Source organism: Heterodontus francisci, chromosome 13 (assembly GCF_036365525.1).
Source record: "Heterodontus francisci isolate sHetFra1 chromosome 13, sHetFra1.hap1, whole genome shotgun sequence".
In the NCBI taxonomy this organism is placed as follows: Eukaryota; Metazoa; Chordata; class Chondrichthyes; order Heterodontiformes; family Heterodontidae; genus Heterodontus; species Heterodontus francisci.
In genome coordinates, this window is record NC_090383.1 from 24227932 (window position 1) to 24300020 (window position 72089).

Genomic DNA, 72089 nt, shown 5'->3' on the forward strand with positions numbered 1-72089 from the left:
CCGTGGTGTCCTGGTTAATATTTATCCCTCAACCAACATCACTAAAACAGATTAGCTGGCTACCATATTGGTATTTGTGGAACCTTACTGTGCACAAATTTACTACCACATTTCCTACAATAATGAAAATTAATTCATTAGCTGTAAAGTGCTTTATTTTTTTTTTAGAGATACAGCACTGAAACAAGCCCTTTGGCCCACCGAGTCTGTGCCGACCAACAACCACCCATTTATACTAACCCTGCAGTAATCCCATATTCCCTACCTATACTAGGGGCAATTTATAATGGCCAATTCACCTATCAACCTGCAAGTCTTTGGCTGTGGGAGGAAACCGGAGCACCCGGCAAAAACCCACACGGACATAGGGAGAACTTGCAAACTCCGCACAGGCAGTACCCAGAATTGAACCCGGGTCCCTGGAACTGTGAGGCTGCGGTGCTAACCACTGCACCATTGTGTCGCCCCCTAGGTCCTTTAGGACCTTCAAAGGTCATGAAAGGTGCTATATAATTACAAGTCTTTTTTATTTTAGTCGAGGTGTGTTTTTATGTTTGACCAACTTTTTAAATGAAAATTTCTTTACAAATACATGATATAATGTATGGTAAATTGTGGCATTACCTCAGTATTACATCATTTGACTGTCCAAAACAGTGTCTCAGCCACACAGACCAGCCCAAGCCTTGATCCCTGACCTGTGTAGGCCCAGCTGATCTCAGCTGGAATGATAAGATTACTGCAATTGACCTCAGTGCCCTGGATTAGGGAGGGCAAAATTGGCCAACTCCTTCTTTCAGCAAACATGCTGAAAATGGCTGAGTGTGCAGGAATCAAATGTGGGCTTGGCTGTGATGCACTATACAGAGGAATAACTTGCCACCACACACTTGCCCGAGTTCATGCGTGAATGAGCATTTGGGCGAGTTACCAAAAACATCCAGGACCTATGGATCTGGACCTCATTCAGGAATCCACATATTCGGGAAGAAACAAGTGAGGAAAGTTGGCAAAGAAAGATTTTCTTTAAGATTTTGCCCAAAACACTTTTCTCAAATGTTCCTTTAAGAAGCATTTTATATTAAATCCGTTCAAGATAAAGGTGTACAATTGAAAAACAAACTTTGGATAAAGCAATGCTTTTTGATACTATTTAAATGCACATACCTGTGCCAGGGACTATGATGTTCAGTACCAGGCAGAAGACAGCCATTGGCCTGCTCATGTAGGGGATAGCTCCTGTGATCTTGGTCGGCTTCATCTGAGGGTCATCTGTGTCGTTCTCTGAATCCTCCTCTTCCTTATGGAGGACTCCCCGGACTAATGTCACCAGGTTGCTTCTGGAGTCGGTGAAAGAGGCTCTCCTGAGATCGAGGTGAGCAACAGACAGCCCGTCCCACAGGTTCATTGGTCGACATCCCAGTCCAGGATTTCGTATGTCATCAGAGGCAGCCTCTGGGACATGGGAGATAACAAGTGTGGGACACCTTTGGTTCATACTTGCATTTTTCCTCAGAATTTGTCTTGAAATAACAAGGAGGATCTCTTTACTGTTCCACTCTGCACTACTTGCTTTTAATTGTGCTCAGCTCCATCTCGCATTCCTCTTTTGTAATTATTTTCTCACTGCAAAATTTAAAAATGTTAAAATCAAGGCGTTTTAAAGACTCTATTTTCAGTGGCTCCACTGAAACCCAGACCAGAGGAGGTTTATAGGAACCCAAAGTTACCAGCTAGCACGAGTTGTTCCTTGTTTTCCCCTCGCAGACTGCATATGGTTTCAATGGAATGAAGGTTTAACTCCAACTCTTGGGTCATGTTGTTTCACAGTTGACTGTGCCTTTAACCAACCAGATCAGTCACTGAAATAACAGGCCAGCGATCACAGCGCTATGATTTATACATATGACCCAAAAAAGGGAGTGTACGGATGGTGACCAATAATAGATTGAGGGAAAGAAATTGTAGTACAGTACCAGACCAAACTGTGCTTAACAGTACTGAATATCACTGTCCTACAACAGTGGTGAATTTTAATGTTTATTAACAGACAGTCTGAGGGTTGGTTAACAATTTTTAAATTTCCCAATATGGGAAAAGTGGGAGATTAAAGGAAAAATGAAACGAGATCACACCGGACCTAAAGACCCACCAGAGATCTTTGAAATAAATAAATGCCATTGAGCATTAAAACAATAAAATAAGACAAGTTAAAAACATTATGGTAAATTATTACTGCATGAATACAAGTAATGTGGGCTGGAATTGATCCCTCTCTGTTATTTATCACTCGGTTTCTAGCAGGCTGTTTGGTTTTGTCAACAGTCCAACTTTTGGCATTAATTAATGCAAGATCACATTTTCCACATTGAATTAAGCTCCACCCATAATGGATTGGTGCACAGAGACTCCAATACCAAGTGAAGCTGCAATCAAGAGGGGGAACCTGCATAAAATAATCAAAGCTGTTATTTTCTACATTTAAAAAAAAATTCTGGTTAAACACATTCACAGTGAGGCACACTTGCTGTAGGACGAAGTACCTCCTACACTTTCACAGTGATATATTCAGAAATCTACCATATATATTCCTCTACATAGGAAGTTTTAGTGTTTTACACAAGTATTGGAGTATTTATCATAGTGTTTTTTAGATTTAAAGGATATTTAAACACTACTGACAATAATATATTATTGACATAAATTAAATCCTACGTGATTGTGTGCATTATCTCCCTTCCTCTTTCTCAACCTGTCTGCCGGCTTTGAGATGGTTGAACTCTCCATCTTTGTTCAACGCTGCTCCTCCATCGTCCAGCTGGGTGGGACTGTTCTATTATCTATCCAGTCATAACCAGAGAATCACCTGCAATAGCTTCCCTCCCCACACCATTGTCTCTGAGGGCCCCCCATCCCCACCCACCCAACGATCTATCCTTAGCTCCTTCCTATTTATCATCTACATGCTGCCTCTCAGTGACATCCTCTGAAAATACATCAGGTTCCACATGTATACTTTCAACACCGAGCTCTACCTTATCACCTCTCTCGATTCCTCCACTGCCTTTAATTTGTTATGCTGCCTGTCTGACATCCACTATTGGATGAGTTGAAATTTCCTCCAATTAAACATTGGGAAGACTAAAGCCATTGTCTTTGCCCCCTGCCACAACTCAGTTCCCTAACCACCAATTCAATCCCTCTCCCTGGCCATGTTTGAGACTAAAGGAGACTGTTCGCAACCTTGGCATCCAATTTAACCCTGATCTAAAGTTCCAAGCCTGCATCTTCTCCATCAGCAAGACTGCCTACTTCCACATAGTAACATCACCAGTCTCCTCCCCTACCGCAGCTCAACTCATCTGCTGAAACCCTTATCCATGCCTTGATTACCAAGACTTGACTATTCCAATGCCCTCTTGGTCAGTCTCCCATCTTACACCCTCTATAAACTTCAGCTCTTCCAAAACTCTACTGCCCATAACCTATTCCGTACCAAATCCTATTCTCTCATAAACACTGTGCTCACTCATCTACATTGGCTCCCGATCTAGCAACACCACAAATTCCCATTCTTTTGTTTAACTCCTTGCATGGCCTCACCCCTCCCTATGTCTGTAACCTCCTCCAGCAACCCTTTAAGAACTCTGTATTCTTCCAATTCTGGCCCCTTGTGCATTCCCATTTCCTTCACCAGACCCTTAGTGGCTGTGCTTTCCGCTGTCTAGGTCCTAAGATCTGGAATTCCCTCCCTAAACCTCTCACTCCTTTAATAAACTCCTTAAATCTTACCTCTTTGGACAAGCTTTTGGTCACCTGTCCTAATATCTCTTTATGTGTCTCAGTGTCAAATTTTGTCTGATAACTCTCCTGTGGAGTGCCTTGGAAAGTTTCACTATGTTTAAGGTACTATATAAATGCATGTTGTTGTTGATTTAAAGGGACATAAGCAAATAGAACATAAATGTAACTTGCTTTCCATCCAGTTATTTTTATGAATTACTTGGTAACAAGAAAGCAATTTTCTACATATAGTGGGGAAGTAAGCCACTCAAAGAACAAAAGTAAAGCACATGTGACTATTTAAATAATTTACATAGCACCTTATTATGTCATAAATCTCTCAGAGCACTTTATGTACTGCAGACTGTTCTTATACATCAATTTAGTGGTAAGGAAGCTACTAAGCCCAGCTGACACATCAACAGACTCTCCAGGAGATGAAAGTCCAGGACACAGGGCAGTCTGAGAAGAGGCTGCTCAATTTAAAAAAATTCCAGATGTTGCATGACTTTCTGTCAGAAGGTTAGAGTTCCTGGACATAGAAGTAAAATATTGGCAGAAAAATGGTGAATAAATCACAATAATATTTTACATGGTAAAAACAAAAGATTGATGGTTAACTTCATTACCAGTGATCAATACTGTAAATACCACTTTCTGTGATTGTGAGATGGAATGTGTGAACTATACGGATACTCAAGGCTGCCCCAATAAACATTCCACACGGCAAGGAAAGTTCTTGTATTTATAAAGTGCTTTACATGTGCTTTTGAAGTGTTATTGCTGGTGTAGTGTAGGAAAAATGGTTTATGCACAGCTAGCTCCCACAAACAGCAATGACCATATCATCTGCTTTTACAGATGTTGTTTGAAGGATAAATGTTGGCCAAGACACTGGGGAGAGTTTTCCTGGTATTCAAAATAGTTCTGTTGGATCTTATATGTCCCTCTGAGAGGACAAATGGGGCCTCAGCTTAACACCTCATTTGGAAGACGGCACCTCCACCAATACTGTACAGGGAGTAGCAGCCTGGAAAATGTGCTCAAGTCCCCAAAATGCCACAAATTCCTGATTCAGAGGTGAGATCGCTACCACTGAGCAACAGCCAACACTACCCTGCAGTCAATCTCCACTGCAATGGGCATTATTCCTTTCCCTGACTCCCAAAGGTAATCAGGCTAAATTGTGGAACACCCATCTCTCATCAAACCTCTATTACTCAGGCCTGGCCTGCCGCTCTCTACAAGTAGCCTTTGTTTGGTAAACAGTGGCATAATGCCTTTCATGCTCCACAAGCATCTGATCCACCCTGAACTTTCCTGGCATGCTTTCTCTAATCTTTATTTTTAGTAAAAACTACAAGGATGATAAATTATAAAGCCACAAGCAATTGGCAAGCAGTACGATGACTTCATTGTACAGTCAATCATGTCATTGCACCCTTTTCTGCATACAAAGCAGTACCATGGCAACCCTTTATCAAACTTATTAAAAGAAAGAGGCCCCACATGGAGTAATGCAGTGTGCATAATCTGCAGTCCAATTTCCTGCTGTAGTATAGGAGCTGCCTTTGTGTATCTGTGACAACAAAGTTCAGTTCCTCATCAAAGTGGCTATTTTATATATTTGTCAACAGTAATAAGGTCATATTCCTACATTACAACTTCAAAATTGCTTCAGTGGCTGTAAACTACTTTGGATGTTCTGACATCATGAACGGCATTATTTAAGTCCTTTTTTTGTTCATGTGCAGAACATTGCTGGACTAAAACTTTCATCTGAAACTCTTACAAACGACCACCAACTTATAATTAAAATCTCTACCCTGCTTGTTGCTGCTGCTCAGGAGCACTGGTCAATCTTTGAGTTGTGCTTCTCCACTGGTTTAACCGGTGGATAACTGAGCCACACAAATAACAGCAGTTTTGATTCCTGTTTTGATCCCAGTTCCATGCCGTTAGCTGATCTCGGCCAAAGCAGTGATGATCCTGGGCTAGATGTACAGAAAAAAAAACTGATTCCCATTCTTCTGGACATCTGGTGAGGACAGGGCTTGGCTGTGATGCTTCCCATGGTCGAACAGCCCATCAATACACACTGATCAATAATAGCAATTTCAGATCATAACCTCTGTTCCCATTTTATTTTGCTTTTGGATGGCTGCTGTTGTTGATTCTACTTTCCCATTGACAGTCCTTTACACATCATCCCCTTTTGCTTTGCACCATCACCCCTTTTGTAATTTAATCTCTACTGCCCTCTACTTATGTCTGTTTCTAATGTTCCCATTTATACAGGTGCCAAATTGGTTAGTTTATGAAATAAAAACAGAAACTGTTGGAAATACGCAACAGGTCAGGCAGTGTAGAGATTAACAGAGTTGGCATTTGAGCTCGATGGTCTTTCCTCAAAACTGGAAAAAGTTACTGATGTAGTTGGTTTAAGCAAGTTCTTTTTCTTTTCTTTTGGGCCTCCTTATCTCGAGAGACAATGGATACGCGCCTGGAGGTGGTCAGTGGTTTGTGAAGCAGCGCCTGGAGTGGCTATAAAGGCCAATTCTGGAGTGACAGGCTCTTCCACAGGTGCTGCAGAGAAATTTGTTTGTTGGGGCTGTTGCACAGTTGGCTCTCCCCTTGCGCCTCTGTCTTTTTTCCTGCCAACTACTAAGTCTCTTCGACTCGCCACAATTTAGCCCTGTCTTTATGGCTGCCCGCCAGCTCTGGCGAATGCTGGCAACTGACTCCCACGACTTGTGATCAATGTCACACGATTTCATGTCGCGTTTGCAGACGTCTTTATAACGGAGACATGGACGGCCGGTGGGTCTGATACCAGTGGCGAGCTCGCTGTACAATGTGTCTTTGGGGATCCTGCCATCTTCCATGCGGCTCACATGGCCAAGCCATCTCAAGCGCCGCTGACTCAGTAGTGTGTATAAGCTGGGGGTGTTGGCCGCAGGGAAAGAGGGGAGTGGTGAATAGAACAAAAGGGAAGGTCTGTGATATGGTGGAAAACAGGAAAGATTAAATAACAAAAGGGATGTTGGTGCAAGGCAAAATGGGGTGATCATGGGACAAGTAAAGAAACAAAAGATGTGTCTAGAGGAGGTGTGAATGGGAATAGCAGATTCATTACCAACAGCTGCTGTCCAAAAACAAAACAAAATGGGGGCAGAGGTTATGTTCTGAAATTGTTAAACTCCGTGTTAATTCCAAAGGTTTTTTTTAATTCATTCATGGATGTGAGCATTGCTGGCCAGGCCAGCATTTATTGCCCATCCCTAATTGCCCTTGAGAAGGTGGTAGTGAGCTGCCTTCCTGAACCGCTGCAAACCTTGGGTTGTAGGTGCACTAACAGTGCTGTTAGGAAGGGAGTTCCAGGATTTTGACCCAACGACAGTGAAGGAACGGCGATATAGTTCCAAGTCAGGATGGTATGTGGCTTGGGGGGGAACTTGCAAGTGGTGGTGTTCCCATGCATCAGCTGCCCTTATCCTTCTAGGTGGTAGAGGTCACAGGTTTGGAAGGTGCTGTCAAAGAAGCCTTGGTGAGTTGCTGCAGTGTATCTTGTAGATGATACACACTGCTGCCACTGTGCATTGGTGGTGCAGGGAGTGAATGTTGAAGGTGACAGATGGGGTGCCAAAAGCCGGCTGCTTTGTCCTGGTTGGTGTCGAGCTTCTTGAGTGTTGTTGGAGCTGCACCCATCCAGGCAAGTGGAGAGTAATCCATCACACTCCTGACTTGTGCCTTGTAGATTGTTGTCAGGCATTGGGGAGTCAGGAAGTGAGTTACTCACCACTTGATCTTGTTGTTGCAGCATTTATGTGGCTGGTCCAGTTCAGTTTCTGGTCAATGGTGAACCCCAGGATGCTGATAGTGGGGGATTCAGCGATGGTAATGCCATTGAACATCAAGGGGAGATCGTTAGATTGTTTTTAATTTGAGATGTTACTTGGCCTGGCACTTGTGTGAGGCGTGAATGTTCATTGCCACTTATCAGCCCAAGCCTGGATGTTGTCCAGGTCTTGCTGCATATGGACGTGGCCTGCTTCAGTATCTGAGGAGTTGTGAATGGTACGAAACATTGTGCAGTCATCAATGAACATCCCCTCTTCTGACCCTATGATGAAGGGAAGATCATTGATGAAGCAGCTGAAGATGATTGGGCCTAGGACATTACCCTGAGTAACTCCTGCATTAATGTCCTCGGACTGAGATAATTGACCTTCAACAACCACAACCATCTTCCTTTGGAGAGTTTTGTCCATGATTCCCATTGACTCCACTTTTACTAGGGTTCCTTGATGGTCAATGCTGCCTTAATGTCACGGGCAGTCTCTCCCATCTCATCTCTTGAGTTCAGCTCTTTTGTCCATGTTTGGACCAAGGCTATAATGAGGTCAGGAGCTGAGTGGCCCTTGCGGAACTCAAACTGAGCGTCACTGAGCAGATTATTGCTGAACAAGTGCTGCTTGACAGCACGGTCAATGACTCCTTCCATCACTTTGCTGATGATCAGGAGTAGACTGATAGGGTGGTAATTGGCCGAGTTCGATTTGTCCTGCTTTTCATGCACAGGACATACCTGGGCAATTTTCCACATTGCTGGGTAGCTGCCAGTGTTGTAGCTGTACTGGAACAGCTTGGCTAGGGGCGCGGCTAGTTCAGGAGCACAAGTCTTCAGTACTATTGCCAGAATGTTGTCAGTGCTCATAGCCTTTGCAGTATCCAGTGCCTTCAGCCATTTCTTGATATCACGTGAAATGAATTGGATTGGCTGAAGTCTGGAATCTGTGATGCTGAGGACCTCAGGAGGAGGCCGAGATGGATCATCAACTCGGCACTTCTGGCTGAAGATGAATGTAAATGCTTCAGCCTTGTCTTTTGCACTAATGTGTTGGGCTCCCCCGTCGTTGAGGATAGGGATGTTTGTGGAGCCTCCTCCTCTAGTCACTTGTTTAATTGTCCACCACCATTCATGACTGGATGTGGCAGGACTGAAGAGCTTAGATCTGATCCTTTGGTTGTGGAATTGCTTAGCACTGTCTATTGCATGCTGCTTCTGCTGTTTAGCATGCAAGTCGTCCTGTGTTATAGCTTCACTAGGCTGACACCTCATTTTTAGGTATGCCTGGTACTGCTCCTGGCATGCCCTCCTGCACTTTTCATTGAACCAGGGTTGGTCCCCCGGCTTGATGGTACTGATAGAGTGGGGGATATGCCGGGCCATGAAGTTACAGATTGTGGTTGAATACAGTTCTGCTGCTGCTGATGGCCCACAGCACCTCATGGATGCCCAGTTTTGCATTGCTAGATCTGTTCGAAATCTATCCCATTTAGCCAGTGATAGTGCCACACAACACGATGGTGGTTACCCTCAGTATGAAGACGGGACTTCATCTCCACAAGGACTGTGTGTTGGTCACTCCTACGAATATTGTCATTGATAGATGAATTTGCGACAGGTCGATTGGTGAGGACAAGTAGGTTTTTCTCTCTTTTTGGTTCCCTCACCACTTGCCACAGACACAGTCTCGCAGTTATGTCCTTTAGGACTCAGCCAGCTCGGTCAGTAGTGGTGCTACCAAGCCACTCTTGGTGGTGGACATTAAAGTCCCCCGCCTAGAGTACATTTTATGCCCTTGCTACCCTCAGTGCTTCTTCCAATTGGTGTTCAACATAGAGAAGCACTGATTCATTAAGGTGGGGAAGGTGGGGAAGGTGGGGGAGGTGGGGGGCGGTTGGTGGTAATCAGCAGGAGGTTCGCTTGCCCATGTTTGACCTGATGCCATAAGACTTCATTGGGTCCAGGGCAACTCCCTCCTGACTACATACCATAGTGACACCACCTCTGGTGGATCTGTCCTGCTGGTGGGACAGGACATACCCATGGATGGTGGTGGTGGTGTCTGGGACATTGTCTGCAAGGTATGATACCATTAGTATGACTGTGTCAAGCTGTTGCTTGACTAGACTGTGGGACAGCTCTCTCAATTTTGACACAAGCTGCCAGATGTCAGTAAAAAGGACTTTGCAATGTTCAAAAGGCTGGGTTTGCCGTCGTCGTTTCCAGTGCCTAGGTCAATTCCGTGTGGTCCGTTCGGTTTCCTTTGTAAAGTGTCCAAAAGAAAGATGAGTTGCTGTTCTTTGAAACAGTGTAAGAGGCTGAGGGCAGAGAGATCAGTGTAGGAGTGGAGAGGAGAACTCAAAAGTCAGGCTAAATGATGCTCGGGATCACGCTTGTGGTCTGAAGAGAGGTGTTATACAAAGCAATCACCCAATCTGCATTTGGTCTCCCAATTGTAGAGGAGACTGCATCTTGAGTAGCAAATACAATGTACAAAATTGAAGTAAGTACAGCTAATTGCTATTTCACCCGGAAGGAGTGTTTGGGACCTTGGACAGCGAGAAGGAAGGAGGTAAAAGAGCATGTGTTGTATCTCTTGTAATGGCATGGAAAGCTGCTGTGGGAACGGAGGGAGTGTTGGGGGTGATGGAGGAGTGGACCAGGGTGTTGCAGAGGGAATGATCCCTTTGGAATGCTGAAAGTAGAGGGAAGAAGATGTGTTTGGTGGTAACATCATGCTGGAGGTGGCATGTAATGGTTGAATATGATGCAATGAAGATGATGCGCCAAGATTTTCCACAGTCCTTGAACCATTGCTCTCGCCACATCCTGAGATCCATGTTCAACGCCACATGCTTCCACATGCACACTCTTGACCACTCTCTTCAGCAGCATTGACACTCTATCTCAAAGCTGGCCTGGTCTGTAATTCCATTTCATCCTTCGCTTTATCTGGTACTTTAACAAAAACCATATTTACTTCCTTTCAGGCATCAAGGATCACAAGCTTCAACAACTGGATACCAACATGGATATCAATGTCCCTCTGGATCCTCCTTCCCCTTCATTTTCCTTTGACCCTATCCCTTCCTCCAATCTGACTCGTTTTCACCATCACCTCTGATCTTTCCCTCTCTGACACTGAACAATCAGTCATCAGCAAAGGCCTCAACTTCATCCCTTTACACCCCCACATCAATGAATTTCGAATCCAGCCTATCACTGAGCTCTTCTTCCACTGCCTTCGCTTCCCTGCCCACTTCTTTGGTCAGGAGTCTTTCCCCCATACAGTGGACCTTTTCTCCCATCTTCAGAATTCTTATACCACCGGGAGCCCTCCCTCTTACCCTCTCTGGATCTTTTCATTGAGAAGTATTGGCATGACATTGGCTGTCTCAATTTCTCTGCTCCTCTCACTCACTCTAATGTATCTCCCTCTAAACGTGCAGCACTCTGTTCCCTCAAGCCAGCCCTAACAGTGTCATCATCATACATATTGACAAGGGTGGTGCTGTTGTTGTGACGAACTGACCTGTATCTAGTGGAGGCTCAATGCTAATTCTCCAACAGTTGCTCCTACCTCCTGACCCACATAACCGAACATCAATCCATCTTTTCCAAGACTGTCACTGACCTCATCTCCTCTGGAGATCTTCCCTCCAAGGCCTGCAACCTTATAGTCTCCCAACCCCAAATAGCCCGCTTCTACCTCCTTCCCAAGATTCACAAACAGGACTGCCTGAGTAGACCCATCATTTCAGCCTGTTCTTGCCCCACAGAACTGATTTCTTCCTACCTTGACTCTATTTTTTGTCCCCTTGTCCAGCCTCTTCCTACCTACATTCTCAACAATGCCCTGTCACTTTAATAATTTCCAGTTTTCTGGCCCTATTCATCTCCTTTTCACCATAGATGTTCAATCTCTCTCTACACCATCATCCCCCACCTGGATGATCTGAGGGCTCTCTGTTTCTTCCTTGAAAGGACACCCAACCAGACCCCATCCACCACCACCCTCGTCCTCCTCACATAGAACCACTTCTCCATTAACTCCACTCACTGCCTCCAAAAATGTATCGCTATGGGAACCCATATTGGTCTTAGCTAAGCCTGCACTTTTGTGGGATTTCTTTTATTCGTTCATGGGATGTGAGCATCGCTGGCAATGCCAGCATTTATTGTCCATCCCTAATACCCTTGAGGAGATGGTGGTGAGCCACCTTCTTGAATTGCTGCAGCCCATATAGTGTAGTTACAGCCACAGCTAGTGAGGGAAATCCAAGATTTTGACCCAGGGAAAGAGCAGCAATATAGTTCCAAGTCAGGAAGTGTGTGAATTGGAGGGGGACGTGCAGGTGGTGGTATTCCCATGTGCCTGCTGCCATCTAGGTGATAGAGGTTGCGGGTTTGGAAGTGAGTTGCTGCAGTGCATCTTGTAAATGGTACATACTGTAGCCACTGTGTGCTAGTGGTGGAGGGAGTGAATGTTTAAGGGGGTGCTGATCAAGCGGGATGCTTTGTCCTGGTCAAGCCTCAAGTATTATTGGAGCTGAACTCATCTGGGCAAGTGGAGAGTATTCCATTGCATTCTGGACTTTGTCTATAGATGGTGGACAAGCTTTGGGAGTCAAGAGGTGAGTTCCTCGACACAGAATTCCCAACCTCTGACCCGCTCTTGTAGGCACAGTATTTATATGGCTGGTCAAATTAAGTGTTTAGTCAATCAATTACTCTGGATGTTCATGGTGGGGATTCAGTGATGGTAATGCTGTTGAATGTCAAGGGGAGATGGTTAGATTCTCTCTTGTTGGAGATGGTCATTACCCAACACTTGTGTGGCAGGAATGTTACATGCCACTGATCAGTCCAAGCCTGAATGTTGTCCAGCTCTTGTTGTATATGGGCATGGACTGCTTCATTATCTGAGGTGTTGCAAATGGAACTGAACATTGTATAATCATCAGAGAACATCCCCTCTTCTGACCTTATGTTGGAGGGAAGATCATTGGTGAAATAGCTGAAGATTGGGCCTAGGACACTACCCTGAGCAACTCCTGCAGCGATGTCCTGGGGTTGAGATGGCTGGCCTCCAACAACCACAACCATCCTCCTTTCTGCTAGGTATGACCCCAAGCAGTGGAGAGTTTTCCCCGATTCCCATTTACTTCAATTTGCTAGGACTCCTTGAAGCTACACTCGGTCAAATGCTGCCTTAATATCAAGGGTAGTCAAGCTCACCTCACCTCTGGAATTCAGCTCTTTCTTCCATGTTTGAACCAAGGCTGTAATGAGGTCCAAGTGGCCCTGGTGGAACCAAAACTGAGCATTGATGAGCAGGTTATTGCTGAGTAAGTGCTGCTTGATAGCACTGTCAATGACATCTTCCATCACTTTGCTGATAATTGAGAGGAGGCTGATGGGCAGTAATTGACTGGATTGGATTTGTCCTGCTTTTTGTGGGCAGGAGATACCTGGGCAATTTTCCACATTGTCAGCTAGATGTCAGTGTTGTAGCTGTACTGGGACAGTTTAGCTAGAGGCGTAACTAGTTCTGAAGCACACATCTTTAGTACTACAGACAGGATGTTGTCAGGGCCCATGCCTTTGTATCCAGTGCCTTCAGCCATTTCTTGATATCATGTGGCTGAAGACAGGCATCTGTGTTGCTGGGGATTTCAGGAGGAAGTCAAGATGGATCATCAAGTCGGCACTTCTGACTGAAGGTGGTTGCAATTGCCTCAGCCTTGTCTTTTGCACTGATGTGCTGGGCTCCACCATCATTGATGAGGTTGGGGATGTTTCTGTAGTCTCTTCCTTTGGTTAGTTGTTTAATTGTCCACCACCATTCATGACTGGATGTGGAACATTCTTTGTTTCAGTCCCACTCAGGACCCCTCTCTCACCTTTTTCCAGTACATTGTATTGGTGACATTTCCTGCTCTCGCTCTGAACTGGAAAGTTTCATCAACTTTGCTTCCAATTTCCATCCTTCCCTCGCTTTCACATATTCTACCACTGATTCTTCCCTTCCTCGACTTCTCTGTCTCTGTCTCCATTTTCAGCAAAAGGCTGTCAACCAATATTCAATATGCTCACTGACTCCCACAGCTACCTTGATTACATTTCCTCACACTCCGCTTCTTGTTAAGAACTCCATTCCATTCTCCCAGTTTCTCCATTGCATCTGTTCTGCTGATGCAATCTTCTAGCACTTCCATTATATCTTCCTTTTTCCTCAGCCAAGGAATTCTCCCCCCACCCCCAACACTGTAATTGACAGGGCCCTTGACCATGTCTATCCTATTTATCTCATTTCTGCTCAGTCCTTCCCCCCACCCCACCCCCCACTCCAGAACCACAATCGGGTTCCTCTTGTCCTCACCTTCCACCCACGAGCCTCCACATCATTCTCCATTTCCATCACCTCCAGCGTGATGCCACCACCAAACACACCTGCCCCTCCCCTTTCAGTATTCCGAAGGGACTGTTCCTCTGTGACACCCTGCTCCACTCCTCAATCACTCCCAACATTCCCTCCCTTTTTCATGCAAGTGCAGGAGATGCAACATATGCCCTTTTACCACCTTTCTTCTCACCATCCAAAGCCCCTAACACTCCTTCCAGGTGAAACAGTGTTCCGAAGAAGGGTCACTGACCCGAAACGTAAACTCTGCTTCTCTTTCCACAGATGCTGCCAGACCTGCTGAGTGAATCCAGCATTTCTTGTTTTTGTTTCAGATTTCCAGCATCCGCAGTATTTTGCTTTTATTTTAGTGTATACTTGTACTTCTTTCAATTTCATATACTATATTCACTGCTCATGATGCCAGGGGTGAGTGGTCAAAGACCAAAAGGTCTGAAAATTAGTGGCTGAAGCCATAAAAAGTCTGAAAATTTTATTTTGACAAGGAATCATAATTATGGAACTGTTAATGAAGGAAACTGGTTGAGTAATGGCAATCTTGTAAAATTTTGCGAATGTGATGAATAAAATTGCACTGTACTCATGAGACTTACCTGACAACTCATGCATACAAGCATCTGAATTAGGAGCAGAAGTAGGCCACTCGGCCTCTCAAGCCTGCTTCGCCATTTAATAAGATGAAGGCTGTGTTTTGAATTCCACACTCCCATCTACCCCTGACAACCCTTGACTCCCTTGCCTAACAAGAATCTATCTACTTCCACCTTAAAAATATTCAATGACCCCGCCTCCACCACCTTCTGAGGCAGAGAGTTCCAAAGTCGCACAACCCTCAGAGAAAATATTTCTCCTCATCTCTGTCCTAAAAGGGCGACCCCTAATTTTAAAAGTGCCCCCTAGTTCTGAACACACCCACAAGAGGAAACCTCCTCTCCACATCCACCTTGTCAAGACCTTTCAGGATCTTATAAACTTCAATCAAGTCTCCCCTCACTCTTCTAAACTCCAGTGAAAACAAGCCCAGTCTGTTCAACCTTTCCTCATAAGACAACCCGCTCATTCCAGGTATTAATCTAGTAAACCACCTCCAAAGCATTTACATCCTTCCTTAAATAAGGAGACCAAAACTGCACAACTGCGATGTGGTCTCACCAATGCCCTGTATAACTGAAGCATAACATCCTTCCTTTTATTTTCAATTCCTCTCGTAATAAAGGATAGCATTCCATTAGCCTTCTTTATTACTTGCTTAATCTCCATACTAACTTTTTGTGACTCATGCACTAGAACACCTAGATCCTTCTGCACCTTGGAGTTCTGCAGTCATTATCTGTTTAAGTAATACTCTGCTTTTTTATTCTTCCTGCCAAAGTGAACAACTTCACATTTTCCCACATTATACGCCATCTGCCAGATTTTTGCTCACTCACTCAACCTATTTATATTGGTCTGCAACCTCCTCATGTCCTCTTCACAACATACTTTCCTATCTTTGTGTCATCTGCAAATTTATCTACCATGCCATCGCTCTCCTCATCTAAATCATTGATATAAATTGTAAAAAGTTAAGGCCCCAGCACGGACCCCTGCGGGACTCCACATCCTGCCAATCAGAAAAGGATCCACTTATGCATACTCTCTGTTTTCTGCCAGCCAGCCAATCTTCTATCCATGCTAACATGTTTTCTCTGACACCATGAGCTCCTACTTTGCACAATAATATTTTATGTGGCACCTTGTTAAATGCCTTCTGGAAATCCAAGTACAGTATGTCAACAGGCTCCCCTTTATCCACAGCACGTTACTACTTCAAAGAACTCCAAAAAATTGGTTAAACATGATTTCCCTTTCACAAAACTATGCTGACTATTCCCGATTACCTTGAGTTTTTCTAAGTACCCAGCTATAACCTCCTTAATGATCGATTCTAACAACTTCCCCACGACAGACGTCAAGTTAACTGGTCTATAGTTTTCTGCCTCCCCACCCCCAACCCCCACTTCTTGAATATTTGCTACTTTCCAGTCTGATGGAACCTTTCCAGAATCAAGCAAATTTTGAAATATTAACACCAACACATCTACTACCTCATTAGGCACCTGTTTGAAGACCTGAGGATGAAGTCCATCAGGACCCGGGGAACGTCAGCCCGCAGCTCCAGCACTTTGGTCAATACCGCTTCCCGGGTGAGTGTAATTTCACCAATTCCTCTCTTCCCGCCACCTCCTGATTTACAGCTATTACTGGAATGTTTTTTGTATTCTCTATAATGAAGACAGAAGCAAAATATTTGTTCATTACATCTGCCATTTCCTTATTATCTATTAACTGCCCATAATTGGTCTTATGGAGCTTCAGGTTCTCAATAACCTGTTTCTGCCTATTTATACCTTGCTTACATAAAAGGTGTTCTGGGAAGATGTGTCAACTTGGTGCCTTGGTAAGCGATGTGCACGAATCAGTAAGTATATATATTAATGAAAAGTAAACATTTAAGAGACATTGACAATCCAGAAACTTGCACAGAAGTGGGGTAATTTTTATTTTGCGCCATGATATACATAATCACATGAACAAAGCAGAAAGCAAAATCAAGGAGGAAGGATTGTATGTCAGAATGCAGCCTGCTCAAGTTGCTGTTTACGAACTTAAAAGGACAGGAATATCACATATGTTTCATTAGGAGCATGTGATACTCCCTACCCAACTTTCTTTTAGACAATTATTTACCTTCAAGCACAAAAGTAGAAAATATACCCTATTAAAACTTTAGCAAATGTGGTGACTCTATAGATAGTATACTTGTTTTTAAATATCACGGCTCATGGTAGATTTTATAATTTAAAATAATATAAAGATTCTAAAACAAAAATAATCTTGTTTGCAGATCTCTTTATAATTTTAATGAAAACAAATTAAAAATGTGGCTTTCCTCTTCAAATGATCCAAATATTATGCAACATAAAAAATTGCACCAGATCTTGCTAGTGACTGGAAAAGTAATGAGGCTAGTGTTGTACCTCTACAGTAACAATTTTGAGGGTTGTATTATCCCCAAATCAGACTTAAAAGTTTGGTAATTCTTTTCTTTTCTTTTGGGCCTCCTTATCTCGAGAGACAATGGATACGCGCCGGGAGGTGGTCAGTAGTTTGTGAAGCAGCGCCTGGAGTGGCTATAAAGGCCAATTCTAGAGTGACAGGCTCTTCCACAGGTGCTGCAGAGAAATTTGTTTGTCGGGGCTGTTGCACAGTTGGCTCTCCCCTTGCGCCTCTGTCTTTTTTCCTGCCAACTACTAAGTCTCTTCGACTCGCCACATTTTAGCCCTGTCTTTATGGCTGCCCGCCAGCTCTGGCGAACGCTGGCAACTGACTCCCACGACTTGTGATCAATGTCACAGGATTTCATGTCGTGTTTGCAGACGTCTTTAAAGCGGAGACGTGGACGGCCGGTGGGTCTGATACCAGTGGCGAGCTCGTTGTACAATGTGTCTTTGGGGATCCTGCCATCTTCCATGCGGCTCACATGGCCAAGCCATCTCAAGCGCCGCTGACTCAGTAGTGTGTACAAGCTGGGGAAGTTGGCCGCCTCAAGGACTTCTGCGTTGGAGATACGGTCCTGCCACCTGATGCCAAGTATTCTCCGGAGGCAGCGAAGATGGAATGAATTGAGACGTCGCTCTTGGCTGGCATACGTTGTCCAGGCCTCGCTGCCAGAGAGCAAGGTACTGAGGACACAGGCCCGATACACTCGGACTTTTGTGTTCCGTGTCAGTGCGCCATTTTCCCACACTCTCTTGGCCATAAGAGTTCCCTGATGAGGACTTTCCGTACTTTGGACTTCGCTCTTAGACAGGCAAGGTTGAACAACCTGCCCCCTGATCTTGTGTGGAGGAAAATTCCTTCTTCAGAGGACTTGAATGCATGTGAAAGCAGCAGGGAGAAGAAAATCCCAAAAAGTGTGGGTGCGAGAACACAGCCCTGTTTCACGCCACTCAGGATAGGAAAGGGCTCTGATGAGGAGCCACCATGTTGAATTGTGCCTTTCATATTGTCATGGAATGAGGTGATGATACTTAGTAGCTTTGGTGGACATCCGATCTTTTCTAGTAGTCTGAAGAGACCACATCTGCTGACGAGGTCAAAGGCTTTGGTGAGATCAATGAAAGCAATGTAGAGGGGCATCTGTTTTTCACAGCATTTCTCCTGTATCTGACGAAGGGAGAACAGCATGTCAACGGTCGATCTCTCTGCACGAAAGCCACACTGTACCTCAGGGTAGACGCGCTCGGCCAGCTTCTGGAGCCTGTTCAGCGCGACTCGAGCAAAGACTTTCCCCACTATGCTGAGCAGGGAGATTCCACGGTAGTTGTTGCAGTTCTGTGACAACGTAGCAGGTCCAGTGGACAGCTATATATCCCAACAGTGATAAGACTTCTGGCTCTTGTTATACTGCACCAATTGGGGGCGGCAGAGAGCGGGAGGGGGGGGGGGGGGGAGAGAGGCGGAGAGCGCGAGGGGGGGAAGCGGAGAGCGCGGGGGGGGGGAGGCGGAGAGCGCGAGGGGGGGGAGGCGGAGAGCGCGAGGGGGGGGGAGGCGGAGAGCGCGAGGGGGGGGGAGGCGGAGAGCGCGAGGGGGGGGGAGGCGGAGAGCGCGAGGGGGGGGGGAGGCGGAGAGCGCGAGGGGGGGAGGCGGAGAGCGCGAGGGGGGGGAGGCGGAGAGCGCGAGGGGGGTGGCGGAGAGCGCGAGGGGGGAGAGAGGGGAGGCAGAGAGAGAGAGTGAGTGTGAGGGGGGGAGGCGGAGAGCGCGAGGGGGGAGGCGGAGAGCGCGAGGGGGGGGAGGCGGAGAGCGCGAGGGGGGGGAGGCGGAGAGCGCGAGGGGGGGAGGCGGAGAGCGCGAGGGGGGGAGGCGGAGAGCGCGAGGGGGGGGAGGCGGAGAGCGCGAGGGGGGGGAGGCGGAGAGCGCGAGGGGGGGTGGCAGAGAGCGCGAGGGGGGGAGAGAGGGGAGGCAGAGAGAGAGAGAGAGAGAGAGACAGTGTGAGTGAGAGAGGGAGGCAGGAGAGAGGGGCGGGGAAACAGACAGACAGACAAACAGACAGATAGATCAAGGTCACTCCTGCCAGAGAGACATTTATATGGAATACTCTGCAGCGCTATTGACTACTTGTGAAAGCAAAAAAAAAAGGCACTAAATCAGTGTCCAATACAGTGATGAGAAAGTCAGTCAATAAATTAATCTCCCCATTTAAATATTCTTCACAAAATTGACATTTATTGTTTTGATTAATAAGTAATTTTAATGCCTTTATCTTTCTGAAACTGTCTCACTGGCCCCCTATTTAATACAAAAATTATGTGATCCCTGCCCCCAACACCCCCCCCCCCACCCCCACCCCCACCCACCCCACACACACAAAAAGGTTGGACACCCCTGCTGCAAGCCTCTAACCTTGTGTTTTAAAAAAGCCTAGCAGCTGGGTTATTTTTAAATACAAGTTTAAGGCTTGTGTTATGTAAACACATTTTAAAATAGCAAGTCACTTAAGGAATGACTCAATTTCCACACTTCGGCATACATTACTCTCACTTGGGATACAAGCTCAGTGACATGTTGAAGATTGCTGTACTTTACTTCCAAATGTTGCAATTCCACTGCTATCCATTGGGAATCACATTGTTCCAGAATTGGTATTGAGTAGAAAACAGGCAAGAAAATCCAAGGAATCTCCAGACATCAGCACTAAGTTCCTGATGAATATAAGAGTACGGTGTAATGGGGCTGAGCGATATTGACAAAAACAGGATGCTGCTGACCCATATACAATAGTTAATAAATACAATGTAACGGATAGCTTTAATATACCTTACTCTCTAATGAACTATCTACATTCCCTAACAAAATCCATGTTGGATTTGCAGTTTTAAAAAACTGTTGTGGAAGACGTAGTAAAAATGTATTGGTTTCTAACATGGTCATTGAAACAGGTCATTAACAGATTTTTTTCTGTGAATTGGAATGAAGGACAAGTTTTACATGTATGTCAAAGATCAGTAACTGCAATGTGCATAATTTATTGTCCATTTTGAGGGCAGATAACCTGAGTGGCCAATGTCATTTGAAAATTGTCTATCATAATTACGTTAAAAGTGCACCTTTGCTAACTTATGTAAAGAGATTTGGCTTGAACATAAATTGGTTAGTCTGGAGTACAATCTTATAGTAACAACATTTTGTTATTGAATAATACATGCAGTAACAACCACTCAACTTTTTTGCAGAAAAGCTTTTTGTTAATTATCTAGTCAGATTTGAATTAGAATTGACAGCGATAGACGCCAGTGAATTTCAGAGAATTGCTTTATTAGAGGTACTGAAGGGCACTTTATTTGTAATTGTGTTTATTCAACCAAAGCCAGTGACAAAATTAGATAATTAGATATGAGAGATGCTGTTTCTATATTTTAGAATCCAGGACCTAGTTCAGCAGCCTGTCAAGTAAATAAACTAGTCTTGGCTGGCTACCTACCATTAATCTCTGTTCCTTCCTGTCCCACTCTGCTTTGCTGTTTTACATGACTCTTCAGAAGTACTATCTGCTCCATCCGAAAAAATTCTCCCGATTTGGAGATCACTGCTCTTTTGTTGGCTGCCCTGTCTTCAGACACATCCTTTCCATGAGTTTCATGGTTTATTGGATGAATTTGCACTCCTGACAGCGTAAGTCCACAGAGGTCATCCAATAAGGTCCATCTATCACCCCGTGACATGGTGTAGCTAGCTGTGTCAGTTAAAGTAATTTGCACTGGTATTGCATACTAATTTGTTTGCTAGCTAGCTATTACAGTTGTGTTGTTCTCAGCTGATGTTGGTATGCTTAGCTACTTTATTTATAGGGAGAAATGAGTTTTAAATTGGACTGTTTTGATGACACTAGATTGACTATACATCGTGGTTGAGTCAATAATTTTGTCAAATGTCTGCAGTACATGCCAGTGCCTATCCCTACCAGATAATAATCAATGCCAAACAACACATTGAAGAACAATGGTCAGAGTTATACTCCTTGCATCGCTATGGTGCAAAAGGGGACTTCATACTGACTCAAGGCTTGGTGTGGCTGGGGCAGTAGACAGTGAAAGCAGAGATGAACAATGAATGGAATTCAGCCATACACCTGAGAAAACTGATAAGTGGAAATTCCTGATCACTTCAGTTGCTGCAAAGCACAGGAGATATTGAGCTGTATGTTAAGACTCTGCTACCAAAATAGGCAGTGTGCGTAAGAAAATGCAGCCCGCACGCACGGGGACCACGTTGCAGAGCTGCCGCTATTTCAAAAGTGGTGGCTCGTTTGCATGGCTGTGCCACCCCCCCCCCCCGCACCCATGACATGGAAGGGGCAGGCAAGCCATCGCTGGCAACGGCGTCCGGCATCAATTCTAAAGGGCTTACACCCCTCAAAGTGCATTTAAATTTTTAAAGGGCAGTTACTGTAACGTTTAAAAAAAATAACCTTCCCAAGCACTCTTCCTTCCCCACCACAGCATTGCAACGTTTAATTTACTTTGAAGCCAACCTCAAACTGACTCCTTAGAGTCACATTATCCTCAACCTCTGCAGGATCTGAACAGATGGATATAATGAGGATTGTCAGAGGTGTCTTCTTTCAGATAAGACATCAGAGGCTCCATCTGCCCTCTCAGGTAGGCATAAAAACCCATAGCACTTGTTTTTGGAAGAACACGGACATTCTCCCTTGCGTCCTAGCCATATTCATCCCTCAGCAATCACGAAACAGGTTATCCAATTCTCTCATTGCTGTTAGTGAGATCTTGCTGTGTTCAAATTGGTTGCTGCATTTCTTACATTACAGCAGTGATTATACTTCAATACAAAAAGTACGTTATTTGCTGTAAAGTTCGGTGGGACGTCCTGAGGTCAAAGACGCTCCTCCCTGCAGCACAAGCCATAAAAGCAGTAGCATTTAGGAAGAAAACCCACTAGTAGAGTCATATCAACTGCTATTGCTAAGATTGAAAATATCTGAACAGTTGCCTCTGTTATTGACCACACCTCTGCCTATGTATGTGACTGGTGACTTAATAAGTCTAAGCATAAAACAAAGCAGGTTGTACAATTAGGAGGCAGTTAACAATTTCACAACCTCTCTCTTTCAAAAGGAGTGACGGGCTCTAATTGTGCCAAGCAAGTCTGTTGGACACAATGAGCCAATTCCTTTGCATCCAATAAAGAACCAGGCTCATATACCTTATTCATGCCCAAGTAATAAATCGGTCACATTGGGCAACGGTCTATTTTGTAGATCAAGAATTATGTCCGCACAAATTATAGTAGTAACTTAAGCAGTTAACAAATTTAATAAGATCAAATTATGTTATTCTTTAGAGAAAACATTTTAAATTATGGTCAGTATGTTTTTAACCAGAAGGTGGCTTGAAAGGGGCATACCTGGTGATGAAATCTGAGAGCTATGAAAAATCTTCCATGGTTCTTTAGTAACCAGATACCTGAACCAGTTAGGGCCATAGTACTCTGGGCCCTATTTTCCAATAAGTCAACCAGGCAGGTTGGGTAGTGGCAAGACTAATAATGCTCCCTATAGTTAAGCTGCACAGCTTCAGTTCCTGCTGTAAACTCATGTCCATTTGGAGGGTTCCCAAGCCTTGGCTTGGGCAACCCTTGACTAGTTTCAAGCAAATCGGTGTTCATCAATGGGGAAGGGAACTCCACATCGTGCAAACAAATGATACATACAGATTTCCCAGCAGCTTGAAGATCAAACCCCACAACAGGTTTTTCACATGTATCAGATACATGGCGGAGTGTGGTTTGGAGGTAGAGGTGGGGGTGGGAGGGCTGGAGAAAGAGAAGGAAGAAACAAATACTAACAGAACCAGTTAGGATCAGCTACTCAGTTTCACAGTTGTGACAAGTTGACCACCAACTTCAGCTTAGTTTTACAATCTTTATTGCCAATAGAGGAACAATTCACAGATACTTGTAATAATTGTTTAATGAATTACTGAACCACAGCAAGAATTAACACGTGGCAATGAGCCGTACATATACCAAGTACAGGTATAGTGTTCAAAATCATTATGTTGGCACTTCAGTTTGCAGTACACAGAACTCTTCAGATGACAACTCTCTATAGTTTACTGTAAAATAAACTTGAAAACTACATTTCCCAAAGAATGATAATCCTAGCTTCATCTCAGTGGAGAAAAAGTGCCTTTAAATTTGTGAAAATATGCCACAAGCAAATGTTTTTCACCACTTGCATAGTTCTAATTTACAAGGTCACTTGCATAAACATTAAGCTCCAAGTACTGACACTGACTGCAAAAAAAAAATACTTAAAGGAACACTTAGTTAAATGTCTACTTTTACATTGATACAATTCCGAAAAAAGTTACTATTTAAAACAGAACAAAGAAAATATCTTCACTTAGGTGCAATACAGACACAAGAGATCTACATTTCTCTTACAATTTGGAAACGGCCCATGTAAGTTGACTGCAAGTGTTAATTCAAAATCCTCTTCAAACCTTAGTTGGATCTTCATGCATGGGACATGGTGGAAAAGCAGAGCTTCAAGGTGTATGGGTATGGGCCATCTAAAAACAAAAAACTTTTATTAAATTAACTTTACCAAAGACATTGAACTCTGAAAACAAATCAAAATAAACAAATTTTAAATATTACAAAAATAAGTTGCCATGGTCTGTCGAAGTCCTTGCCACTAATTCATGGCAAATATTCGACTGTGGACTCAAAACAACAAACTTTAGTGTAGCCTTTTCAGCTGACCATCTCAATTCAAAAGAAATTAGGAGTTGTAATGAGCAGTTGGGAGAACATTCCAACTCTTCATACCATGACCAGTTTCAGATCCCAAATAAAAACAGAAAACACTCAGCACATCTGGCAGCATCTGTGAAGAGAGAAACAGAGTTAATATTTCAGGTTTTGACAAAGGGTCATCGACCTGAAACATTACCTCTCTCTCCAGACGCCGCCAGACTTGCAAAGTATTTCTGAGATCTGCAGTACTTATCTCACCTCTTACACAAACAGAAGCTTTTAAGCTTTGACCATCCCATTTATCATGGAACACTCACTTGAGTTTTTCATCTGGTAGTGATTCAGGACAGTCAACGCTTCCACAGCATCGCTTTTTGTCTCCCATTCCAACAGTCCGGATAAACTCCTGTCGGCTAGAAAGTAGACAATGTTCAAAGTCATCTTGCAAGTAGAATTTCAAAGATTACCAGGCATCCAATAGAAGCTATACTGGAAAGGTGACTTAGTTTGGTGTCAACACTATCTGGTCAGTAGTGACTGTTCACATGCAGTCAAGCTTTGTCATGTAATTTGAAATGGTTGTAAGCTTACCCTCAGGTCATGTCTGTCTTCAAGCCAACTCAAGCAGATTAATAACAGCAAGACTGAAAACATTTCAGAAAATCCAGAAACCCCAGACTTTATAGCCTCTCAACCCGACTTCACAACCTATGTTCGATGTCAAGTTTGAAAGCAGTATACTCTGATCACAAACAAAGAATCTTAAAACAAAGCCAATTATACAGGTATGAGGAGAGAGCTGGCTGAGGTTGAATGGGTAAGTAGACTAAAAGGTATGGCAGCAAATAAACAGTAGGAAATATTTAAAGAAAATTCAATATGTTCAATGAAAATACATTCCACTGAAAAATAACTGCAAGAAAGAACCATCTGTGGCTTACTCAGGAAGTTAAGAATAGTATTAGATTAAAAGAGGCTTATAACATTGCAAAGAATATTCGCAAGTCTGAGGATTGGGAGTGTTTAGAAACCAAAGGGCCACCAAAAAGTTTATTAAAAAAAGGAAAATACAGAATACGAGAGTAAACTAGCTAGGATTATTAAAACAGATTTAAGAGCTTTTACGTATATATTTTTTGAGGATTCATTTTTGAAAGATTGAAGAAATGTTAGCAACAAGACTTTCCAGGAAACCACCTGACTTGCAGCTCAAAAAACAGAACTTTGGACACCTGGAGAAGTGGTTTACAAAGAAGTGACAGGTCAAGATTGACGGAGGTCAAAAGATTGACCTCCTGTTGTCGGTGTAAAGAGAATTCCCAAGGAAGACCATAACTCAACTCAGGGTCTTGAGGTGCTGGAACGCTGACAAGTCCACTGTGACAACTCATCTCGTCTCCTTTGAAGAAAAGCCTACTAAACTAATTCTCAACGCTGCTTGAAAAGAACTGTTCTAAAGGATCCCAGTGACCCACCTACATGAACTCGGAGGCCAGACTGTAAGCTAGTTTTGGAACACAACATTTCTCACCTGCTGTTTCTTCAAGAATGAGCAAGTATTCAGCCCAAATTTTTTTGTCTGTGATAGAGCTCTAAAAACAAAAATCCCTTTATTTTTCCAGTTAACTGGTGTGAGAGAGTGAGGCTAAGGTAAAAGGGGAACTTTAATATTTCAATGCGTGTTTATGCTCTACTTAATAACTGGCTAAGACATGTTTTATAATAAACTGATAATTTTGTTGTTTAAAGAAACCTGGTTGGTGTGTTTTATTCTGGGATAAAAATAAGAGTCTATGGCTAAATATTTCCAGACCCCCGACATTAAGGAGGCCTGGAAAAAAACTACCGGGAGAGTCCCACCACGGGCCTCGATGCCAGGAAGGCCCTGCCCCATTTTACCCCCCCACAACACAATGGCAAAAAAAAAAAGCTTAATTTAAATGTGTTAATTAAGTTTAATGAATGTTTGAATAATTATTTACCTTGTAGTGATGGCCATCCCATGCTGATATTCTGACAGGTGGCCGGAGGTCCCAGGCCTTTGGATCTCCATTTGGAGATCTGAGGCTCAACACTGGGGGGAGGGGGGGGGGGGGGGAAGAGAAAGAGGAGGGAGGAAGGAGTGAAATTTGCAGGATAGGGTTGGGGGTCCACAATGAAGACTCTTACTATTGGCTGAGGGGATGGTGTGAAGGGATTGAAAGGCGAAAGGTGATGAAGGGGGGAGTTGGAAGAGAGTTTTGATTGGGAAGAAAAGTTTTATTGGAGGTGGGGGGTGGGATGAAAGAGGGCCATAAATAAATAGTGTGGTCATTGGGGGTTCGGATGGGGTGGGAGAGGGGCTCCGACATTTCAATTTTTTCATCTCACTGTACCATCCATTCCTCTAAAAATGGTAATGACTTGTAAGGGCTTGAAGGCCTTTAAAAATGGCAGCGACGCCATTACCAGGGACAGAGCACCGATCCCCTCCATGTTAAATGAACCACTGTGCGAAATATCACGGTGGCTCAACAGTGCATGTCTCGCGCGTGTGATACGCCGTCTTGGAAGTTCGCCGCCAATCTTTCAAAACTCAGGCCTATGCTTTTCTGTATCCGTAAGTGGGAAAAAATTTAAATATATGTTGTGACCCATGGAGAAGTGGAACTAGAACAAATAGTGCACTCCACCCGCCTCAGTCGTAACATATATTAAAAAAAAAGGGAGAGAGTAGCTAAAGTAAATGTTGGTCCCCGAGAAGCAGAGACAGAAGAAATTATTATGGGGAATGAGGAAATGGCAAAAAACAGTGAACAAATATTGTGCGTCTGTCTTCACAATAGAAGACACAAGTTGCATACCAGAAATAGAGGCTTCGGGCTAAAAAGTAAGGAAATTAAGGTAATTAATATCAGGGAAAAAAAGCATGATAGAAAGTTAGGGGCCTAAAATCCAACAAATCCTCAGGACCTGATGGCCAACATCTTAAGGTTCTAAGAGATAGCTGCAAAGATAGTGGATGCACTGGCGATGATTTTTCCAAATTCCCTAGATTCTGTAATGGTACAAGCAGATGTAACACTGTTATTCAAGAAAGCAGGCAGAGGAAAAAAAAACAGGGAACCACAGGCCAGTTATTCTGAGTCATGAGGAAGTCCTGGACTTTATAAGAACGTCTTAATAATGGACATTAAAAAATCATAGTATGATCAAGCAAAGTCAACTTGGTTTTACAAAAGGAAAATTTTGTTTGACAAATTTATTATTTAATTTTAAGCATGTAATTAGTAGGGTAAATAAAGGGGAACCAACAGATATAGTATACTTGGATTTCCAAAAGGCATTCGATAAGGTTTCACACAAAAGGTTAATAGGCAAGATAAGGGCTCATGGAATAAAAACAAAGTATTGGAAATACTCAGCAGGTCAGGCAGCATCTGTGGAGACAGAAGCAGACTTAACAGAGTTCTGATGAAAGGTCACAGACCTGAAATGTTAACTCTGGTTCTCTCTCCACAGATGCTGCCTGACCTGAGTATTTCTAGCACTTTGTTTTTATTTCAGATTTCCAGCATCTGCAGTATTTCGCTTTTATTTTAACAGCTCATGGCATTGGGAGGGTAATATATTAGCATGGATACAGGAAACAAAGAATAGCTCTAAATGGGGCATTTTAAAGTTGGCAGACTGCAGGCAGTGGAGTGCCGCAGTGCTAGGACCTCAGCTATTTACAATCTATATTAGTGACTTAGATGAAGAGTAATACATCTTAAGTTTGTTAATGATACAAAAATAAGTGGAAGTGGGCGACAAGGTGACAGATGGAGTAAACTGTGAGATTATTCACTTTGGTCGTAAGAGCAAAATACTTTTCCAAAGCCATGAAACTTGTAAATGTTGAAGAACAGAAAGACTTGGGTATACAAGGAACACAGCAAGTTAGCATGCAAGTACAGCAAGCAATTAGGAAGGCAAATGGCACATTGGCTTTTGTTGAAAGAATTGGAGTACAAGAATAAAGTCGTCTTGCTCCAATTGTACTGGGCTTCGGTGAGAACACACCTGAAGCAGTTTTGGTCTCCCGTTTAAGGAATACATTTGCATTGGAGACAATACAGCAAAGGTTCACTAGATTGTTCCCTGGGTTGAGAGGTTTGTCCCATGATGAGGGGCTGAGTAAATTGGGCCTATATTCAGTTTAGAAGAATGAGAGGTGAAGGAGCTTGACAGGGTAGACACGGAGGAGTTGTTTTCCCTGACTAGGGATATGTAGGAACATGGGGGTACAGTCACGAGATAAGGGTACCATCATTTAGGATGGAGATGGAGGCAACATTTCTTCAATCAAAGGGCTGTGAATCTTTGGAATTCTCTACCCCAGAGGGTAGTGGATGCTCCATCATTGAATATATTTAAAAGGCTGGGATAGACAGAATATTGGCCTCTCAGGAAATCAAGGGATTGGATGGGAAATTGGAGTTGAAGCCCAAGATCAGTCCGATCATACTGAATGGCTGAGTAGGCTCAATAGGCCATATTGCCTACTCCTGCTCCCATTTCTTATGTTCATATTGTAATACTGAACTAAAAGCTGCAGTGTTCAATCCCACAGAAAGAAAAAACCCAATCCCATCTCCATGATTTTGCCCTTCTCCAATCCTACTTGGCTTAGTGCTCTCCTTACCAGCCTTCTAAGTCTCATCCCAGACAGAACTCCAATGGCCAGCATCATACAATGCACCAAGTTCACCTAACCACTCCCCGGTCCTCAGCTCACAGAGTACTGAGATTTTTAAAATCCTAGTCTATGAAGCCTTGCTCCACCTATGAAAGCTCCTCCAGCCATATACCACTGCTCACACCCCTCCACTCTTCTAGTTCTAACCTTGTGTGCTCCTCTTCCACCTCCTTTGACTAATACTCTTAGTACTCTGGAGCTCCCTTTCCAAAGCCCACCAGCTTGCACATTCTCAAAAACCAACCAACACCTTCCCAAACCTCCATCTCCTAAACTTTTGTTCATTTGTCCATCTCTTTGTAAAGCACCTGGTAATACTGAAGGCATGATACATGTAAATGGTTATCAGACTGAAGGTGCAGGCGTATAGCTGAAACTAGAATCCAACTGCCCTGAATGGAAACTACATAAATAATGAGTTAATAATGACACAAAAATGCTCAAAGCTGGTTTCAGTCATGGTTAATTCTCAAAGCATTAAGTTATTATTTAGAACAGGTGAATTAAGTTTTTAATAAACTAGCAGAGGATAAAAATACAGCATTGTACACTAATAATTTATAATTGGATAGTTTTTAATACTCCACTTTCACACTGCATTACTTACATTTTCCAGTAAATGTCTTGAAAGTTTTAAAAGGTTTCAGCTCACAATCTTCACAAACCTAGGTGAGACACACAGGATGGCTTTACATTAAAATATCATTGCAAGAGAGTGTGAAAGGTGTTAGAACAGTGAGGACATCTTAGTGCAATACAATTTCCAGTGTAGCAATTCCTAAAGGATGCAGAATTGTGAACTTTGCTCTCCACAATTATGTTTATAGAATGGACACCTTTCTATCCCCTCCCCCAAAAGGGAAACATCTTCCAACAACGGAGGTTCCTAAAGTTAAGAGTGGGAACTAGTCTAGTTTGGGCCTCAAATTGTGCCAGAACTGTCCTCCAGGCTAGACCTCATGCTCTCCTTCCAAGCTCCATCTTGGTCAAACTTCAACATATCCAGAACGCCGTTGCCTGCATCCTCCAGTGAACAACGAGTCGTCTTATTAATACTCAGCAGAATTAGGGTATGGTACTGGACCAGATATAGAGATCAAATCCCACTATTGTGAAATTGTGGAATTGAATTTTTTTTAAAACTGCATTTGCGGGGCAAAGCAACATTTGGAAAATCTCAGCCAAGTACACAGAATCTCAATATCTGGGGACTGGTGCCCAAGTTTGGAAGATGATTCTCCAGTCTGGAGAAGCAACAGCCTGACATGATCCTCACAAAATTATAGTCAACTTCTAAGACACCATGAACAACCCTGAGGTCTTGTCCCATTGGCAGGACAGATCCAGAGGAGGTAGGGGCAGAGCACAGTGGTATACAGATGAGTGGCCATTACCCATAAAAGTTGGGGGGGGGGGGGGAGGAGAGGGAAAGAGGGCAGCAGCAGATGGTGTTCTTAACATTAACACATTTAACCATTCTATAATTCTAGTACAGGAAGCCATTCATCCCATTGTGTCCCTGCCAGCTCTCCACAAAAAGAACTCAGCTTTCCCACCCTTTCCCCATTGACCTGCAAATGTTTTCTTCTGGTGATTATCCAATTCTGTTTTGAAAGCCATGATTGTATCAGCCTCCTCCATACTCAGACAGTATATTCCAGATCCTAACTACTCACTACACAATATGTTTTTCCTCATGTCACCTTTGGTTCTTTTGTCAATTACCTTAAATCAGTGTCCTCTGGTTCTCGACCCTTCTGCCAATGAGAACTATTTCTCTCTAACCACTCTGTCTAGACACATGATTTTGAGCACTTCATATCTCCTCTTAACCTTCTCTTGAGAACAGCCTCAGCTGAAGTCCCTCATCCCTGGAATGTTTCCTCTAAATGGTTTTAGCACTCTCTCTCTCTAAAGCCTTTCCATCTTTACTGAAGTGCAGTACCCAGAATCGGGATGCACACTCCTGTTGAGGCCAAATTAGTGTCTTATAAAAGGTTCAGCGTAACTGGGGTGATTTTGTACTCTATGCCTCTATTTATAAAGCCCAAATCCCATATGCTTTATTAACCACTTTCTCAACCTCCCCTGCCACCTTCCAATGATTTGTACACACTCTGCTCCTGCACCACTTTCCAAATTGTGCCAATTTTACATTGCCTCTCCTCATTCTGGCATCCAAAATTAATCACTTCCCTCAGACTCCAGTTCAAAACAAGGAAACACCTGCTGGCTCACTTGAAGTGATAAAATCAGTACTCCATGTTGACTGCCACTTGGAGGATACACTGACCAAAGGCACAGAATTTACTTTGGTTGAGGACACCAAATGACCAAGAGTCACTTAGTAGTACCATCACTAACGGAGCTAGCTGCATCCCGCTAGTTGCCAGACTAAGCCTTCTTTGGGTGGCAAGGAAACCAACGCAAGGATGTAATCTATTTGAACTTGTCGTCACTGGCTTACCTACCACAGGGACCATTACACAGTCTCCAAAGATGAGACAGTGAGGACACTCCATTGGGTTGTGTGGCACGACTGTCATGCAAAGCAGAAAAAATCCAGCATTCCAAAACTGGGCATCTATATGGCAACAAGAGCCACTGGCAAGAGACTCTATACCATTGCTTTCTGTATCCTCATGGGCAAGCAAATCTCATCTCTTCCAACATCAGGTTAGGAGACCAACCCTGATTCAGCAGCAGTGTAGATGGTCAGGTTAGGAGCTGCACCAAGGAGCAACATTCCCTTTAATTTTTCAGTGAATGGGTGATTTATTAAATGCATGACCCCTTTGAATTTTTTGCACACACATTTGGTAACTTAAAAGGGGACAACTTTTGCACAGTGACTTTCAGATAGCTGGGTAGCTGCGCAGCAAGGAGGGAACATTGCGAAGGAGCTCTAAAAATAGAGATCACAGATTGTAGTGGCAAACAAATTTCTTTCCGATGGTTCTTAGTCGAGTCTTCCACCATCGACATTCTGGATGGGGCCGGGCTGCTACAGATCAGAAATTTATCTGAACCAGCCAAAACACCATAATGGCTCAAAAGCAGGGTAAAAGTCAGATACTTTGATGAATGGCTCACCATCGAACCCCTTCCTTCAAAGGCTGAAGTCATAACTGTGATTGAACACTCATCACTTGCCTGGATAGATGCAGCTGCAACAGTAAGAAACAGCTCAGCAACATGTGAGAGTAGCCTGCTTGGCTGATGCCCTTGAACTCAATATTCACTCCTTCACTAACACACTGGTTGCAATGTGTGCTAACTACAGGATACACTGCAGAAAATCTCCAAGCTCAACTTCTAAATCACGAACAGTGGAACTCTACTCTTCCATTCACATTAAACACCTTACCTCTTGAAATATTTCCTCTGTTACACAAGGTGGAGCATTGAAAAAGTGGAGTACATTGGAAGGAGGCTGGATCCTGTTTTTGGCTGCCTGTCCAGGATTAGTGAAGCGGTTATTCCTGGAGTTGGTGTACTCCTTGTAACTATCAGTACCATCCACCAACTCATACGATTGGCTTGGCACGATCGATGCCTGCTTAGAGACACTGAAGTAGCACAGGGGTTTACAATATTGCAACTGTTGACATCACAAGAATTGAAACTCTTCTCTAGTCGCAAAAATCTTTAAAAAGTGCCTACCACAAGTTAAGTTTCTTCCCAAACATCTCTACACTGTTTAGATGCGTGATAGCTCGTTCCACAGAAAATTCATCGCCCATTTCAACCATGGCAGCATCAGGCATGCTCTTCATGAACTTGACCTAAGAATAACACAAATCATTTATAGAACAAATACTGGAATTTTTTTGTTTAAAATGGTAGCAACACCTTGAAGCAAAAAATCTACTTCATGTAGTATGATGTTAACAGCTCAAATGAAATTTCTTCTCGATGTGCTTTCTTCCCAGACCTGGATGGGTAATTAATTTTCAAATATCAATGGGTAGCCAATATCCTCCAGCCGTTGGAAGGGACAGCATAGTTTAAATGAGGTACCAAAGGTTCTTGCCAGACTATTCTTGCAGGCTCAGATGTAAACTTAGGTTCTCATTTATATAATCTCTAATTAATCACTGACAGATCAGTTACTATTTTCTGATTCTAGAGCAGTCATTTCAAAAGTCAATTCAGACAGGCTTCAAGTTGGACAGAAGATGCAGATAGGCATGAGAAACCAAGACCAAAGCAGAAACAGGTCTAGTCTTACCTTTTCAATATTGCCATAGAGGCAAAGAAGGTTGAAGATTTTTTCACAATTCATTTTGTGTGGATTAAGTCCATAAATCATTATAACCTTGCCTTGGGGCACAAACTCATAGTCAGGAGCAGAGTAGAGATGCATGGACCTACTGTTGGAAGAGCGAGCATCCATTCTGTGTGTCAAAGCCAATGGGTTGGCTTGAAAGCCTGTTCAAAGACAGTCAAGTTACCTTTTATGTCCAATACATAAAACACTTATGCATAGATATACTATCAGAACTACAAAAAGGACAGTTCCGTTATTTATCTTTTAAAAAGTGCAGTAGTTTTGATTTATTCACCACAAACTGCAAATCATGGAGTGCTGAAATATTAGTATCTCTGTCCCTGCTTTCCTTTAATTTTAATGAACTTTGTTTTAGTTCCTTCTGCCAAATATGCGAACCTACCTATATGCCACTCCTCCACTCTGCACATCTTCCTTCCCAGGGTCTTAGCACAAAGGAATGTCTTATCACCAATATTTCTTTCCATATCTGTATTTATAATGGTGGTTGCATATAGAGTGAATAAATATTTAAATAACAGCTGGCTTAATGATTGCTTATTTTGACACAAAATAAGCAGTGTTTTTTCTCTCTCCCAAGTGTACACAAAACGCTACAGCAGCGCTCCCATACCTGTTCAATGGCTTTCGTTATAACCAATGAATTACCAGATTTAACTAGTGCGAGTAGCTTGATAACCAAGTTACATGGTGTGGGGTGGGAAGGGGCAGGGACGAGGAAGAGAAAAAAAACAAAACTATTGAGAGATTATGGTCGAGGGTGATGCACTCTGGATGGCAGATTGAAAATGAAATCTTTCCAGGGAGATGGAAGGCTGTTGGTAGAATCAACATGGACTATGCCATGTTTACATTTGCCAAAGAAAAACAGAAAATGCTGGAAATATTTAAGTCAGGCAGCATCTGTGGAGAGAAAAAGTTAACATTTCAGCAGGTCTGAGGTCACACAGACCTGAGTATTTCCAGCATTTTCTGTTTCAAATTTCCAGCATCCGCAGTATTTTGCTTTTACATTTGTCATACCTGTGTGCTCCATTTAGGATGCAGAATCAAGGCCAATGGAAGGAGGGGAAGAGGCACCACCATGAGCACTGGAGAAAATACAAGGTGCACAGAAGGACTGGCAACGACAAACTGTATTAGAATCAAGAGTAGTTCAAAAAACAGGAGGATGTGAGGCAGATTTAGATGGGTTTGGACAGCACGTGCGTAAATGTACGGAGCATAGTAACTGCAGTTGGTGAGTGGCAGGCACAGTAGCCACGAGGTAATGATATTGCGGCAATTAAAAAAGAGAGAGACCTGGCTCAAGCAAGGGGAGGAACGGACACTTAATATTGCCGACTACAATGCATTCAGGGAAGATTGGATAGGAGTGAAAGGAAGTGGGTGGGAGTATTGATTGAAGATGCTGTTACAGCACTGGAAAGGGATGATGTACTTGAGGATTCCAATGGATCTATTTGGTTACAAATTCAAGAATAAAAGAGGCACGATTATACTGCTGGTGCATTATAGGCCGAACAGTGGAGAGGAGGTAGAGAAGCAAATTTCAGAAATGTCCAAGAACTAGAGTAGAGTAGTGATAATGGGGGGCTTCAATTATCCTAATACAGACTGGGCAAACAATAACGGAAAAGAGCAAAGAGGGGGGAGAAATGTGAACTTTCTTGATCAGTATGTTTCCAGCCTGACGAAGGGAGGTATGAAGTGGGGCAAGTGGAGCTCCATGGACGACTAAAGATATAGAGAGATTAAAGGAGGCATCGGTTCTCTACTGAATTATGAACTTGGCATTTATCAGAATATAGAATGCATAGTGGAAAACTGCAAAAGGAAATGAGGGCAAAGAGAGTGTATGAGAACAGATTAGCTGGTAACATTAAAAAAAGGAATCCAAAAGTATTTTATAAACTTAAATAGCAAAACAGGTAGACAAGGGTTGGGCCAATTGGGGACAAAAAAAAAATCTTCTTGGAGGAAGAGGACATGGCTGAGCTACTAAATCGGTACTTTGCGTCCATCTTCACTAAAGAGGAGGATGCTGCCAATGCCAAAGTAAAAGGGTGGGTCGGGGGAGAGGGAAGGGAGGAGGTGGAAGGTGGTACAGAAATTGGATGACAATCCGCAAAAGTAGAAAAAGCACCTGGTCCGGATGGGATACTGAGGGAAGCGAAGGTGGGTGGAAATCTGGCTACAATCTTCCAATCCTCCTTAGACATTGGGTTATCAGAGAACTGCAGGATTACAAATGTTACACCACTATTCCGAGAAAAAACAAAAAAAAGAGGGGGATAAACAGAGCAACTATTGGTCAGCAGCACATCACCACTAGCAGGGAAACCTTTAGATGTGTTAATCGGAGTCAAAATTAATTGGCACTTGGAAAAATGTGTTAACGAATAAAAGTCAGCAAAGATCTGTGAAAGGCAAATCATGCTCAACTATCTTGATCGCATTCTTCGAAGTAACAGAGAGGGTTGATGAGCAGTATGGTTAATGTTGCCGATATGGATTTTCAAAAGCTATTTAACAAAGTAAATAGTAGATTTGTTCGCAAAATGGAAACCCAGGGGATCAAACAGGAAATGGCTGCATGGATATAAAAATTTGACCAAGGGACAGAGATAGAAATACAATGACTTGGACTGGGGTACAGAGGGCATATTTCAAAGTTTGCAGATGATAAAACTCAATTGTAGTAAACTGTGAGGATAGTAGCAGACTTCAGGACAGACTGGTGAACAAGGCAGGTGTAATTTACTGCAGCGTATGAAGTAATTCATTTTGGTAAGAGGAATGTGGAGTAGCAATATAAACTAAATGGTGCACTTTTGAAGGGGGTGCAGGTGCAAGTTTTTAAAAAAAGGTTGCAGGACAAGTTGAGAAGGCTATTAAAAAGGCATGAGATAGAATACAAAAATAATGAAAGTGGTGCTAAACCTTTACAAAAAACAGTAGTTAGACCCCAGCTGGGAGTATTCTGTTCAATTCTCGACATCCTTTTAAAAGGATGGTGCCTAAGCTTTAGAGACATGCAGAGGAGGATTATGCACATAGCAGCAGGGATGAAAGACTTCACTAACGTGGAGTGAATAGAGAAAATGGGAGTTGTCCTCCTCATATCCTCCCTTCACCTCTGTTTTAAGCGTTCAAATCATAAGAGACAGTAGCAACGTGGATACAAAATTGGATGAGTGTCAGGAAACAGTAATGGTTAATGGTTTTCGGACTGGAGGAAGGTTTATAGTGAAAGGTCCCCAGAAGTCGGTCAGCACAATTTCAAAATTTGCAGATAATGCAAAACTTGGAAGTATTGCGAACTGTGAAGATAGTGTAGAACTTCAAAAAGGACAGACAGGTTGTTGGAATGGGTGGATAATAGGCAGATGAAATGCAATGCAGAGAAGTGTGAAATGATTAATTTCGGTGGAAAGAACACAAAGAATATAAAATAGAGTACAATTTTAAAGGAGGTGCAGGAGTAGAGGGACCTGGGCGAGGGCGAGAGCGATTGATTTAACACAAGTATTCAAAATCATGAAGGGTCTGGACAGAGTAGATGGGTAGAAACTGCTCCCATTGGTGGAAGGATCAAGAACCAGAGGGCATAGATTTAAGGTAATTGTCAAAAGCAGTGGCCACCTGAGGGGGGAAAAAAAAACTTTCATGTAGCGAGTGGTTAGGATCTGGAATGCACTACTTGAGGTAGAGGTATTCAAGAGGAAGTTGGATTATCAACTGAAAAAGGGAGAACGTGTAGAGCTACAGGGACACGGAGGGGGTGTGGAACTAGATGAACTGCTCCTTCAGAGTGCCAGCACAGACAAGACGGGCTGAATAGCTTCCTTCTGTGCTGCAACCATTCTATGATTCTATTTTGATTTAAAGCAAATAAAGGAGATATGGTTTCCAGTGGCAGAAAGACGGATTACCTTAAATCTGTGTCTGCTGGTTATTAGAGAGTCATAGAGCACAGAAACAGGTCCTTTGGTCCATCGTGTCCATGCCAGCCATCAAGCATCTAACTATTCTAATCCCATATTCCTGCACTTAGCCCGTAGCCTTGTATGCTATGGCATTTCAAGTGCTCATCTAAATACTTCTTAAATGTTGTGAGGGTTCCTGCCTCTACCACCTCTTCAGGTAGTGCGTTCCAGATTCCAACCACTCTCGGTGAAATTTTTTCCCCCCTCAAATCCTCCTGCCCCTTACCTTAAATCTATGCCTCCTGGATATTGACCCCTCTGCTAAGGGAAAAAGTTTCTTCCTATCTAACCTATCAACGCCCCTCAATTTTGTATACCTCAATCATGTCCCCCCTCAGCTTTCTCTGCTCCAAGGAAAACAACCCTAGCCTTTTCAGTCTTTCTTCATAGCTGAAATGCTCCAGCCCAGGCAACATCCAGGTGAATCTCCTCTGCACCCTCTCCAGTGCAATCACATCCTTCCGATAGTGTGGTGCCCAGAACTGTACACAGTACTCCAGCTGTGGCCTAACTAGCATTTTATACAGCTCCATCATAACCTCCCTGCTCTTATATTCTATGCCTCAGCTAATAGGCAAGTATCCCATATGTCTGCCTAACCACCTTATCTACAGGTGCTGCTGCCTTCAGTGAACTATGGACAAGTACACCAAGGTCCCTCTGACTTTCTGTACTTCCTAGGGTCCTACCATCCATTGTATATTCCCTTGCCTTGTTAGTCCTCCCAAGTCCTCACACTTCTTAGAATTAAATTCCATTTGCCACTGCTCCGCCCATCTTACCAGCCCATCTATATTGCCCTGTAATCTAAGGCTTTCCTCCTCACTATTTACGACACTACCAATTTTTGTGTCACCTGCAAACTTATCTTACTTGTCTAAATAAGAGGCGACTTGATGAAAATAGTCTTACCCAGCGAGTTATGATGATCTGGAATGCACTGCCTTAAAGGGCAGTAAAAATAGATACAATAACTTCCAAAAAGGGAGCTGGATAGATGCCTGAAGAGGAAAACTTTGTAGAGTTATGGGAAAAGAAGAAAAGCGGGCGAGTGTGACTAACTGGATAGTTTCTTTTCGAAGAGCAGACATAGGCACTATGGGTCAAAGTGTATCATTCTGTGATTCTATAGGTCCCTTTTCTGTAGAATCTACAGTTAATATTGCAGAGTCGATTCAGCAACAAATGTATCAATAAAGAAAAAAAAGTTTCCTCAATTGCAAATAGTAATTCAAAAATCTAAAGAATCTCCTGCATTTTCTAATAAACGCTTAAAAAGAAAATTTAAGAATTTTCCCCCGGTAAGAGATGATCATCCAAGAGAGAAAAAAGTTCTAACTTCTGAAATAAAGTGGAATAAGTCAAAGGTCATAATACTGGGGGTGGGGGGAAATGCGGCAGAGAGAGGGAGCCCGCTTAAAAGTTTCTACAAGAACTACTGATTACCCCCATATGTTGAAGGATGGTCTCCCAGAAGGGCTGGCTGTCCTTGTCGCCTTCTTTCATCTGGAATCAAGGAGAGAGAGAAAAAAATTAAGTGGTTTTCAGATCCTTGGATAATTATGCAAGTACTTAAATTCAGCACTCAGGTTCCCCTGTGCAGTATTTATTTTAAAAAAAAAAGACAAAAACTACAAATTTTGCATCAACACATTGTACAGAAAGCAAAAAACATTTGCACATTTGGTCAACTTTACAACTGATAAAATACAATTTTGAAAAAAACAGTACCTGTTCTTTTGTACCATTAGCTTCAAACAGCAAGATAGAGCAGTTTCAAAGAGGCCTTCTTAATAACTTGCAGGAGGATTCAGCAAAAGCGAGATACTTCGCCCCTGCATTACAGTTTTATAATCAGTAAATACAGGGTTTTAAAGGTGAACATACATCATATTTTTAAAAAGAACTTTATACATGGTCAAAATCAGGAGGACAGAGTTGGTTGGCCAAATTCAACAGCTTGGAACCATTGCAATTAACCTTATTCTAACCAGAAATTTGCCATCTTAGGTCACTGGTCATGTTAGGAGTGACTTCTTTTCCTATGGCAAATTTAAATGTTAAATATCCAGAACTGTAGCAGAATGTTTATTTGGCTTTGAAACTAAAGTCATCTGTTCTAATGCATGGATTTGGTCAACCAATACTGAAGCTTTGTCTCAAATCCAGAAACGGTTTAATGTAATGCAAAAGATGGAAATAGTCAGCCAAAACAGATGTTACATTGCTACAACTTTTAAGACCCAAAAAATCCTGCCTTTCAAAATTAATAGGAAGCATTTTCATTCCAAACACATTTTTTAAAACATTTTAAAAGACTGCCATTCCCACTACATTGAAAGATCCAAGTCAAAAAAGGTTTACACTACTCAGTTACATCCCCAAGTCAATTATTGACACATGATTCTACTCCCAGCAACAAGTCACACCAACGAGGCAGGTACATACACCGCTCAACTGCAAAAAAAAAGGTCCACTTGTGATCTAGGTGGACACCTTTCTTCCAATATAGAAGGGCATTCTGTAGCTGGCTTGGTCAAATCTGGCAACTGATATTTTCCCTTGCCCTCTCCATTTCAGAGAGTCCAGCACATAAACAAGAGCAAAATATTACAGATTTTGGAACTCTGAAATGAGAACAGAAATTGCCGGAAATACTCAGCAGGGCTGGCAGCATCTGTGGAGAGATAGGTGCTGCCAGACCTACTGAGTATTTCCGGCACTTTCTGTTCTCATTTCAGAGTCCAGCACATCCAAATATAGAAGCCAGTAGAACAAAGAATCTGGTGCTGATCAAAATCTCCATCTCAGACAGAAAGCATTTGAAAACTACTTAGCCGATTTTGTAACGACCAGAACAGCAACATTCAATGGCAGTGGGGGCCGGGAGGAGGCAAACATATCCCTTGGTGGCTAATCAAAGAGCAGACCATGTCCTCTCCCTTTATTAGTTGAAAGTGGACTGAGGAGGCCCTACAGGGGAAGGGGGGATAAAAAAAAAAAAGAGTACACTTACGAGACAGCATTGGGCAACAAAATGTCAGCTCCAAGCACTTGTCAGGTACAGTACAGGCCAGAAGCTGAACGATGCTCCTTTATTCCGCCCCATTTACACCAGTTAACCATTGGCCACATCAGGATTTGTGGACAGTTCATGGGCACGCATCACTTTACTCTTTTAGCAACACAATCTGTACAATTGCTACAGTAACCACAGACCCCCAGTTTCCTCTCCTCCTCCAAACACCCCCCCCCCCCCCTCCCTTTACAGCCCAATCCTTAGGTTATCCAAAGTGACTGATGCTTATTCAACTGAAGATCAGTTAATACTTTGGTCTGGGTAGCTCAATCACACCTCATGAGGTACACACCTCCCACTGAACCCCACTAACTACATTATTCCTGGTAAAACCCTTGCTATTCCGTCACAAACCCTCAAATGTGTTATTTTCTAACTTTAGCATTTGCCAATGTTCAGACTGATGAGTTTTTACTTCTATTAAAATCAATTATTTTAAAGTAAGACATTTGCGTTACATAAACAAATTTCAAGCCTGCCTCAACAAAAAAGACTTGCATTTATATAATTCCTCTAATGACCTCAGGACATCCCAAAGTGCATTACAACCAAGATAATACTTTTTGAAGTATAGTTACTGTTACATAGGAAACACTGTAGCAATATCTCACACACAGCCATGTGGCAATGACAAGATAATCTTCTTTCAGGGGTTGGATGAGGTCATGGGGCAAATAAATACCATTGAATCTTTTATATCCACAGGGCAAAGCAGATGGGACTTCCATTTAACAGCTTATCAGAAAGCCAACATCTGTGTGCAGCACTCCCTCTACTGCACTGAAGGAGTCAGCTTGGATTATGGGCTCAAGTCTCTGAAGTAGGACTTGAGCCCATGACTTTCTGACTCAGGCGAGGATGCTACCTACCGAGTCACACACAGACAAGGGCTTTATAAAACTGAACCAAAAAGTAAAAGACACAAGTTCCTGAAACATCTTGCACCACTGATATTTTAGGTCTTAAAAGCATGTACATTATCAAGAGCATAGGGAATATGGGCATTTAAATAAAAATTACTAATTATTATTATCCCATTAAATACATTACAGTTTATGATTTTAGAAATAACTTTAAAAAGGAACAATTTCCCCCAATAGTCCTTACAGCCCTCCATCCAGCAGGCATACAATGGTTCCTGGATTTGTCAAAAAGCTCAAGTTACTTCAGCCTCAACCTCAGAAGTCTCCACAGGATTTGAAAAAAACAGCAGTCATTAAGTGGACTTCTCCTCTTCGTTTGAAATTTACAAGAGTTGCTTTTTCTTTAATGATTTATTTCAACGCATTTAATGCATTCAAATAGAATTTCATTTCAGTCTTATGATGGCACCTTGCAAACATATCCTTCTGTGCACCGATGAATGGGGGAAAAGAAAGTGTCCTTCCTGATCAAGTTTCCTGAGGATGTGTTTGCATGCAGTCTGGGTGAGCTGAGATTTATTAAGAGTCTGTTCTGTTTCTGAAGGCTGGGTTGCTGTCATTTGTAACTGCGAAATGCTGGCATTCGTTGGCGAGGGTGTATGAATAGGTTAGTTTGCCTGGCTTGCCCCTCTTCTCTCTCTGTGGTGCTCACTTTCGCTGGTGTACCTGTGAAAATGTCTTGCTCCAGTAGGGAGGGGGGGAAAAAGATCAATATCCTTTCGGCAGTGAAGATATTAATCTGCAGAAGGTGAATGTAGCTTTGAAGATTTAGTATCTCTGTAACTGAAGTCTTGGTTCTCTTTTTTCCCCTTTGAGTGAAATGTTCTTGAGTACTGCGTGCGACTTTGAAAGCTGCGATTTTCTGTGCCGTAGCCTTGTTTGCATGTACAGTTCATGTAGGTGAGCTGCAGCTACAGTGCTATAACAAGTGTTGCAAGTGAACTTCAAAACATCCAGCAGAGGACAGCACAGTTCAACACAGGCGGCTAAACCTTTTGAATATATTTTTTCCAAACATATGTTAGACTACCAGCAATTACTGTACAAATATACAAACCGTCAAGAATCAAGAGGTTACAATAATTCAGAATGCACTGTGCATCAAGAGCAGGTATTATAAAGAACTACAACTTTGAATCATATCTTCAGCTTCGATAGAATAAGTACATCAAATTTCACTCCTTGATAAAAAGCCAAGATAACTAATTTGTTTGGCCTGCTCGGTGAACAGATTTCATACTTTGAGCCTCCCTAAAACAAAAGTTTAAATCTACAGTCTAGTTCACAACCTGGGCTGTGGGAGTTTTGAAACAAAATAATGAAAACCAAACTAAAAAGTTGAATTGGGAAATGTGGATTTAATTTCTCTTTTTAAAAAGTCACAGAACTGTAAACACCTGATAGATTACCAAAAACAAAAGTCACAAATGTGAATTCCATCCCACCCAAAAAAAGGCCCCATGAAGAGCTGGATGACTCCGCCTGAACGGTGGCACTGTTCTAACAAGCTGCACCACTGAGATTACACATGGGTTGCACCTCAAGGTCTCCCTACATTTTCTACTCTCTTCTAAAAGCAATAACTCGCATAAGGCTTTGGTTCCAGTGAGAATGGTCACTTTCTACATATAAAGATCAGCAATTCTACAGCGTCTTTCACAACCTGAAGACATCTCAAAGCTCGTTACAGCCAATGAAGTACTTTTTGAAACACTTGTAATATAGGAAAAATACCAATGCCTTGTGTAAGTCACTGCATTCAGAAGAGATATACATTTTACACTTGTGTGGGGTTTCCACTGGGAAGCCACAGAATAGCAACTATGAGAGGGAACCCAGTCTAAATGTCCCCCTTCAGCAGCTCAGTACCCCAAGGCCCCCTGCCTAAACATCAATTTTCCAGCTTCCATCACACAAGGGCAAAAAACACTATTATGCAAGTTTAAAAGGTGGATGTGAATCCTCAGCTGTTGCTAATCAAAACAGATAGCGGTTAGTCCATTTTATGTGCGCAAACCAAAATTAGGATATGGAACACATAGGCAGACTATTACAGCTTCTAAGGCCATCCTGATTTTAGAACATTTCCTGTTGCTATGTTACAGAAAAATTAATCGGTCACTATTCCAATCCTGGACTCAAGGCAAAACTAGGGTTTGTTGCTGGAGGTCTAACATGGTACATAGGATTCTCCATGCGCACATAAAATCTAAAAACCTATGTAAATAATGAGGGTATACCATACCTCGTGCAGTCAGATCAGGATTAGTGTAGTCCCAGGACTCGCTATCATTCTTGAACACGTTCAGTCGAGTAGGCTGGTGAATTGAAAGAACATCTCCTTGTTTTAATGTGTGAAAAGAATCATATTGTCATTCAGAAAAAGGCAACAATGCTTTAATAGATTACCTTTGCGTACTCAATTTTTAGTGTGCAGCAACCAGAATAAATATCTGCTCCATTCAGAGAAGCCTTTGCCTTCTGGGCACTTTGGACTGAATCAAACGTGCACATTGTTAAGGAGCCAGCAGCAACTTAGTAAATTAGAGTTAACAATTCAACAGTCACGACCAAACCCATTTCTGTTCTGTTAGTAAGGATACATGCTCTCTTACCTTCCACTCTATCTTGCCCCGCCACCCCCATCCCAAATGTTTCTTTCCTCCCTGACAAAGACTTGAACTCAAGATAAGAGGCTGAACATTTAGGATTGAGAAGCAGGAATTCATTAACTTAACAGGATTGTGAATCTTTTGAATTCTGTACTCCAGGATGTTCAGTTGTTGAGTATATGCAAGACCGAGATTGATAGATTTTTGGACACGAAAGGGATATGGGGATAGAGTGGGAAGGTGGAGTCAAGGTAGATGATCAGTTATGATCACACTGAATGGCACAGCAGGCTCGAGGGGCTGAACAGCCTACGCATGCCATGTTCCTGTATGGCACTTTTCAAAACCTCAGGACATCCCAATGAACTTCACAGCCCATTAAGCACTTTTGAAGCATAGTCACCATTGAAATAGTGGCTAATCTGCACAGCAAGATCCCACAAACAGCAAAGTGACAACTGACCAGATAAACTGCTATAGTAATAGTGGAAGGATAGCTTTCTCAGCTCCAATTCTCTTCAAAAATAGTGTCAATGGATCTTTTACATCCCTGCCTGCATTTTAATGTCTCATCCAACAGAAGGCACCTCCAACAGTGCAGCCCTCCATCAGTAGTGGCATCAGTGCGAGCCTGGATTGCATACTCTGGACCAGAATCATAGAATGGTAAAGGCACAGAAGGAGGCCAGTCTGCCAGTCGTGTCCATACCAGTTCTCTGCAAGAGCAACTTGGCTAGTCCCACTCCCCTGCCTTTTCCCCGTTGCTCTGCAAATCTTCTCTCTTCAGGTAATTATCCAATTCCCTTTTAAAAGCCACGTTGAATCTGCCTCCACCACTCTGAGGAAGTGCATTCCAGATCCTAACCACACTCTACATAAAAAAACTTTTTCTTGTCACCTTTAGTTCTTTTGCCATTCACCTTAAAAATTGACGTCTTCTGGTTCTCGACACTTCTGCCAATGGGAACAGCTTCTCCCTCTCTACTCTGTTCAGGCCCCTCATGATTTCGAACACTATCAAATCTCTTCTCAACCTTCTCTAAGAACAGCCACAGCTTTTCCAATCTAATCAATTTAATTGAAGTCCCTCATCCCTAGAACCATTCTCAAATCTTTCTGCAGCCTCGCTAATGTCTTCATATCCTTCCTGAAGGATGGTGCCCAGAATTGGACACAATACGTGAGCTGAGGCTGAGCCAGTGCTTTATAAAGGATCACCGGGACTTCCTTGCTTTTGTACTCATGCCCCGATTTATAAATCCCAGGATCCCATATGCTTTATTAACCACTTCCTCAACCAGCCCTGCTACCCTCAATGATTCGGGCACATATGCACCCAGGTCCCTCTGCTCCTGCACCCCCTTTAGAATCGCATCTTTTATTTTATATGCCTCTCCTCACTCTTCCTACCACTCCTCTGCATTAAATTTTAACTACCACGCATCCGCCAGCCTGTGGGACTTTAAGTCTATCACTCTCCTCCTCACAGTTCATAACATTTCCAAGTTTGGTGTCATCTGAAAATTTTGAAATTGTAAAAGTGCAGGTCATTAACCATTCTACACTATCAAGCAGTGGTCCCAATACCAACCCCCAAGGAACTCATATCTTCCTTCACTCTGAAGGACAACCGTTCACCACTACTGTTTCCGGTCACTCAGCCAACATCATATCCATACTGCCACTGTCCCCTTATTCCATGGGTTTCAACTTTGCTGACAAGCTTATGTGTCACTTTATCAAACACTTTTCGGAAGTCCACGTACACCACAGCCACATTACCCTTACTAACCCCAGTAATAATGCGTATGTGGTCATAAAGGGGGGTTGGTGACAATTACAGAGAACAGTCAATGGTGTTCTGAAGCAGCTACTTGGAGGCACACTATAGGTTGAAGAATCCAAAACCAATCCCTCAGCTAAATTTTTAAAAAAAGCAACACACATGCCCTATAAACAAGAGTCAGCTGGAACTGAAGTCAGTCCAAGTTACACTTTGAGGCAATGCATTTCTACTACTCCAAAAAGATATTCAACCAGTGCCTGTATCCCATTCTTCTTGAATATTACAATACGCAGGACTGGACCACATGCGTTGCAGACCGTGTACAGAACATCCTGAAAGAGAAGACAGAAGAATTAGTCCAGCAGAATTTTACACCAAAAAAAGCCAGCTACTAGAATTAAATGCAACCAGTTTAAAGATCTGCCCTTTTCTAACAGAGCTTAAATATGGTCCTATCTGCAATTCATTTATTTTTCTCTTGTACATGTAAAGACTTGACACGAAGACAGACAGATACACTTCCAATATGAGGCTTCACTAAGTTGGGTTGAGTTACCAATAGTCAGTCCAGTGGAAGCCATACTATGAGTTGCAATGAATTAAAAACAATTCTGTGAAGTTAGCTGCGCACTTTCAAGAGAAGGCAAACCTACTGTTGTGATTGGATACAGAGGATTTTGAATGGATAAGAATAGAACGTTGTTGACATGCTTTGGGTCTTCAGGACCCCCAGGACGAGTGATCCGTTGACTGGTGGAGAAGTTGAAGAAAGCGGGGTGTCCGGCAATATTGACAATCCGCCGTTTAGAGTAAGCGACACACTTCTGGGCACTTCGCAAATCTTGGAACTCCACCAAAGCTTGCCGTTTGTTGGGCAACATCATCACGTAGCTGTAATGAAAAGTTTATCAGCCATGAAGAACTGCTCTTAATTTCCCTCGGAACTAAAAAAACATTGCTATAGCCCATGAGGCCTACAAGGCACCAAGATACCTCTTCAAAGACCCATAAGTACCTCCCCAGAAGCAGGATGCAAATAAGAGCAAGTCACATTAGTGCCTGGCGCAGGGTGGCAGGCTAATCCAGTGATCTCTCCCCTGCCGACCCAAGGCAAAGTGCATACTAACCAGAAGTAATTTCATAAAATATTCCATAAACATTAATTATAAGGTTTAGGTGGAATCATGGTATTACTTGCCCAACCAAATGAAACAGCAATCACTAGGTTTCTTATAAATGTAATTTTCTACAAGTAAAAAGGCTTGCAATATTACATTCTATAATCATCTTAAAACAAGTTAGTGGAATGGGCGGACACGGGGTTGATGAAATTTAATGCGGAGGGGTGTGAAGTGACTTATTTTGATAGGAAGATTGAGGAGAGGAAATATAAAATAAAGGATACAATTCCAAAGGGGGTGTAGGAATAAAGGGACTTTCAGATATACGTGCACAAAATGTTGAAGGCGACAGGGCAGGTTGAGAAAGCAGTTAATAAGGCATACGGGATCCTGAACTTTACAGAAGCATAGAGTGCAAAAGCAAGGAAGTTATGATAAAACCTGTATAAACAAAGGGTCGGCCTCAACCGGAGGATGGTGTTTAATTCTGGGCACCAGACTTTCTGAAAGATGTGAAAGCATCAGAGAGAGTGCAGAAAGAATGTCGCAGAAATGAGTGACTTCAGTTACGTGGCTAGATTGGAAAAGCTTGGGCTGTTCTCCTTGGAGAAGATTTGTAAGAGGTGTTCAAATCATGAGGGGTCTAGATAGAGTAGACAGGGAGAAACTGTTCCCATTGGTGGAAGGGTTGAGAATCAGGAGGACATTGATTTAAGGTGGCTGGAAAAAGAACCAAAAAAAGCAACATGAGGAACAACCTTTCTTATGTAATAAGTGGTTAAGATCTGGAATGCACTGCCCAAGACTGTGGTGGAGACAGATTCAATTGTGGTTTCAAAGGAAATTAGATAATTAATTGAAGAAAATTTGCAGGGCCATGGGAATAAGGCAGGGGAGTGGGACTAGCAGAGTTTCTCTTGCAGATAGCTGTCACAGACACAACAGGCCAAATGGCCTCTTTCTGTGCTGCATCCATTCTATAATTATGGTTTTAGAGGTTGCTGTGCAACAACCCAAAGATGAGTCAACATTTGGCCCCGATGCTAATCTACACAAAATGACCTGGTCATCAAAAACTAAAAATAAAAGTCAATACAAACAGAAAGGAAAGGGTGGATTTAAGCAAAGAACAATTTAGAAATTAGAGATAATCTATGCAGCCAGGCAGATAAACAGCAGATTTAAGTACTGCTTATTGCTCAGAACACTCCAGTATTTGAAAAAGGACTGGAGCAGCTGAAAAACTGAGTGTGGGGCTTGAATTTAAGTTATCGTACTTGTTTTAAAAACACATTAAGAATGGTCCACAGAATATTAAACGCTTGGAACAAATTTATCAAAGAACAAAGATAATTACAGCACAGGAACAGGCCCTTCGGCCCTCCAAGCCTGCGCCGATCCAGAGCCTCTCTCTAAACATGTCGCCTATTTTCTCAGCTTCTGTATCTCTTTTCTTCCTGCCCATTCATGTATCTGTCTAGATACATCTTAAAAGACTCCATCGTGCCCGCATCTACCACCTCCGCTGGCAACGCGTTCCAGGTGCCCACCACCCTCTGCGTAAAGAACTTTCCACGCATATCCCCCCTAAACTTTTCCCCTTTCACTTTGAACTCGTGTCCTCTAGTAATTGAAACCCCCACTCTGGGAAAAAGCTTCTTGCTATCCACCCTGTCTATACCTCTCATGATTTTGTACACCTCAATCAGGTCCCCCCTCAACCTCCGTCTTTCTAATGAAAATAATCCTAATCTACTCAACCTCTCTTCATAGCTAGCGCCCTCCATACCAGGCAACATCCTGGTGAACCTCCTCTGCACCCTCTCCAAAGCATCCACATCCTTTTGATAATGTGGCGACCATCAGAAAGGCAAAAGCATAATAGAGATAAATCTGAATGTTACAAAGGAGTTAGGATTAGTGGGTTTAACTTTGACAGCCCAAATAGTATTTTTCTAGTCCTCAACTCCCTTCTATAAAACCAATTCAGCTAGTGGCAGATTTAAACAAAAATGAATGATCTAAATAGGTCTTATAATTCTGTTGAAATATAAAATCATGTTTACAATTTGCAATGACAGGCCAATTACTTGGGTCCAATGAAAGGGTTAATCTTTTTCAGTCTAGCCATTCCCAATGCCATCTATTTTGGCTTTTACCATACTAAACCATTACATGATACAATAACGGCATTTATATTACATTTCCAATGCAACTATGTTGTTATGCCATGGTAGTAATTGCACATTTCATTAACAGGGCTTTTTTCTAAATAAAAAAACACAGGAGGCTACAATCCAGAGACAACTCATACAGCTTATATGTCATACCCCTCCTTGCACTCAAGTATTTTTGAATTTATTTTTTATTCAAACTCAGGGCTCCCCAATGGTCGAGTGCTTATTGAGCAACTGTCTGAAGGCATCCCATCTGATAACTAGTCTCTTCAAAATTAGTTCAGTACTACACAAATTCCCTCCCCAACCCCCCTCACCCCAGGACACGACAGGTCTAAGCTGGGTTGCAGTGGCACTATACCCCAAAGAATTACTTTCTACCCTTCCTGGCAATATTAAAAGAGTCAATTCATTCTGGAGGTTAAATGTTTCATCCCAGCCACACTTCTGGGAGAGTAGGAACTACTGCAAAAAAAAAAAATAGTGGACATGTACCACACAAAAGTTGCCAACTCAAGCAGCAATTGCCATACTGAGGATTGGTGGCATCAATACTGCTAGGTTAACACTGGACAGGTGAAGAGAAAAAGATGTCAGTGCCCTTCCTGGTTCTCTGAATCAATTAAATAGTTCAACAATAACCTTGACTGCTCTCTCAATCCAGCCTTAATCTAACCAGATACAGATCCGCGATCAGCATTCCAGGCCAGGAAGGAGGCCCATTCCCATTATTACACGTTCACAATTCCAGCAACTTACTTCCCATTTCAAGAAGGAGAACATGGTCAGCAGATTACAGCAATGGAAGAAAGCAGAGCATGTCACCAAATTAAAAACCAAAACAGAGGGACAGTTTACATTGAAAGGCCACCCCATGCAATCCCTAACCCAGATTCTTTTCAGCAGCATTGCTCACATTGGAAACTGAAATAGGGTACCCAAAGGCCATATGGAATTCTAACTAAGTACCCCAAGTGATTAATTTACCTTATGAGTCCAAATCGGTCAACACCCTTCACCAGATCAGCTTCAATGACGGAGTCACACAGAGCACGGACATGAACCACAGGTGATGGGGCAGTCTTGTACTGGCTTCTTGGTCGATCATGATCTCGGTCTCTCTCTCGGTCTCGGTCCCGATCTCTATCACGATCCTAAAATTGAAATGATTTTTGTTGCTATAAATAAATTTTCAAAATCTATTCTCTCATTTTAACCCTACATTTCTGTGTGGGATATTGCTTCAAATCAAAAACCTAATGATGTCTCACCAGTGGCATTTCTCCAATGTCTAGCTTTGAACACAGGCTGTGAGTAGTAATTTTAAACAAGTCTCCAACAACCAAAAGTGGGTGCTTTAACTGTTGTTACTTCACAAGGAAAGTATCAGCTGTGGCTCAGTAGGCAGCACTCTAACCTCTTGAATCAGGGGGCTGTGGGTTCAAGTTCCAGTCCAGGGTCTTGAGCACATAAATCCAGGCTGCTACCCAGTGCAGTACTGAGTGAGTGCTGCACTGCTTTTGGGCACCTTTTAGATGAGACATTAAGCCAAGGTCCTATTGGTCCTCATGTAGAAGCAAAAAGCCCCACAGCACTATTTCAAAGAGCAGAGGAGTTCTTCCTCAGTGTCAGGGCCAATATTTATCCCCATCAGTAAAATAGATTGATATCACATTTTTGTTTGAGAGATCTTGTGGGTGCAAATTGGTTGCTGTGTTTCCTACATTACAATGGTGACCCCACTTCACAAGTACTTCTTTCGATGTAAAGCACTTTGGGATGTCCAGAGGTTGTGAAATGTACGGTATAAATGAGAGTTCCTGCTTGAAGTCAAACCAAAAACAAATTCCCTGCTATTGAATGTTCATTGGTTCAGCAAGTACACAGCAGGGCAACTATACAGACCTTGATTCTTAAGCAATTGGATGAAGGCAAACAAAACAGCAATCTCAACTGAAGGGCACAGGAGTGAATTGAAAGGAAGGAAATGGAGTAATAACTGCAAGAAATTTGACATTTTAAACATTTTCGCCAGGAGACTATGGCAAATTTATAATTGGTGGATAATGGAGACAACTCAACTTTTAATTCTGCCACCAGATCATAAATCAAAGATTGCAGGATATCACTCAGTACATATTGAAAACTTAAAATATAAATCTTTCAAGAATGACAAGGCATGAGAAGGGGGTCAGGAAATGAATGGTTGCTGGGTGGTTGAGTGCTGGATTTGAATCTTCACCAGGCAGACTGGAAACATCTCCTCAGTGGGCAGTGTACATCTGGTTTGTATTGAACCCTAGTTCACAATACAAAATGGATGAAGTTAGCTACTTCACTCAAAGGCCAAATCATCAGGATGGTCAATTAATTACCAGCATGGAATGAAATTGGGGGCTCTACTCGGATAAGAATTAATTACAGCATGTTAAAACCAACTACAAATCCATGCAAACACTTGTTCCCTACACCAACCTCCACCCCACACTCCCACTTCTTATCCAAGGTAAAATGCAAGCTTTAAAGCAGTCACCAAGGCATAAATCACTCAATTTAGGCTTTCAAAAATTCATATTTGAAAGTCTGAGTAAACAATTAAGGGGCAAGAGCCAGTAACAATTAACACTGGCCCTAATCCCTCACCATTATTTTCAAAACTGGTACACAAAATTCTTAGCACTGAGTTTGATGAATCTGGGAGTTTTGCATAGAATCACAGAATTTTACAATACACAAACAGGCCAGTACATTTCACATGAGCCTCTTCCCACATACTTCACCTTAGCCCAAAAAATAAAATTCTTCCATTCCTTTCTCCCTTCTGTATTTAGTTTAGTTTAGAGATACAGCACTGAAACAGGCCCTTCGGCCCACCGAGTCTGTGCCAACCATCAACCACCCATTTATACTAATCCCACATTCCCGGTCACATCCCCACCATTCTCCTACCACCTACCTACACTAGGGGCAATTTACAATGGCCAATTTACCTATCAACCTGCAAGTCTTTGGCTGTGGGAGGAAACCGGAGCATCCGGCAGAAACCCACGCGGTATCAGGGAGAACTTGCAAACTCCGCACAGGCAATACCCAGAACTGAACCTGGGTCGCTGGAGCTGTGAGGCTGCGGTGCTAACCACTGCGCGACAGCAGAACAATCTGGCTCGATGTTGCTGGACCTCCTGCATATTCTAGCAATCAAGCTAATAAGTCCCACTCCCCTTCCTAGCAACTCTGCATTTTTCTGCCCTTCATGTACTTATGCAATCCACTTTGAAAACAACTGAATCTGCCTCCACCAACCTTTCAGACACTGAATTCCAGATCAAAACCACTTGCTGCATACAAATTTTCTTTTCCCCCCCTCATGTTACTTATCACTGTAAACCTGTACCAAGAAATGCAAGACCATCTGATCGTGGCCCAAGAGAACTTCCATACTTTTGCCAAGTCACGTGAAGAAAGCACCAATTACAAAATTTTTTTTTTTTTTTTTAAAAAGGGTCACCTATGTTGATGGCAGAGACCCTCATTGGCAGGCTTTCAGTAGAGTCATGCAGCACAGAAACAGGCCCTTCACCCATCGTGTCTGTGCCGGCCATCAAGCACCTACCTATTCTAATCCCATTTTAAAGAAGAAAATTACAGCACAGGAACAGGCCCTTCAGCCCTCCAAGCCTGCGCCGATCCAGATCCTCTATCTAAACATGTCGCCTATTTTCTAAGGGTCTGTATCTCTTTGCTTCCTGCCCATTCATGTATCTGTCTAGATACATCTTAAAAGACGCCATCGTGCCCGCATCTACCACCTCCGCTGGCAACGCGTTCCAGGCACCCACCACCCTCTGCGTAAAGAACTTTCCACGCATATCCCCCCTAAACTTTTCCCCTTTCACTTTGAACTCGTGTCCTCTAGTAATTGAGTCCCCCACTCTGGGAAAAAGCCTCTTGCTATCCACCCTGTCTATACCTCTCATGATTTTGTACACAAAATTTTCCTGCACTTGGTCCGTAGCCTTGTGTGCTATGGCTTTTCAAGTGCTCATCTAAATATTTCTTAAATGTTGTGAGGGTTCCTGCCTCTACCACCTCTTCAGGTAGTGCATTCCAGATTCCAACCATCCTCTGGGTTAAAACATTTTTCCTCAAATCCCCTCTAAACCTCCTGCCCCTTACCTTAAAAGGTATGCTCCCTGGTTATTGACACCTCCGCTAAGGGAAAGAGTTTCTTCCTATCTAATCTATCAATGCCCCTCATGATTAAGGTATACAAAATTATGTCCCCCCTCAGCCTTCTCTGCTCTAGGGAAAACAACCCTAGCCTTTCCAGTCTCTCTTCGTAGCTGAAATGCTCCAGCCCAGGCAACATCCTGGAGAACCTCCTCTGCACCCTCTCCAGTGCAATCACATCCTTTCGATAGTGTGGTGCCCAGAACTGTACACAGTACTCCAGTTGTGGAGTAACTAGCGTTTTATACAGCTCAAATCATAACCTCCCTGCTCTTACATTCTATGCCTCGGCTAATAAAGGAAGTAACCCATATGCCTTCCTAACCACCTTATCTACCTGTGATGTTGCCTTCAGTGATCTATGGACCAGTACACCAAGGTCCCTTGGACCTTCTGTACTTGGATCCTACCATCCATTGTATATACCCTTGCCTCGTTAGTCCTCCCAAAATGCATCACCTCACACTTTTCAGGATTAAATTCCATTTGCCACTGCTCTGCCCATCCAAATTTGTCAGAGCCCCTGCTATCTCCTCCCTTGCTTCACATAACAGCCTGGGATACATCTCATCTGGACCTGGGGATTATCCACTTTTAAGCTTGCTAAAACAGCAAATACTTCCTCCCTTTCAATACCAATATGTTCAAGTATATCACAATCCCCCTCCCTGATCTCTACACCTACTTCGTCCTTCTCCATAGTGAAGACAGATGAAAAGTAATCATCCAAATAGCTGCTCTCCAGGCTACTCAACTTAATGGCTTCACTTCTTAACCAGATTTTGTTGGTTCCATGTCCACTTTCCAGCAAGGCACAAACAAACTACAAGCAGATTAGCATTTTTATTTTAAAACTACTTTAAATTCAACCTAATGAGGTCTTTAAAATTATGAACAGGTTTGATAGAATAGGCATAAAGATGATGTTCCCACTTGCAGGCGAGAACAGAACTGCAGGCCATAATTAAAAGATAGGTCACTGATAAATGCAAATGGGAATTCATGAGAAACATCATTACCCAGGGAGTAGTTAGAATGTGGAATCTGCTACCACAGGTAGTTGATGCGAACAACACAGTTGCCTCAAAGGCGAAGCTAGATAAACGAGAAAGTAACGGTCAGATAAATAAAGTGGGAGGAGGCTTGTCTAACAAACACATGGACCCAAGATCATTTAAGCCTACGGAACCAGAAAATTGTGTTTCCCAGTAATCAGAAAAAAGTTTCACGGTCGTATGTACCGTGGACATGGTTGAGCTGTGCACACTTTGACCCATCGCAGCTGCAACCCCCTTATAGTTAAATGAAAGGACAGTCTACATTGTCAGACACAAGATAGATTAATATAAACTCTGGTAAACTAAATTCCATCTAGTTCCTTTACTTATGTGGTTCCCTGTTTGACTTTTTTTTTATAAAAAAAGTAGAACGGTACATTGATCATCAACACAAGGACAGCCGAAGTTTTCAAGCAACCAGCGTTAATTTGCTCACAGGTACACTTCTCTGTCTCAGTCAGATAGCACTGCCTGCATATCACTATCCTCGATCATCCCCTTCAATATGTCTTTGTTGCCCAGTTTCAGCTTCTTCATAATTATGAGCGAGCTACCAACTAAAGCATGTTGTGCACTGCATACCTTCGCTGAATCATCAAGTCCAACAGACTAAATGACCAGTGATAACACTGCCCAGTAAACACTGAAAATTGATGGAATATAAAAAAAATGTACTGGGCCTGAATTTGGCAGAGTCACATACAAGTCCACTGAAGGGAATCTGACAGTCTGCGTACTTAATCCTAATGATCAAATTGGAGGAACATGCATGAGCTGTAGAGCAACCGAACAATGTTATTTAATAGATTTAAAGGTAATCGGCAAGAAAACTTGAGGGAAGAGCTTAAAATATAAATGCAGCGATTTATGAGCAGGAAAACACTGCCTGTGGAAGCAGGTTCAATAGTAACTTTCAATAAGATATATACTTTAAAAGGAAAAATTTACAGAGCTAAGGGAAAAGAGCAAGGGAGCGAAAGTAATTGGTAACCCTCCCAAACAGCTGGCACAGACATTGGGCCAAATGGCCTCTTCTTGTGCTGAATGATTCATGAATTACTGTGAATAGAGCAACTTAGGGATGTACAACCATAAACTTTCAGTAATCTACGCGTTTCTGTCCAATGCAATTTGTACCCACGTCAAGGGCAAAATAAAAATTCTCAGAAAATCTGCAGAGTCCCACAATACAATCATTCAGCGTATGATCGAAATCTGAAGCTGCTTGAAGCCAGGATAGGCAGCAAATCAGAAAAGCATCTTCTTGCCTTCCAAAGTTTTTACTTTGCAGTAACAAAGCAAATCCAATGATGAATACTCCCCAATGACTGTGGGACTTGCATTTTTAAAATACTACTGAGGAAAGATCTTGCATTTACAGACACTTATGATCCCACAACATTCCAAAGCAGTTCACAGCCAATGAAGAATTTTTTCCTCACTTTTGTAATGTAGGAAAAGTGGCAGCCAATTCACACAGAGCAAGATCCCACAAACTGCAATCTGATGATGCCTGGATAATTTGTTTTGCTGATGGAAAGATAAATGGCTCTCTTTTTAAAAAAACTCAACTTAATAAAGTCATTTATAACATAGGAGGCAGCCATTCGGTCGATCAAGTCCATGCTGGCTCTCCACACAGCAATCCAGTCAGTCCCACTCACCCACTTGATCCCCGCAGCCTGCAAGTTTATTTCCTTCAAGTGCCCATCCAATTTCCTTGTGAAAGGATTGATTGTCTCTGCTTCTACTTTCCTCGTGGGCAGCGAATTTCTGCTTTCAAAGTCAACATTTTCCATGAAAGATTGAAAAGCACAGAATCATAGCTGCTTATTTGAAAATAACTGGCCAGAAGTCTACACTTTCTTTTTTTAAATGTTCCCATTGCAACGAAATGTGAACAGAGGGAGGAAAAAAAATTAAAACTTTTAAGTTATCAAGTAATTACCAAAGTAGTGACCAGAACACTGACCAATAAACATAGGGCTAAAAAAAAATCCTTGCTGCTTTTTGGGCATAAAGGATTGCAATTCACAACCTGCCCATGTCTGTTACCACATAGGTAGACAGCATGCAAACTTGGTGCATCCACTAGTGACATATAATTCACGCGCATTTCTGAATTCAAATAAATTCTGCCCCAAGCCAAATTGCATCAGAGAAATGGTAAAGACAAAAAGTTTATTGTTGTACTCAGGACACCAGTCTCCATTTAGTCTGCGGCAAAGTAAATCAGCATCAAGTATTTGCCCACAACTGATTAAAAGCAGACTTCTAAATTGCACAAACAAATCAGTGCCTAATTATCCCATATCACCATATTGTACAAACAGCATGAAGCCAAGTACCGAAATGGGACATGGTTACCAGGAACAAAGCAGGTCATAACAGGGACTATTAATTCAACTTTGAATAATCTGATCAAGCATGAGTGAATGGTTACTGCATTTGGTCTTGGGAATGTGAGAATTGACCAATCATTTACAGGACAGCCTGTCTCAGAGCATGTGGCCTTCCAGGAAATAGAAGAGATCAAAACTTTCACTGGGGGAATTTATAAACATTCAACACACATGCTCAGGGTTTTGGGCTTCCTACGCATACAAAAAGTAGCTTTTTTTAATTAAACAGTAACTGGCAATGTGAATTCTGAGTTCACAAATAGCTTTTTGTTAAGAGCCATTAACAGAACATACGAAATGAATAAGCATTACCTTCAATGACTTCTGTAGTATTTAAAAAGCCCTAGACGGTTTTCAAAAATCAAACTCAACACTAGCTAACAAAACCTTTTTTTCCCCTCCCCCTGCAGTTTATATAAACTGCTTCTCTCAAATTTGTTCTGCCGCTTTTGACCAAAAGTGCCAATAGCTTAATACAAATACTTATGCAGTATCCTATTTGGGGAATCACAAGACTTCAAAAAAGGAAACAATAAAATGTAAATATAATTTACCAACAGCAATCTCTGGTGCTTTTTTTTAAATGCAGAAAACTAGTAGAGTGTGGAAATTAATAGAAAATTCCAAGTTTTGTTAAAACTCAGCATCACTTGTTTGTATTACGATTTCACCAAAGTCACTTTGAAAGCCTATTCAAAGGTGATTCAATAAATCATATTTAAGTTTCAACCAACCTTCAGGAAATCAGAGAAAAATTGAATCTTGTAGAGAGGACTTAGAGTCATCCAAGGCACAGGAGTCCATGCTGACTCTCCACAGAGCTATGCAGTCAGTCCCACTCCCCGGCTCGCTTCCCTTTGCCCTGCAAGTCTATTTCTCTCAGGTGGCCATCCAACTTCTAATTGAAGTCACTGATCATTTCCGCTCCCACCACCCTTGTGGGCAGAGTTCCAGATCAATACCATGCGCTGCAATAAGTGATTCTTCATATTCCCTCTGCATCTCTTGCCTAAATTTTTCAACCTGTGCCCCCTAACCTTTATACCATTAGATAACGGGAACAGTTTTTCCTTGTACAACTTATCCAAGCCTGTCATAATCTTGTACACTATTAAATCTCCCTTCAATCTCTTTTGTTTCAAGGAGAACAAACCCAGCTTTTCCAACCTACCCTTGTAACTAAAATCCTCCATTCCTGGAACCATTCTGGTAAATCTCCTCTGCACCCTCTCAAGGTAAAGGCCCACTCACGTCTGCAAATGAGACCCGACCCGAGCGCGACAGAACCCCATCCGACCGAGTCCTTCCATTTTCCCCCCCACGCCCAACCATCAGTTAACTTACCTTCTGTTTTTCACTTGGTTCCTTACCTGCACAAGCTTAAAATAACTGTAGCAAAGTCAACTTTAAAGTCCAAAAAGTAAAATTAACATTAACGTCACTTACCTGAGGTGGTGATAGAGCACATCCGATCCAGCCTGACCAGAGCCTGAATGCCGGACCCAGAGGTACAACCCAACCAGTCGTCGATTCCGGGTCGGGTAGCAGGCCTTTATCTCAAAGGCCCTCATGTCCTTCCTGAAGTGTGGTGACCAGAACTGGACGCAATACTCCAGTTGGGGCCCAACCAGAGCTTTTGTACTCAATGACTATTTATGATGCCCAAGATCGCATATGCTTTACTAACCATTCTGTCAATTGGTCCTGCCACCTTCAAAGATCTATTTTACTGCATAAGACATTCATTCCATTAATTTGTAATACAGGAGCTCCAATTCATGCAAATTTAAACCTCATGCTGTCTAAGTTCTGCAATTCACATTTTAATGCATTGAAAGGGAAATGTAAAAAGCATGATAGAAAGTCCCCAAAAGAGGGGGGGGGGAAATCCACAATCCCAACATTACCTTCACTTCCAGTCACTTGTTTGTAAGCCAAAAAAAAGTGCAAAAATGCCCCTAAAAACCAGTTAGCCTGCATTCTGCAATACAAAGTTTGCTCAGATGTACGCCTATTCTACTTCAGTATCAATTAAGTTACACATGTCATGATTTGAATCATACTGCCCAAAAAAACAGTAAAACAAGTTCACCTCACCCCTCCATACTAACTGCACACCCAATAGGGCTGGCGGTTTTACTCAGTAAACAGCTATGTTTTATTCACACTTTGAACATCAGCCAGTTTCCATGATCCTTTCAAATTGAAGTGCATTAGCATCTTAACACTTCACAGCAAAAATACACCCACACGAGATTTTTAACAGAATCTTTATTTCAGGATGCTATTTATTTAAAAACCAAATTAGAGATTGATCATTTGTAGTTAAGTGCGATTTAAAACATTTATCTTTGGTTTGCGACACCATTCCTGGGGGTAAGTGTAGTCATTGCTGTATCTAACCAGTAAATACAGCATCATTTTGTCCGCAATACAAGCCAAGGTCCACGGGTATGCCGGCTTCTTGGGCCAACACACACAAGCTGGCAGAGACTGCTTTGCAATATCAATTTCAAGTCATCCCTCTCTGGCAAGAGGTAATCGCACCCGCGTTAAATACAGGTCAGCAGCTGCACGACTGCACACCACACAGAAAAAAAAGTCATACTGGCACATTTGGCGCAGTGCGAAAAACAGATTGTATGGAGTAGGAAGCAATCCAGAAACAGGAAAAACGAACAGTGATTACACATTAAAAAGATAACACTTTATAGGGGTACTCAATTATTAAAATTAGGATAAAATTTCAAAAAGACCGCCCTTGCTGTGGATTGCCGGCAAAGAACTAAACTGCTGGAGATGCAGCGCGGGGTCCAATATGGAACGGTAATACAAACGTCCCCCCAACTTTGTTCGCGACTCTCCGTTCCAAAGAACGTTACATCACGTTCGAGCGCCGACTCTTCAAACCTCCCCTCCCCCCTCTTCCCAACCGCCCATCCTCACTCCCATCTCCTCCCCTCCCCCACTTCAGCTTACCCCGGCATCCGACCCGCCGACGTCGCGTCCCTCATCCTCCTCGCTGTCGAAATCGCTGTCGCTTTCGTCGACCTTCAGCCGTTTAGATGGGTGACGAGAAGACTCGTAATATTCGTCCAGATAGTCCGCCGACTCGTAATAGTCCACCGAAGACATTTTCCACAAACACTCCAAATTTATATTATATAGGCGAGAAAACTCGAGGCCGTCAATCGAGGCCGCGACTGTTATGTAACTTTAAAACGAGCGACAGTTCAAAAAAAAAAGCCCCTCTTGTCAATCACCGTTCAATACCGAGACCTTTACCCAATGGCTCGATATTGCCGTAGAAAAAAAATCACCTCAACCAAGAAGATCCCTTTCCCTGCTGCAGTCCGCTTCACCCTTTTGTCCACGACCCCGAAAATGTGATAATCAGCTCAGCTCGACTTGACGCACGCGCACCCACCCCCTAGTCCTTCAACGATTGGTCGCTGGTTGCCCCGACGACTGATCCGGATTGGGCGCTGGAACAAAGGGAGAAGTCGTGTGACGACACTGCTGGAGAATCTGCGCCCTGATTGGCTGTTGGAACGTCAATTATTTAGCTACGCGCGCCCCTTTCACGTCGCTTTACGCCCCCTACAGTTGAAGCTGAGTTGGAACAGCGTTGGGCCAATGGATTGAGTGAGGGCATTCAGCTGCGCCAACCTGTTTCGCCATGAAATGAGATCCTAGCTGATTTCGATTCTAAGTGCATTCACCCACCTTGGTTCCATAACCTTTAATACCTCGGTCAGCATAAATCTATTGCCCTCAAATTTAAAATTATTACTATCTATTGGTTTTGTGGAGACAGCTCAACACTTAAACCACCCTATGCATGAGAGCATATTTCCAAACTTGAATGGTCTATACATGCCAACTCTCCCAAATTGATCACAAGAGACACGATTTCTTAGTCAAATTCTGCCTTAATCGCAATCTCACAAGAGGGCTCTGAAATCTCAGGATTTTTATGCTGCTGAGAGCTGGATTTGGACTGGGTTGCTGACAGCTGTTCGGTGACTTTGTTACAAAAAGAAGCTTTGCAAAGGCATGAAGCAGCTGCTGGATTTTTATTATAATGCATTCAGCTTCCGACTGCTTATAGTCACAGAGTCATTTAGGGCACAGAAGAAGGCCATTCAGCCCATCGAGTCCATGCCAGTTCTCCACGGAGCTATGCTGTCCGTCCCACTCCCCGGTTCGATCCCCATAGCTCTACAAGTCTATTTCTCTCAGGTGGCCATCCAACTTTCTCTTGAAGTCATTGATCATTTCCGCTTCCACCACCCTTGTGGGCACCGAGTTCCAGATCATTACCACCCGCTGTGTAAAAAAGTGCTTCCTCATATTCCCCCTGTGTCTTTTGCCCAAAACTTTCAATCTGTGTCACCTAGTCCTTGCACCATTTGTTAATGGGAACAGCTTTTCCTCTTCTAACTTATCTAAGCCTGTCATAATCTTGTACGTTTCTATTAAATCTGCCCTCAATCTACAGCATGGCTACCCAAACCGAACCCGACGACATGTGTTGGGTTCGGGTTGGGTCAGGTCGGGTCTCTCTTCCGGGTCCGGCATTTGTGCTCGGGTCAGGTTGGGCTGGGTCGGACATAGTGCTGCCTTATGGGAAGAAGAGGGAAAGGGAAGTAAGCTTCAAAATTTGAACAGCCGGGACATCAAAGCGGGAAACGTGCATCCAGAGTCCGCACTAGTCTGCAGTGAGCGAGTGAGTCTCCATTCCATCCAAGGTAGAGCACAACCTCTTTGATATAATTAACTTCATTCCAGTAGTCAAGTCGGATCGGGTAGGGTCACGTCGAGTCAGGTGTGGGAAAAAATCAAAGGACTTGGGCCCGGGTCGGGTTCGGGTTGGATGTGGTCGGGTTGGGCCTGGGACAGGTTTCAATTGCATACCCAAGCAGGCCTTTACCTCAATCTCCTTTGTTCTAAGACAGACAAACCCAGCTTTTCCAACCTAACCTTGTAACTAAAATCCTCCATCCCTGGAACCATTCTAGTAAATCACCTTTGCACCCTCTCAAGGACCCTCATATCCTTCCTGAAGTGTGGCGACAGAACTGGATGCAATACTCCAATTGGGGCCTAACCAGAGCTTTATAAAGGTTCAGCATAACTTCACTGCTTTTGTATTCAATGCCTCTATTTATGAAATCCAAGATCCAATATGCTTTACTAAGCACTCTCTCAATATGTCTGCCACCTTCAAAGATCTATGCACATGCACCCCCAGGTCCCTCTGTTCTTTAGAGCTGTGCCATTAAGAATATATTGCCGACCCCTATTCATTATGTCACATTTGCCACTCTCCATTCCTCTGGTACCTTCCCTGTATCCAGGGAAGATTGGAAAATTATGGCAAGCCCTTCCGCTATTAGATTAGATTAGATTAGAGATACAGCACTGAAACAGGCCCTTCGGCCCACCGAGTCTGTGCCGAACATCAACCACCCATTTATACTAATCCTACACTAATCCCATATTCCTACCAAACATCCCCACCTGTCCCTACCACCTACCTATACTAGTGACAATTTATAATGGCCAATTTACCTATCAACCTGCAAGTCTTTTGGCTTGTGGGAGGAAACCAGAGCACCCGGAGAAAACCCACGCAGACACAGGGAGAACTTGCAAACTCCACACAGGCAGTACCCGGAACCGAACCAGGGTCCCTGGAGCTGTGAGGCTACGGTGCTAACCACTGCGCCACTGTGCCGCTATCTCCATCCCCACTTCCTACAGCAACCTGGGATGCAAGCCATCCGGGCCAGGTGGCTCATCTACCTTAAGCATTTCCAGCCTTTTTAGAACCTCCCTCTCTCAATTTTTATTCTATCCATTGCCTCTACTCTCTCAGCTTCTAGTGATATTTTGTCAGCCTCCATTCCCTTAGTGAACACTGATAAAAAAAATACTCATTAAGTATGGAACAGGTTCCTGAGTTGGATGATCAGCCATGATCATAATGAATGGCGGAGCAGGCTCGAAGGGCCGAATGGCCTACTCCTGCTCCTATTTTCTATGTTTCTATATTAGCCTTGCCCTGCACCTCTAAGCATATATCACCCTCTCTGTCCCTAATAGGCTCCACTATTACTATTACTCTTACTATTTACATGCCGTAGAATATCTTTGCATTTCCTTTTATGTTAACTGCCATTCTATTTTCATATTGTCTCTTTCCCAATCTGATTTTCCTCTTCACCTCCCCTCTCAACTTATTGTGTATGGCCTGGTTCTCACTTGATGAGGTCACCTGACATGCATCATAAACCCCTTTTTTTGTTTCATCATCATCTCTATCTCCCTCAAAAACAATACTCATCACTTTTGATTGGCATCCTTCCATCTACAAAAGATGATGGACACGCAGCAAACAATCTGTTTAGGTGGCGTGTCTTCTCTTGGTGCACCTTTGCTGCTGGTTGTGAAGACCAATCCTTGAGCGGTAGGTTCTGCGACAAGTGCTGCACATGAAGCTGCCAAGTGCTGCTGTGAGTTGTTGTTTTTGATGTTGGCGCCTGTTGCCAAGCTGCTGTAGCAACTGGTCATCATGGTAGTGCACACCAGTCTACAAAATATGTCGCCATTTCCCTCTTTCCCCAGCTAGTGATTCCTAGGTGCAATAGTTGACATTTAGGGCCTTCATGTCATGCTTGCAGGCATCCTTGAAGCGGAGCTTTGGGCGCCCCACTGGTTGTCTGAATCCAGCTATCTCACCATACAGAAGGTCCTTGGGTATGTGACCATCTTCCATCCTGCAGATGTGTCTGATCCACCAAAGCCACACCTGATTAGCGCCAACACACTTGGGAACTCTGCCTTTGAGAGGACTGGCACATTTGTGATTTTGTCCTGCCAGGATATACCCATAATGCATTGCTGACAGTGAAGATGGAAATTATTGAGCATCTTTTCCTGGTAGCTATAAGTCGCCCATGTTTCACAGCCACACAGCAAGGTGATGAGAACACAGGCCTTATAAACCATCATCTTGGTCCTAAGGGTCAACTTGGTGTTATCTCATGCGCATTTCATGAGTCGGGCAAAGGTGGTAGCTGCTTTCCCTATGCTATATCGAGTTCTGCATCAAGAGACAGATTGCCTGTTGCCATGGACCCAAGGTAGCAGAATTTGCTAACCACTTCCAGTGGGGTGTTATTTAGTGTGACCTCAGAGGTGGAAGTGCAAAACTTTGTCCCATGACCGCAGTTTTCTTGATGTTTATAGTCAAGGAGAACAAGTGACAGGCACGGGAGAGAAAGTCCATGAGTCTTTGTAGCTGAGTTTCCGTGTGAGCGATTAGCGCAGCATCATCAGCGTAGAGGAGTTCTCTGTTCAGGACGTGATGTGTTTTTGTCTTCGCTTTCAGCCTTGGTAGATTGTAGAGCTTCCTGTCCAACCTAGTGTGCAAGTAGACTCCTTCCATACCTACAGGGAATGCGAAGGTTAGAAGCATAGAGAAGAAGATTCCAAACAGAGCGGGGACAGATGAGACTGAAGAGTTTTGGTGGACAGCCAATTTTTCCCAAAATCTTGTACGGCCCTGCTCTGCTGACGGTATCAAATGCCTTAGTGAGATCTATGGAAGTAAGGTAAAGGGGTATACTCTGTTCTTGTAGTTGGCATATGGAGAAGATCATGTCCACAGTAGATCTGCTGGCATGGAAACCGTACTGTGATGCTAAGGAGTGAGATGCCCCTGTAGTTGTTGCAGTCTCCTCTGTCATCTCTATTTTTGTATAGTGTGATAATTTGGGCGTCACACATCTCCTGTGGAATGCAGCCTACTTTCCAGCAGAGAAGGAGAAGGTCATAAAGATGTGGACTTTCCATGCTTGAGCAGTACTGTGCCAAATGGGATATAGTCAGAACGGATCTATTAGCTCAAGACGGGGCATCCATGAGGCCATGTGGGCCATCAGCAACAACAGAATGGTATTCAACCACAATCTGTAATCTCAAGGCCCAGCATATCCCTCACTCTATTACCAATAAGCCAGGAGATCTGCTCTGGTTCAATGAAGAGTGCAGAAAAGCATGCCAGGAGCAGTACCAGGCATACCTTAAAATTAAGTGCCAACCTGTGAAGCTAAAATACAGGACTAAATGCATGTTAAACAATGGAAGCAGCAGGCAATAGACAGAGAAAAGTGATCCCACAACAATGGATCAGATCAAAGCTCTGCAGTCCTGCCACATCCAGTCATGAATGGTGGAGGAGGGTCAACATCCCTTTTTTACTGTTAATTTAATCACAGAAGGTCTTTAGATTCCCTTTTATGGTAGCTGCCAATCTATTCTCGTACTCTCTTTGTCCTTATTTCCTTTCTCATTTCTCCTATGTACTTTTTATGTTTAACATGATTCTTCTTTGTGTTATCAAGCTTATCGTGTTATCATGTTGTGTGGCACAACCACCGTGCTAAATGGGATAGATTTCGAACAGATCTAGCAATGCAAAACTGGGCATCCATGAGGCTCTGTGAGCCATTAGCAGCAGCAGAATTGTACTCAACCACAATCTGTAACCTCATGGCCCGGCATATCCCCCACTCTACCATTACCATCAAGCCAGGAGACCAACCCTGGTTCAATGAAGAGTGCAGGAGGGCATGCCAGGAGCAGCAACAGGCATACCTCAAAATGAGGTGTCAATCTGGTGAAGCTACAACGCAGGACTATCTGCGTGCCAAACTGCGTAAGCAGCATGCGATAGAAAGAGCTAAGCGATCCCATAACCAACGGATCAAATCTAAGCTCTGCAGTCCTGCCACATCCAGTTGTGAATGGTGGTGGACAATTAAACAACTAACTGGAGGAGGTGGCTCCACAAATATCCCCATCCTCAATGATGGGGGAGCCCAGCACATCAGTGCGAAAGATAAGGCTGAAGCATTTGCAACAATCTTCAGCCAGAAATGCCGAGTTGATGATCCATCTCGGCCTCCTCCTGAAGTCCCAGATGCCAGACTTCAGCCATTTAGATTCACTCCATGTGATATCAAGAAATGACTGAAGGCACTGGATACTGAAAAGGCTATGGGCCCTGACAATATTCCGGCAATAGTACTGAAGACCTGTGCTCCAGAACTTGCTGCACCCCTAGCCAAGCTGTTCCAGTACAGCTACAACACTGGCATCTACCCTGCAATGTGGAAAATTGCCCAGCTATGTCCTGTACACAAAAAGCAGGACAAGACCAACCTGGCCAATTACTGCCCCATCAGCCTACTCTCAATCATCAGTAAAGTGATGGAAGGTGTCATCAACAGTGCCATCAAGCGGCACTTGCTTAGCAATAACCTGCTCAGTGACGCTCAGTTTGGGTTCCGCCAGGGCCACTCAGCTCCTGACCTCATTGCAGCCTTGGTTCAAACACAGACAAAAGAGCTGAACTCAAGAGGTGAGGTGAGGTGAGAGTGACTGCCCTTGAAATCAAGGCAGCATTTGACCGAGTATGGCATCAAGGAGCCCCAGCAAAACTGAAGTCAATGGAAATCAGGGGGAAAACCCTCCACTGGGTGGAGTCATACTTAGCGCAAAGGAAGATGGTTGTGGTTGTTGGAGGTCAATCATCTGAGCTCCAGGACATCACTGCAGGAGTTCCTCAGGGTAGTGTCCTAGGCCCAACGATCTTCAGCTGCTTCATCAATGACCTTCCTTCAATCATAAGGTCAGAAGTGGGGATGTTCGCTGATGATTGCACAATGTTCAGCACCATTCGTGACTCCTCAGATACTGAAGCAGTCCGTGTAGAAATGAAGCAAGACTTGGACAATATCCAGGCTTGGGCTGATAAGTGGCAAGTAACGTTCGCGCCACACAAGTGCCAGGCAATGACCATCTCCAACAAGAGAGAATGTAACCATCTCCCCTTGACATTCAATGGCATTACCATCACTGAATCCCCCACTATCAACATCCTAGGGGCTATCATTGACCAGAAACTGAACAGGAGTAGACATATAAATACCGTGGCTACAAGAGCAGGTCAGAGGCTCGGAATCCTGTGGCGAGTAACTCACCTCCTGACTTCCCAAAGCCTGTCCACCATCTACAAGGCACAAGTCAGGAGAGTGATGGAATACTCTCCACTTGCCTGAATGGGTGCAGCTCCAACAACACTCAAGAAGCTCGACACCATCTAGGACAAAGCAGCCCGCTTGATTGGTACCCCATCTACAAACATTCACTCCTTCCACCACTGACGCACAGTGGCAGCAGTGTGTACCATCTACAAGGTGCACTGCAGCAACGCACCAAGGCTCCTTAGACAGCACCTTCCAAACCCGCAACCTCTACCAACTAAAAAGACAAGGGCAGCAAATGCATGGGAACACCACCACCTGCAACTTCCCCTCCAAGTCACACTCCATCCTGACTTAAAACTATATTGCCGTTCCTTCACTGTCGCTGGGTCAAAGTCCTGGAACTCCCTTCCTAACAGCACTGTGGGTGTACCTACCCCACCTGGACTGCAGCGGTTCAAGAAGGCAGCTCACCACCACCTTAGGGATGGGCAATAAATGCTGGCATGGCCAGCGACGCCCACATCCCATGAATGAATTTTTAAAAAGCTGTCATCTGTCATAAGCCCCATTTTTCAGCTTCATCCTGCTCTCTATAACTCCTTTGTCATCCAGAGTGTTCTGGCTTTGGTTACTGACTTTCTCCCTTGTGAGAATGTACTTAGACTGTACTGGAACCATTTCTTCTGTAAAGGCAACCCATTGCTTCATTACATTTCTGCCTGCCAGTCTTTGATTCCGATTTACCTGGACCAGATCTCTCCTGAATTTACTGATATTAGCCCTCCTCATTTAAATATTTTAATTCTAGATTGCTCGTTGTCCTCCTCCATAATTCATCTCAACCTTATGATCCTGTTACAAACAGGTGGAAAGGGGCATGAGTGGTTCCCACCGTTTACCTCCCAACTGACTGCAATTGTGTTTTGTTAAAAATAATGCATTAGCCCCTGAATGTTTTAGGGTCAAATAAGCAGACAAATGCCAGGTTTTCTCGTAGGTTAAAAAAATAAACATTTATTTGTACACAATTCCCGAGGTGGTCACAAACTCACCCACACACACATTCACCCACACACACATTCACAAGAATAGATAGAGATAGAAAGATAGGATGTAGTTTAAAGTCCAAATTGCTGTGTTTGTGGTTTACAGTAAACCTGTTGAATCTTCTCTGGAGGAATGTCCTTTTTAACGGTGCTGACCTGGGTGTTTGTAGTCTTGAACTTGTTGGGGTAGTGGTTACAACTCAGCACAAAGCTGGCGGTGTGGATTTTGCAACCTTCACAGATGGAGAGTCTTAAAGTCACTTTGTGACGTCCTGGCTTTAGTGGCTGTTCTAGTTGTTGTTCAGGAGGGCTCTTCTTGCTTGACTGGATCTCTTGCACAGCCTTTGGCTGGAATGACTTTCTGATGTGTTCATTTGATCTCCTGTCTCTCTCTAGAGAGCTACCTTTTTAAGGAAAAAATCCATCACATTAGAGTTTCAGTTAGGAGACACATAGCCCTCTCCCCTGGTGTGACCACACAATGGATCAGGATATAATAACCATGGGGCTATCAATTGATGTCTGTTAACATGGTGCAATTTCACACCTATTCATTTTGGTTTGGGCTGTGAGTCAGCCTGTCTCCAGAATCCTTTGTTAGTTCATTCATGTCGATAAGAGTCATTAATATGCAATCGTGCTCCTTTCAATTTCAAAGGGATTCTCCCCAGAGCAATTTTAGATGAGGTTAACAAGTTTCACCTTTGCAAACAGGTTTGTTGATTTCCAGTACAGGAGGGGTCTCATGACCGCTACTCCATTTTGGCTGAGGTACAAGTGTCCATGTTCTTGTGGTTTTGTTTAACTGTTGACTTTTTGAATTCATAATTCTTCCATTTCATTGTTTATTTCATCACAGCTCCTTCCATGCATGACAATACTCTGACTCATATTGCTGAGGTGCTCCTGCATTGTGGTGTTCTCCACCTGACCCACTTCATTCCCCAGTACTAGATCCAGCAATTTCTTCTTCCTCATTGGGCAGGAAATATACTGATTAGGAAAGTTCTCCAGAACATACTTCAGAAATTACTCCTCTCTCTACCCTTAACATAATTGCTGTCTGATTTGGTATTGGGGTAGCTAAAGTCCGCCATTATCACTACTCTATAATTCATGCACTTCTCAGTAATTTCACTGCAAATCTGCTCCTTGATCTCCTTCTCAATATTTAGTGGCCTATAAAATACACAAAGTAGCGTAATAGCATCTCTATTTTTTCTTAACTCCAACCAAGTGGATTCTGCCTTATGACCCCTCATGGACATTCTCTTCTAGTATTGTAATATTTTCCTTAATCAAAGCTGCTACCCTTCCTCCATGTTTCCTTCCCTAGTTTTCCTAAATACCTTATACGCAGGAACATTAAGCATCCTATCCTCTGCTTTTTTGATCTGGAACTCTCCCCACCTCCCCCCCAAAAAGCTGTTGAGGCTAAGTCAATTGCAAATTTCAAAACTGAGATTAATAGATTTTGCTAGGCATGGCTATTAAGGGTTGTAAGTTGTTGTTGTCTCGAATAACTTGCATTTATATCACCTTTAACATAATAAAATGTCCCAAGGAGCTTCACAAGAGCATTGTTAGACACAAGTTGACATTGAGCCACATAGGGAGCTATTTAGGACCAGTGACTAAAAGTTTAGTCAAAGACGTAAGTTTAAGGAGCATCTTAGAGGCGCGAGATGGAGAGGTTTGGGGAGGGAATTCGAGTTTCAGGCCTAAGCAGCTGAAGTCATCCCACCAATGCTGGGGTGAAGGAAGTGTGAGAAGCACAAGAGGCCAGAGGTGGAGGTATGCAGAGTTCTCGGATGGTTGTAGGGCTGGAGATGGTTACAGTGATAGAGAGGGGTGAGGCCGTGTAGTCAAAAATATCCAACAACACCAATAATAAATGGTATTTATATCGCGACTTTATTGTAGTAAAACGTCACAAGACACTTCACAGAAGTGTTATCAAACAAAATTTGGCACAGAGCACACAAGGAGATATTAGGATAGGTGACCACAAGCTTGGTCAAAGAGGTAGGTTTGAGGAGCGTCTTAAAGGATATGAGAGAGATGGGTTTAGGGAGGGAATTCCAGAGCTTAGGGCCTAGGCAGCTGAAGTCATGGCTACCAATGGTGCAGCAATTAAAATCAGGACTGTGCAAGAGTCCAGAATTGGAGGAGTGCAGAAATCTCGGCGGATTGTGGGGGTGGAGGAGGTTACAAAGATAGGAAGGGGGCAAGGCCATGGAGGGATTTGAAAACAAGGATACGAAATTTAAATTCAAGGCACAGCCAGACCAAGAGCCAATGTAGGTCAGCAAATACAGGGGTGATAGGTAAATGGGACTTGGTATGATTTAGGATATGGACAGTAGATATTTGGATGAGCTCAATTTACTTTAGGGTGAAAGATGAGAGACCAACCAGGAGAGCATTGGAATAGTCAAGTCTAGAGGTAACAAAAGCATGAATGAGGGTTCAGCAACAGATGAACTGCAGCATGGTTGGGGTCGGGTGATGTTATGGTGGTGAAAGTAGGTGGTCTTGATGCAGCAGATATGTGGTCAGAAGCTCATCTCAGGTCAAATACAAAATTATGGTTTGGTTTAGCCTCAGACAGTTGCTAAGGAGAGGGATGGAGTCAATGGGTAGGGATTGGAGTTTGTTGTGGGGATTGAAGATAATGGCTTCGGTCTTCCCAATATTTAGTTCAAGGAAATTTCTACTCATCCAGTACTGGATGTCAGACAAGCAGTGTGACAAATCAGAGACAGCAAAAGGGTGGAGAAAAGTGGCACTGAAATAGAGCTGTGTTGTCAGTGTACGTGAACTTTTTGCTAGAAAGAGAGACTAACCCCAGCTTCACCAGTCTTTCCACATAACCAAAGTCCCTCATCCTTGGCACTGAAATTGGAACTCCCTGTTCTGACACAACCTCATTAGAATGGGAGCATGCTGCATTTATATTGTGCCTTTCATGACTTCAGGATGTCCCAAAGTGCTTTTTAGACATTGATGTACTGTACTTTTCAATCTAATGTCGGGAATCATGGCAGCTAATCTGCACAAAACAAAGTCCCACAAACAGCAAGTGTTCAGATAATCTGTTTTAGTGATTTTGGTTGAGGGATAAATATTGACAGGACATCAGGGAGGATTCCCTCCTCTGCTTTGAAATAGCGACAATGGGATCTTTTACATCCACCTGAGAGGGCAGACGGGGCCTTGGTTTAACACGTTTCTTCCAAAAGATGGCACCTCCAACAATGCAGCGCTCCCTGTGGTAAAAGATTTTGGTATCCATGACTGGTAATTTCACGGATGAGAAATTTCCCATTGACTTCTTCTTTCCAGACAAGAACAACTTTTTAAAAATTCACAGTCGTCACTTTCACAGCTGACAGATTTTTAGAGCGGGAACAGCGTCTTCTAAACTCAGGACAAGTTCAGGGTTTTCCAGCGAGTTCTGATTTTTTTTTTTAAAAGCCTGCCAGAAAACCCCAAACTTGTCCTGAGTTTGGAAGCTGCTGTTCTCACTCCCAGCACCAGCTGTCAGCTGTGAATCTGAGGGCTGAGATTTTTTTTTTAAACTGACCAATCACAAGGCAGCTCTGGGAAGAGTGTGTGCTCTCTGCAACTGTCACAGAGAGAGAAAGTTAGAGAGAGAGGGGGACAGAGAGAGAGGCAGAGAGAGATAAAGAGAGTGGGATAGAGAGAGGGGCAGAGAGAGAGGGGGACAGAGAGAAAGGGGCAGAGAGAGTGAAGGGGATAGAGAGAGGGACGAGGAGGGAGATGGAGAGGGTAGTTGGGAAAGAGAAGGGGAGAGAGAGGGGAAGAGAGAGAGAGAGGGATGGAGAGAGAGAGGGGTGGAGAGAGAGGGGGGAGGAACAGAGAGAGGGACAGAGAGAGAGGGACAGAGAGAGGGACAGAGGGAGGGAGAGAAAGAGGGTGGGAGAGAGGGGAGAGGGAGAGGGAGAGGGAGAGGGCAGAGAGAGGGATAGAGAGAAGGACGGGGAGATGGGGAGAGAGAAAGGGGGAGAGAGAGAGAGGAAAGAGAGGGAGAGAGAGAGGGAAAGGGGGGGGAGAGAGGAAGGCAAGGAGTGAGATGGAGAGAGAGGGTGGGGGGAGAGAAAGAGGGGAGAGAGAGGGTGAAGAGAGAGGGGTGGAGATAGAGAGAGGGACAGAGAGAGAGGGGAGAGAGGGAGGGTGGAGGAGAGAGATGGGGGAAGAGAGAGAGGTGGAGAAAGAGGGGTGGAGAGAGGGGGGGAGAGAGAGAGGGTGTTGGGAGAGAGAGAGTGGGAGAGACAGAGGGAGAAAGAGAGAGGTAGATGGATGGACACAGAGAAAGGAGAGAGATGTGGGAGAGAGAAATTGACACAGAGGGGAGAGAGATGGACACATAGAGGGAGAGAGTGAGTGAGAGGGAAGAGAAACAGATCAAGATCACACCTGACAGATGGACATCTATCCTGATTCTCCACATCACTGCATCAAGTGTGCGGGCAGACACTGACTACTTGTGCAAGAAAAAAACAATGCCAGGTATCTCACTAAATAGGGAGAAATGCATTTTAAATCGGACTGTGTTTTGTTGGCATTAGGTTGACTATACACTTTATATACAAATTAAATGCCCCCATGTCTGTGGCCGAGTCAATAATTTTTGGCAAATGTCTGTGGTGCAACACGTTGGTGCCTATTCCTGCTATCAGAGAATTGGACACAGT

At 43.3% G+C, this 72089-nt stretch overlaps 1 protein-coding gene across 1 annotated transcript; it reads right to left on the minus strand.

Annotated features, from left to right (window-relative positions):
* Positions 1-23070: 23070 nt before the first annotated feature.
* On the minus strand, positions 23071-59681 carry LOC137376283 (heterogeneous nuclear ribonucleoprotein L-like). The gene is made up of 13 exons (XM_068044530.1): positions 59247-59681; positions 49565-49731; positions 45933-46170; positions 45526-45611; positions 43291-43387; positions 43127-43199; positions 38326-38385; positions 32831-33030; positions 32263-32384; positions 31967-32168; positions 29207-29264; positions 24197-24292; positions 23071-23692 (listed from the first exon to the last, which is right to left on the minus strand). The coding sequence occupies exons 1-13, from the start codon at positions 59400-59402 to the stop codon at positions 23637-23639; spliced, it is 1611 nt and encodes a 536-aa protein (XP_067900631.1). The 5' UTR covers positions 59403-59681; the 3' UTR covers positions 23071-23636.
* Between the last annotated feature and the right edge of the window lie 12408 nt (positions 59682-72089).

Excerpts from the sequence above, each read along its gene's own strand:
- LOC137376283 (XM_068044530.1), bottom strand. The coding sequence starts at position 59,402 with ATGTCTTCGGTGGACTATTACGAGTCGGCGGACTATCTGGACGAATAT. Across the intron at positions 43,200-43,290 it reads TAAAAATTGAGTACGCAAAG|CCTACTCGACTGAACGTGTT; the intron begins GTAATCTATTAA and ends TCAATTCACCAG. Across the intron at positions 32,385-32,830 it reads TCTATGGCAATATTGAAAAG|GTCAAGTTCATGAAGAGCAT; the intron begins GTAAGACTAGAC and ends TGTTATTCTTAG.